General features: G+C 43.6%; 1 protein-coding gene across 1 annotated transcript; it reads right to left on the bottom strand.

Moving 5' to 3' along the window:
* Nucleotides 1-23,416: 23,416 nt before the first annotated feature.
* ACTR2 (actin related protein 2) lies at nt 23,417-70,520 on the bottom strand. Its single transcript, XM_050952194.1, has 10 exons — nt 70,433-70,520; nt 57,092-57,202; nt 52,775-52,789; nt 50,767-50,982; nt 34,447-34,519; nt 29,462-29,598; nt 26,931-27,080; nt 26,440-26,585; nt 25,783-25,915; nt 23,417-24,348 (listed from the first exon to the last, which is right to left on the bottom strand). Exons 1-10 carry the CDS (start codon nt 70,478-70,480, stop codon nt 24,178-24,180), a joined length of 1,200 nt encoding a protein of 399 aa, XP_050808151.1. The 5' UTR covers nt 70,481-70,520; the 3' UTR covers nt 23,417-24,177.
* Between the last annotated feature and the right edge of the window lie 1,569 nt (nt 70,521-72,089).

Genomic DNA, 72,089 nt, shown 5'->3' with positions numbered 1-72,089 from the left:
CATATTTTATGCCTTCCCTCCTATTCCGCTCATACACAAGGTTCTGCTGAAGATCATCCCAATAGCTCTGGCTTGGCCCTGCCAGCACTGGTTTGCCACTCTGCTGGAGCTCTCAGTGGCATCACCGATCCCACTACATCTTCATCCAGACCTGATCTCTCAGGACTACAGTTGTCTGCTCCAACCAAACCTTGGGTCCCTCCACCTGACAGCCTGGAAGCTCCATGGCTAAACCCTGCAGAACTAGCCTGCTCAGAGCAAGTCCGTGAGGTTCTCCAAGGAAGCAGAAAGCCTTCCACCAGGGCCACATACCAATTGAAATGGGAGCAGTTCTCTATCTGGTCTTCACAGAGAGGTGTCTCACCTACATGATGGTTGTTGCCATTCATTATAGAGTACCTACTGCACGTAAAACTGCATGGTTTAACTGTTTCATCTGTTAGTCTACCTGGCAGAGATCTTGGCTTTTCACCCTTGGGTGAATGGCCAGTCCATTTTTTCAAACAATATTTCTAACTATTTCCTTAGAGGTCTTAACACGTTGTACCCCCTGGTGCGACAGCCAGTCCCCTCTGGTCATATCAAAGCTTACAGGCCTCCTGTTTGAGCTAATGGTGACATGGTCTCCGCTATACCTCTCCCGGAAGGTGACCTTCTTAGTGGCTATTACTTTGGCCAGATGAATTTGTGCCCTCACTTTGGAGCCACCTTACACTGTTTTCTTTAAGGATTAAGTGCAGGTGCATCCACACCCTGCTTTCCTTCCAAAAGTGGTCTCTCAGTTTCATAGCTAACAAGCAATCATCCTGCTGGTTTTCTCTCCAAAGCCACGTGCAAACAGGGAGGAGCAGAGACTCCACTCATTAAACGTTAGGTGTGCACTAGCTGTCTACAGAGAAACAACCAAATTGTTCTGGAAATCCACTCAGCTGTTGGTAGGAGTTGCAGATAGGATGAAGGATCTCCCCATCTCAGCTCAGAGAATCTCATCGTGTATCCACATGTGCTACGAGCTGGCGGGTGTTCCACCTCCACCTGTCCTAACTGCCCACTCCACAAGGGCACATGCATCTTCAGCAGTGTTTCTGGCACAGTTCCCTATTAAGAGCATTTGTGGAGAAGTGACTTGTTCGTCGGTGCACAGATTTTCTTCTCATTATGCCATCACTCAGCAGGCTAGGGACGATGACAGATTTAGTCAAGCTGTGTTGCACTCACCATGTCCATGAACTCCAAACTCACTACCAATACGACGACTTGGGAGTCACCTACCTTGGAGTGGGCATGTGCAAGCACTCAATGAGTCAAAAACAGTTACTAACTTTTCTGTAACTGTAGTTCTTTGAGTTGTGTTGCACATGTCCATTCCAAGACCTGCCCTCCTACCCCTCTTAGCAGAGTTGGCCAGAAAGAAGGAACTTGAGGTAAGCGGTCGGTGGGACCCTTTATACTTGCACTATGACCACACGGCACTAGAAGGCATGAGAGCTGACTAACAGATATCAGTGAGGGAAACATTTCCAGTGACTATGCTTGGGACATGCACACCCCTCCATTGGAATGGACGTGCTCAACACATCTCGAAGAACACAGTTGCGGAACGGTTAGTAACCTTTTTCCCAGCATGCTTTGCGACAGCTAGCCCTATAAATTTGGCAGCGCTAAACAGCTGCAGCCCTAAAGATGCCATTTTGCAACTGGTTGCAGCTCTTGCGTTATCATCATCATTCTTTTCTTTCTCAGCTAATAAGTGTTCTGACGTTCTGTTATGTATCTTCCAGTTTTCCCTGTCTTATTGCTAAGAGAGTGGCACATTCTTATTCTTGTATAGTTTCCTTGTGTGCTCTTGGCTGCCAAAAAGGACACAAAATAATCCTAGGTGGGAATACGAGGCAGACAATGAGGATGAAGGAGCATGTTTTTTTTATTGAACATTTTAAATAGGAATGATTAGACTAGATTTAAGGTACCCATTTTCTGGGCCTCACATATCCCTTAGTTTCAGAAATAATTGTACCATAGACATGTGTCACTATCAGGGCCAAACTATCAGGGCCACATTTAGGATCCTAAATAAAAGTGGCCTGATTTTGAGTGGTGCTGAGCGTTCGTACTTCCCATTGACGTCAAGAAGAACTGCTAGGTACTCAGTGCTTTTTAAAATCAGGGATTTCAGTCTGATTGAAATCAGTGGCAAAGCTCTCATTGAGTGGTGTCATGGTTTCACTCTAGGCCTGGTATTTGGAAACGTATCTAAATATTTGTTTTTCTAAAATCCTGGCCAATACATACAATATAGAACAATACAAAAATGCCTCTTTGTGTTTATTTTAGATTTGTGGAAAGCTATTCTGTACACTTTCTCCTCCCCTATAAACAAATATGAAAGGACAACTTGTTCATAACCTCTGCAGCCTGAGAGATCATCACAGTCCCTGTATATGGGCCAAAGTTGTGATCCTGCTTCCAAATGACATCAGCAGAAGATCTGCCATTGGTTTTGATGAAAGCAGGAGTAGATGATTATTCCTGCTTGACTAACTCCTGAAAGTAGGTCACTTGAGGTAATAGAACCTGATAGAGTCAATACAACTCAAGCTCTATTTGCTATTCTACCACTGACTGAATGCTTGACTTTGGAAAACGCTAAGTCTCAAAGTCCCAAATATATCCACTAAATTTGTAGCCCAGTTTGAGAGCTAGATCCTGATTTTCTCTCTGACATTAACATGAGCAACAGGTGCTCAGCACCTCTGGAAATCAGGCCTGGATGTATCAAGCTGAGCACCTAAACTTAGTGACATTTTGAAAATGTGGGTCCTGTCCTCTGTGCCTTAGTGTAGCTCATGGTAGAATAGTGCTAGTGATGCTGAGACTCATGGATGAAAGGCCATATGCAAGTTGGGTTGTTTTTTTTAATCATATACTGTGATGCAGCCTGCCTGATGGAGTGTGGAAAGTTTTCCCAGTCTGGAGAGAGGCACATATCAAGTAATGCCCTCTGCTTTTCAGTATAGCACTGGCTGCTTCAGGGTTAGCCACGTGATTTGATAATTCAGCCTCAGAGTATAGGGTGTATCACTTGAAGTGTTGTAGGTGGATGATTTGCTTTTGTTTGTTGCCAAGATGAACAGTCTACTCCTACATTTTTCCATCTCGTACCTCGTCTTTCCATTAACTGGGAGAAGTTTGAAAGTCAGTAATATCAAGAGATTTCCTTCGACTTTCATGTCAGTAATGAGAATTATACCTAGGCTACAGCAAGCTTAAGATAGTTGGGTCTTGCTGTTAGTAACCACTCAAACAAGAGTGCTCCACTGAATCTGTCTGGTCCAAACGTTAGCACAGTGACATGTTTGAGTAGGCAGAGTTAGCAGCAGTTTAGCTTAGGAAGCCTCAGAAATATGTTCTCACATAAAATATGACCTTTGGCTCTCAGGAGCGCCTAGGCAGCGGAAGGTCCAGCCCCTGAAATGGTGCCCCTGACGGAGGCAGCGGAAGGTCCCGCCCCCAAAATACCGCCAATGACCGCGGCTGCCGAACATCTGGTCCCCGACGCCCAAATGTTAGCGCCCTAGGCGACTGCTAAGTCACCCAATGGGTTGTGCCGGCCCTGTTGGCTCTACACCTGCAGGCTTTGATCACTTCTGATTTCACAAGTGAGTCCACGTAGTACCTTGGATGGGTGATCGCCAAGTAAGTCCAGCAGTGTCAGGGTTTGAGAAGAGAGCTGCCATCTGGAGCAATATCCTAATGTGGTCTAGGGGGACAGTGCTACTTGAGGTTGATGTTTCTCAGAGGAGATGTAAAATTGAGGTCCTCACTACACGAGGTCATTTATGGCTGACGGTGCCAAACATGCTTAACTTAATTCCCTATGAGTAAACCCCTTGGTGTCAATGGAACTCTTCATGGTGTATAAAGTGAAACCCAGGCCTGTGTCTTTGCAGAATTGTGGCCTACATTTTAAAAAGTTGCCTGACTTGCAAGATGAGTTTGCACATACGTTTGTATTGTTTGTGCTTATGTAAGTTGGACTTTCGCATGTGCACTTTTTCAGATGTGGGCCTCCAAATTTCAGTGCTCTCTTTCTGTTTTGGCCAAAGTCTAATTTGTATGCTTATGTTTTCAAAGGGAGAATAGTATTTTTCTTGTTTCCTATGCTACACAGATATAGACTCTTGCTATGCACCCCAGAGGTAGCTGCATTTCCACGGTGTGTAAAGTAGTTATACATAATTTGAAAAGTGCTTTGGGTTGAAAGGTGAATATATCTGTATAAAATTTTATTTAAAATAACATGGTTTTCTCCCACGCTTATACATTTTAAATGTAGTTCCTTTAAATGTAAATACTTCTCAGATGTGTTTGAGAAGGAGGCCGATACCCACACAACCTTTATGAAGCTGTGGAAGCCACTATACCACAAGTGATGCTCTACAAGATCATATTTGCACAAGCATTGCATCAGTGTCAGGACCATGGCAAGGCTTTACTATGCTTCTTACAAAGCTGGTTTAGCTCCTGTCTGTACTATCAAATGAAAACAGGAATTAGCCAAACTGTGGTACAACATGCAGTACAACATGTACCTGTTGCAAGTGACTCCCTCCCATCCCCATCACACTACGTTTGCATTTATATTGTACGTAGGTCCCAAGGCAGGCCTCACACTAGAAGATATGGTTGCCAACCCTCCAGGTTTTGCCTGGAGTCTCCCAGAATCGGCATCGGTCTCCAGGTGACTATTGAAAGCAACCCAGGAGATTTTAATAAGATATTTTAAGAAAATGACATTGTCATGTTGGGGGGAAAAAAATCTCTCAGAGTAGCTTTCATCAGAGAGTGGCAACCCTACTAGAAGATGATGCTGGAATAGGTCTGGATTGGGTGTTTAAAACCTAGCCCCATACAGCTGTTCCTGCTAGTTTGCAGCACCCAAGAGTGCGCTGGGTTTCTCACTGTACAGATTGGATTACATGATCCCTTTCTCTTAGAGCTTGCAAACCAATCCCAGTGTGACTCACTGATGTAGGAGAGGGGTTGGGGAAGGAATAACAGGAAAACACTAATAAGATTACTTGGCTACTCGGTAAAGGCTACTATGTAGCATGATGGAGTAAGAAGTGTTTTAAAAAATATAACTAGCTGTTTTAAAGAGCAAATGTCTCATGAGGAAGGATAATCTGTGGCTAAGGCGCTGGACTGGGACGCAGGAAAGCTGGGTTCAATTTCCAGCTCTGCTATAGACTTCTCATGTAACCCTGGGCATGTCACTTAGTCTCTCTGTGTCTCAGGTGTCCATTATTTAGATTGTAAACTATTCAGGGCAGAGATTGTCTCTTAGTTGGTGTATGTACAGCCCCTGGCACAATGGGGCCTTGATCTCGATTGGTGACTTTAGGCAGTATTCTAATAATAATAATAATAGTAATGATAGACGTCTTCATTTCAGTGCATTACAACAATTTATGCCCTCATAGGGCAGGAGAAGTAAGTTTAAAGTCCTCTGTTGAAAACACTGCATCTTCACCAGCTTTTAATTCCTCAACGCAGTCTAATCCTGAGGTTAATGTAAAGAATCCAAAGATAATGGTGGTTTTGTGTTGATCTAGCTAGTGGGGTACAGACAGGTCTATTGTGGGGGCAGCGAAGTAGCCACATAGGGATGGTGTAGTTATGCCATTCTCCCAGGACTGGTGGTAACAGAGTCCAGAAAGGGTTAATGTCAGTTCTGTGTGAATTAAAGCAAAATATAGATTTAAATATTCATAGCGTTCTTGACATGCCAAATCTATATTGGAAACCAGGAGCCTGAGACTTTACAAAGCTGCTTTTGCACACAAGTCTATTAAGAATGCATCATGACAAGGGAAAAGTGAAAATACTGCCAGTAGTAGAGAACTTAATGTGCCTTGGCTAGTGCTGTGCAGGGCTAAATTGGAGCTAACCTCCATTAATCCACTTAGATGGAATGGTGAACGTGATCCAGCAAAAGCAGTAATCCTTGCTCAGATTGACTAGACTCATGCTGACTTGCAGAGAACTGGGGTTAGTGCCAGATAGTTGAACTGCAAAGGGAACGTGTGGGGACGACCGGCCATGTAAATTCTGGGGCCTGAATTTCCCAAGATAGGTGCACTGGTGTGCCCAGATGACTTAGCTCAGAGGTGTGTGCAGACCAGCTGGGGATATTACATATTTCTAGGCACTTGGGACCAAATATGGAACTGGCAATTTACAGGCCAAATCAGACATGCACAGACATGAGAGGCTTTCCTAGATCTCTGAAAAACTGAGCCTGAAGTTAGAAGGAGGGAAGCAGACCCACTGCTCTTTGTTATCTTTGTTCCAGTACATACTTGGATGGTTTTGCTCACTCTTTAATATATATTTTTTTTAACTGCAAACAGCCCTGGTTGCTGAAAGATGCACCCCACAGTGGAGGTGCTCCATTCAGCTGAACAGAGCTAGCATACACTGCAACCTTAGTTAGCCAATCTGGAAAGCATTTCTTCTTGCCGACCGAACAGTTGAATGCATCTGAAGACATCTGGTCAGCCTTTTAAAGTAGTACGTGAGCCATATTCTCCTTTTAGTTGGCCTTGTAATTTATGCCTTGTCTGCCATTCTCTATTCATGCCTGTTCCTTATGTTGACAGTTAAGTAGCTGTGTGTGAAAATAAGTAATGCTATCATCTGCTCTTCTGTATGCAGCTCTACAGGTCTGCTTTGTATGCATGTGTTCCCCAACCCTCTTTCTCCTTCACTGCTGCACTTCTTAGCTGCCTTTCTACCCCATTACCGGCTGGCCTGTGTTTGGGTTTCTCTGTGTTTGGAGGGGGAGGGGCAGTGATGTGTCTGTGGTTTAGATATTTGAAACTCAACAAGCTTATATGTAAGGAAAAAGGAGGAGTTTTACTCCCGTCTCCTTGGGAAATTTTATCAAGCTTAACTAGACACTCCAGGTTGGACTAAAGTCTGACCTTCACGTATTTCAAATGTGCTATTTTACATAAGAATGACCATATTGGGTCAGATCAATGGTCCATCTAGCCCAGTATCCTGTCTTCCGACAGGGATTGGTGCTATATGCTTCAGAGGGAATGGACAGAACAGGGCAGTTATTGAATGATCCATCCCCTCTTGTCTAGTCCCAACTACAGACAGTCCAAGGCTTACAGACACACAGAGCATGGGGTTGCATTCCTTACCTCTTGGCTAATAGCCATTGAAGGATCTATTCTCCATGATCTTATCTAATTATTTTTTAACCCAGTTTTACTCTTGGCCTTCACAACCTCTCCTGGCAATGGGTTCCACAGGCTGGCTGACTGTTGTGTGAAGATGTACTTTCTTGTGTTTGTTTTAAACCTTCTGCCTATTAATTTCATTATTTTGCCACTGCTGACTCTGTTCTGCCTCCTCTCTGCTCTCTGACAAAGCCTCACAATATTTCTGAACAATGACAGCTAGGTTACAGCTAGATAAACTGAGGCAAAAATAAATGAAGCAACATGCCCAGTCAAAGGCCCTGCCTTCCATTTTCCTGCTCTAATGACCAGTCACTCCTACTCTGTTTTCCCTACTCTTGCAGCTGTCATCATTCCCAGCACACACTTGATGGGATGACCATTTGTGAAGTAATTTGCACCTTTTGCTAGTTCTCTGCAGAAAAATTCCCCAGACTGGTTGCACTCTGGGCCTCTTCTACATGCTGTGGTGCCATCTGGAGTATTTCTTGTAATTTGATTAATTATATACTGCTCAGGGAAAATAAACCCCTGCTGAGTGCAAAAGAAGTGTCTTACATTATTAACAGAAAACTCAGCATTTTCCCCTAAGGTCTTGTTCCTGTTCTACTTATCACATTTGCTTTTGTTGCACCCCTTACAAAGACCTGGGGGAGGTGGGGGAATCCTGGCCCCAGAGAAGTCAATGGCAAAACTCCCATTAGCTCCAGTAAGGCCAGGTTTTCACCCCTGCCTCTCGCCTTGTGCACTACAAGCTGTGACTTATAGGAAGAAGACTATGCTGTGTAGAGCTCTATTGACTACAAGGACAGGGCCCACACACACCCAGAAGTACCAAGGCCTTATTGTTTATGTAACTGGCCTTGTCTACGCTATAGAGTTTTGTTGACAAAAGTTATGTCAACACTCAAAAAGTGCTATAATAAAAATAGGTATCGCATGTTCACACTCACTTCCACTATCAGCTTAGCGCATCCACACTGGGGGCACTAGCATTGACAGTACAAGCAGTGCACTGTGGGTAGTTATTCCACAGTCCAGCTTGACACCTTCTGCTGCTAAGTCTTGTGGGAAGGCAGAGCAGATTGTGGTGCATCTTGGGACTGGGCTCAATGTCTTGTGATGCATTGCTTTCTGTCCCAGTATTCCATGGGCTTCCATGGGCTACCATTCTTTCACGGCATTTTTCAACAGCCCTTCTTTGCTGTGCACCACAGTATCTTTCTGAGAAGGGATGGATCCCATACTACTCTCCTATGCTCTGGTAACTGTCATGAAGACATCACAGATGGCAGTGCAGTTAATCACGAAATTCCTAACTGAAGAAGACTCCCAGTTGCCTGACGTGCAGTGGGATATGGATAGGAGCAACTTTATATTGCTTTGGCATTCACAGAATAGCTGCAGAGGGTGGCCTATTGCTTTTGGGCTCGGGAAATAAGCATTGAATGGTGGGATCATATCATCATGCAGTTCTGGGATGACAAACAGTTGCTATAGAACTTTTGGATGTGGAAAGCCACCTTCCTGGAACTGTGTGCGGAGCTCGCCCCGGCACTGCGGTGCAAGGACACCAGAATGAGAGTTGTCCTATCGATAGAGAAGCGTATGGCAATCGCTGTGTGGAAGCTGGCAACTCCAGACTGCTACCAGTCGGTCACAAATCAGTTTATAGTCGGGAAGTCAACCATTGGTGCTGCGTTAATGCAAGTGTGCAGGGCAATTAATCACATCCTCCTACAAAGGACCATGTCTCTGGGAATTTGCCTGAAATAGTGGACAGCTTTGCAGAAATGGGTTTCCCTAAGTGTGGGGGGGTGATAGATGACACACATGCTCCAATTTTGGCACCAGACCACCTTGCAATGGAGTACATCAATAGGAAGTGGTACTTCTCCATGATGTTGTAGGCACTTGTGGATCACCATGGGTGTTTCACTGACAACAACATGGCATGGTCCGGGAAGGTACATGATACACGTATCTTCAGGAACACCAGCCTGTATAGAAAACTACAAGCGGGGATTTTCTTTCCAGACCAGAAGATTACAGAGGGGGGGTGTTGAAATGGCCATAGTTATCCTGGGAGACCCGGCGTACCCCTTACAGCCGTGGCTCATGAAACCTTACATGGGAAACCTGGACAGCAGTAAGGAGCAGTTCAAAAACAGGCTGAGTAGGAGTTGGATGGCAGTGGAATGTGCCTTTGGTAGATTAAAGATGCGCTGGCGATGCCTTTATGGCAGGTTAGACCTCAATGAGGTAATATTCCCATGGTCATAGCCACATGTTGTACATTGCGTAATCTTTGTGAAGCTAAGAGTGAAAGGTTTGCTCGTGGGTGGAGTATTGGCAGACCGCTTGGCTGCTGATTTTGAGCAGCCAGATACCAGGCCTGTCAGAGGGGAGCAAGTCGAATCAGGGAGGCTTTGAAGCAACACTTGGAAAATGAAAATCCATAATGTATATCACTGTGATTGGTGCTGCCATGTTACATTACATTTAGTTTTCCTAGGAAGCAATGGTGACATTTGGGGCCTTACAGTCCAACAAACACATGATTAAACTGCCTGTGTATGTATTGGTAGTGCCTGCTATCTCAATTTGAAGGAAACAAATAAAGATGTTACCCTTCAAAAACTTTTTGCTTTGCCGCACTACACAAACCACGGTCACTTACCAGGCATCTCCTCTCCTGCTTCTTGCTTGCCGGAGAGCAACTGCTGAGACTGGCTAGACACCTCCGGAGTGGTGAACAGTTCCTGGCTGCCTGCCCCACTGGGCAACGTCACCAGGAGCTCCACTTCTTCATCAATGACTATGTCCTCTGGGTTAGGTCCACTTTCTACCGCCTCCAAAGTATCTACGGGACCCTTGGTGGTGGAGGTGTGGTCACCACCGAAGATAGGGTTCAGCTCCTGATAGAACTGGCAAGTCTTAGGTGAAGCACCTGAGTGATGGTTTGCCTCCCTCGCCTTATGGTGCACCTGCCTCAGCTCCTTTAGCTTCGCTCTGCACTGCAGCGTGTCTCGATCACAGCCCTTTTCACACAAGCCTCACGAAATCTGCCTGTAGGTATCAAAATTCCTAAGCACAGCTGGGACTGCACGGCCTCCTCTCCCCAAATACTGATCAGATCCAACAGCTCCACAGTGGTCCAAGTGGGAGAGCGTTTGCTGTGACTTTTATAGTGGAATCACGTCCCAGATGTGTATATTTTATAGAACATATATGGAAAAGAAAGCAAGGTCTCTGGTCACATAAGAGCCTTTCTGCCGTTTCGAGTTGAACTCTGTCATTATGCCCTTTGGGGCCTGATCCTGCATCATGCCAGTCAATGAGTGTTTTAACACTTATTTGAGTGGGAGCATGATCAATCCCCCTCTGTGTATGGTCATGCAGTGTCTGTCAATTTGCAAATAAGATGTGACTGGACAAATCTCTCTCCCACCCCCACAAACACTGCTGCGGTCATTTCTTCTAAAGCCAGGTTTGTAACACTGTGCTCATGTTTGCAAAAGGACCAAATTGTCATCTGGTACACAGTAAATCCATAGTAACTCTGTTAACTTCAGTGCGGTTATTTCTGCTGTACTCTGGTGACACTGAGAACAGAATTTGCCCCCAAAGAGGGATTTTCCTTGTTTATTTATTTTTATGTAAACGCTCCTATCTTTGTGGCAATCGGGTGGTTTTTACGGGCAATTAAATCTTTCAGTTATCGGAACTGCACAGTAATAGAAAACTGTAACATCATGGCCTGGGAATCAACTACAATAAAATAATGTGATCCATTTTTAGAATTGTAATTCAGCATGTGCAATAATGTTGCTTTCAAATCTGTGCTTAATTGCCAATAACTGAAAATCATTGAACACACTTGTAACTTGGATAGCCTCTTTCTTTTAATTTGTTTTTTTTTTTTAACATTGAGTTACATTTGACAGATCTCCCTGGAGCTAATTTAATGAGGCCCCAGATTGTCTGCCCAACCTCTTTTGTTTACATGTATGAAACCTGCAACAAATTTAGACACAACACTAGCCAGTCCCCTATCCCCCTGACAAGAACAGCTGCATAAAGACGACTTAAAACTGCAATGTGCCATTTTGATTATTAGCTCTTGGCAAACTTGATGGTGGGATAACTTGTAATATTTGTCCTATAAATGCCTTCTCCATTGAAAATTACATGTTGGGGTTTTTGGAGGGCGAATTTACATTTGAACTAGCACCTTTTCCTTGGCGATAGAGGGAGCATATGGTGAGTTGTTTCAGTACGTGGGTGAGTAGCTCCTGATTTGTGTCCCCCCTGTAAAATAAAAGCAGAGGAATAGCTATAGAATGAGTCTGATTTCCAATCCCACTCTTCCATTAGTAGGTCCTTTTAATCCAATTATAATTGTAGTTAGACACAGTGCAGTCTAGTAGCTAGGCCACGGCACTGGCAGCCGCTAGATCTGAGTTATACGGTTGGATCTGCCACTGTGTGACCTTGGGCAAGTCATGTCACCGCTCTTTCTCATATCTGTGTAGACCAGGAGTGGGCACACGTTTTGGCACAAGGGCCATGTTGGGGTTGTGAAACTGTATGGAGGGCTGGGTGGAGAAGGCTGTGCCTCCCCAAACAGCCTGGCCCTTGTCCCCTATCCATCCCCTCACCCCTGACTGCCCCCTTCAAACCCCCTGACCCATCCAATCCCACCTGCTCCTTGTCTCCTGACTGTCCCCTCCCAGGACCCCCTGTCCCTAACCTCCCCCCCAGGACCCCACCCCCACCCAACCCCCCTGCTCCCTGTCCCTGACTCCTATCCACACCCTGGCCCCCTCACAGGTCCCCCGGGACTCCCACACCTATCCAATTGCCCCTGTTCCCCGTCCCCTGACTGCCACCCCAGAACCTCTGCCCTATCCAATGCCCCGTCCCCTGACTGCTCCCCAAAACCCCCTGCCCCTTATTCAACCCTCCCCACCTCCTGCCTCCTTACAATGCCGCTCAGAGCAGCAGGAGCTCGCAGCCCTGCCATCCAGCCAGAGCCAGCCACGCCACCACGTTGCCCAGCAGGGGTGGTGGGCCAGAGCACTGGCGGCATGGTGAACTGAGGCTGTAGGGGAAGGGAGACAGCAGGGGAGGGGCTGGGGGAAAGCCTAATGGACCAGGAGCTCAGGGGCCGGGCAGGACGGTCCCACAGACAGATGTGGCCTGCGGGCCATACTTTGCCCACCTCTGGTGTAGACTGTTGGTATGTCTACACTGGAGCTGTAAATCCCAGCTCGAGCAGACATATTTGCGTCAGCTCCAATCGAGCGAGAACATTGAAAATAACAATGAGAGTGGCCGAGTACGCCCATAGGGTCTCTGATGGGCGTGTACGCGGGGTGGCTAGTGCCTCGCTGCTGTGGAGACACTGGTTTTAGTGTGCTGACTCTATGCGAGCGAGCCCGGCTATGTCTCCTTGGGCTGAAATTTACACCTCCAGCCTGAAGTGTAGACGTTCCTTTCAGAGGACGGGACAGGCTCCTATGTGTGTCCGTGCAGTACCTACCACAGCAGGGCCCAGAGCTTAGTGGGAGCCTCCAATTGCCATCATCCACCAAATAATTAATATTAATCATTCAACTTGAATTGCAAATGATTTGTATTGTCACTGTTTGTTTAATTCAAATTCAGCCCTGGGAAATTAAAGTCATATGGATACACGTGCTCTCAAACTTGCTATTTATATTTAAAACTATTAATATGTTGGTTTAGAATGTAACTAAATATACAGAAACATGAACCTGCTATGTTATTAATTCAGTTTTAGCTCAAGCCTCATCTGCTTAAGCTTTTTATTCCTTTTTTAAAAGGTTTAAATATTAGCTAGGACTCAAATACGTCCCTTGAGCATTTGACTTTTTACCAGGTCTTGCCCATCTCAAATGCTTTCCTGAGGCGCTTTTTTGTTTATCCAACACAATTTCCTTCCTTCCTTCACATCCAGTCTTCTTTGCTCCCCTGGGGCTTCCTATGATAGGCTAGCCACTAATCATGTACTGCTGCCCCAGAAGCATAGATAAAGTCTTCCAATCCAAGGAGGATGTAAGCTGTAATGGTAATCTTAAACAACACTGCTATTCATTGTTTTGGAGATCTGGGAAATATCTTTCAATTCAGCTTGCTGAATTAGCTGCTCTTCGAGTAACCCACAGCTGCTGCCTCGCCTCTGTCCCATTACGTTTTACAAAAAATGCAGCAATTCTCATTACATACAATATTTTTTCAACATATGGGCCTTCCATTAGGTTATGTCTCTGTATGGCTCTGTTGCCATGAATGCATACACAGAAACATTTTCGTTTGTACTTCATTTACCACCACCCACCTCCCCCACCGCCCCAAATAAATAACCCAACAAGTCTGGAAAAAGCATTAGAAGACAGGGATTTTCAGTTATTCAGATGGAGCAAAGATGCCGGAGTGCTCCAGAAGGCAGGCTTCATCAGGAGCCAACACTTTTTAGATTAAAACCGAACTTCTAGCCCCTTAAAAGTAGAACTGTGAGCAGCTTTAGGGCCTGAGCCTGCAACCAGTTAAAACATGTGAGCTTCTCCATTGGCTTTGGTGGGACTCCTCACATGAGTAACTTTACTCGCATGTATAACTGCTGGCAGGATACCCCCCTCCCCCCCACTTTTCGGTGTCCCATCCTCACAGTTTTAAGTGCATACTTTGAAAGTATGTAATAAATGCCAAGGACAAAGCCCTGTTCCCCTCCCACTTTGAGCCATGGCAGAAAGTACTGGATGTACTGGGATAGGGAAGGTAAGTCAAGTGCCTGCAAATACTTAGCACCCTGTGATGAAGACTTGTCAACAGGATCTCTAAGAAGGAGGTTGCTTTTTGGGTAGCTCTACATTACCTCTTTGGGGCAGGGCTGTAGATCCGCTGACCAACCTCACCTGCAAGCATGGAGGGTCTTGAGGTTGCATTAGTGTCTGTGCAGTACCCTGTGTATGTGGAAGAAGAGATTCTCTCTCTGCAGCCTCCCAAACACAGACCGTTTATCCAGGCTTTGCACAGGGGAGGACTTACCCCTTGGTACGGAGACATTGCCTTAAAGGATGCCCAGAATCTATGCATTAGCCCTGAAGATTGGATAGTGTGGCCACACTCGTTGCATTGAGCTGGCCTTATGGGGTAATTTTTAACTATAAAGTATGTTTAACACCCCCCTCCACCAAAACAACACCCCCCAAAATCTGACAGTTTTATACTGCTAGCTCCATACACCCAACCATCTCTGAGGGTCCAATCTAACTCTTGTTGATTTAAGTAGGAGCTGGATCAGACCCAAGCAATTAGTTAATTCTCACAACCATTTGGTGTGGCAGAGAAGGACCACTATCCCCCTTTTAAACTGAGTGCAGATACATTAAGTGACATGTCCACGGTCACACAGTGAGTGGAACTGCCAGTGGGAGTCAAGCGTCCTGAATCCTGGTTCTCTGCCCTAATTTTCAGACCACGGTGACAGCATTTTTTTTTCTCCTGTTGTGAGCTGTGCATGTCTTATCCCACGGTCTCACCTCGATACCATGTTCTCGACCATTGTAAGTCAGGGATTCTGTGTCTCCGCCCTTCCCTGAGAGGGGACTTCCCAACTCTACAGTATCCAAGTCAGAGACTAGGTACCTGACTTGGACACCTTGCAACTTGGCTGACTGGCTCATTTGATCCTTTCCTCCTTATGGGCATCATTTCAGGCGGTTTGGGTAGAGTACAGCTGATCTCTCTCTCTCTCACCCACTCGCCCATAAGGGATGCTTATTTGTTTATATCGTTGCATGCCCTTTTTTGGTTAGTTTTTTCCACACAGATCAGAAATGTGTCAGGCTTCATCACTGGAGTATCCAAGTGCCCCACAATCATTCATGGATTTTAGCTCCATTTTACAGGTGGGGAACTAAGGCACAGGGTAGATTACAGGACTAGCTCAAGATCTTTCTGGAAGTTTGTGACTGAGCTGGGAATTGAACTCGACTCTCCTGCTGCTCACAAAGGTATTCCTAGAAACAGCGAATTTTAAGTAAATGTTAAAGGATAGTCACAAGAAGCACATTTTTAAGGATGGAATGGGAATATCTCCACTGGAACCCTGACTCTAGAAGATGTGTTCATCCAGCTATGGAACAGGATTGTATCGTGTGACCTACCGGTATGTTTCCAGGCACAGCTAACTACAACTCAAACTTTTATTAAAAAAATACTGAGATGCAAGGTGGGTGAGGCAAGATCTTTTCTTGGAACAACTTCTGCTGGTGAGAGAGACGAGCTTTCCAGCTCCACAGAGCTCTTTTTCAGGTCTGAGAAAAGTAATCTGACTTGAAGAGCTCGGTGAGGCTCAAAAACTTCTCTTTTTCACCAACAAAAGCCGGTCCAATAAAAGATATTACCTCGCCCACCTTGTCTCTGTCATATTCTGGAACCAGCATGGCTGCAAATAAAAAAAACACTCTAACTGCCTATGAACAATCCACAGCCCAATAATTATTCTCAGAAATTATTTAGCAAATAATTTTGGATTAACACATTTGGAAAAAAAACCCAACAACCCTGCTCTGATTGCAGACAATTCATAAACAGAGACAAAATTAGTGAAATGACGTGATCCAAAGTGCATGCCAAGTCTCCCATTTTTGCCTTAAATTAGTCAAGAATTATTTGCCCAGCTCATTTTTAATCACAAGATCAAGTAACAAAGGTAATGTCATCAAAGTAGAATAAGTGTTTCTACCTTCAGCTATTGCACAGTTCTTAAAGCTGCTTTGCAAATGCACTTTTGTCATTTACTCCATAGTTTGTGTTGCTGCAAGAGAGTCTCTCTCTCTCTCGGGGTGGAGAGGAAGGAACATGGTTTGAAAACCTTCTTTTGGCCTAAATGGGAATAGTCTCAGAGAGTTTGTCACTAGTCCAAGCTAGCTGGGGTTTAAATGCTTTCCTCAGCTTTTCCTCGCTAAATCAATGTGAATATTCTTGGCAAGCTCTATTACTGTGCATGGGGGGCAGCTGTGATTCAAGCAGGGATTTTTTCCCCCCTTTCTACTGTCCCAGTCTTCCTGTCTGATGCAGATGTGATCCTTTCCCTCTGCCTGTCTAACAGCTAATCATTTTATCAGACAAGCCAAGAGGCTGAAGAAAACAGACCATGCATATTCTTGACAAGCAACAACTGTACTAAAATGGGGGGGGTCACTCCCTTCTGACTTCTCAACCTAACAAAAAATTCCAAGAATAGAATGAATTCTATTATATAAGGGAGCAGCCCACCTCTCAGAAAAATGCAGATTTTGCAGCTAATCTCCACCTGCACATGGGAAAGCCATTTTGCTACAACATAAAGGAGATGTCGCTGAAGCGTGTAGCAGGATCTTTCAGGAGGCCAACTTTCTGTTCCTAATGTTTCTGCTGGAGATTGGTGGAGGTGCTGCAGGGCTCTTGTCTCAGATTCAAAGGTGTCCTTTTGCTTCTTCCATTTGTACGATTGTTCTTAGGTGACACCTGCAGAACAGTGGGGGGGGGTATAGAATGAACACTGGGGGAGAGGAAAAGGCACTGTATTTACACCTTCCATTTTCATATATGGCATTGTAGTAGTAGAGGAACACTAGCCCTAAAATTATTCCTTTTGAAATTAAATTCCTTCTGTATGAGTAAATAGATGAACAGGCGAGGGATAATCCTAGTCGCTCATTTAGCAATCTAACCTGTCTAGTGAACAGATTCTAAGGTAAATGGAACCATTACAATCAGCTAGTCTGACCTCCTCAACGACACAGGCCACAGATTTCCCCAACGATTCCTGCATCTGTCACCACAGATTGTTCTAATTGTGTTTGAAATGCAGCAAACAGAAGAGGAGACTAACTCATGGTCATGTGGTGCCCTGCTCTGGGCACTTCCTCTGTGTGGTTAGTCACTGTTTTCAGTTTGCGTTGCATATTGTCACAAAGGAGACCCACAGGCTCGGTCATCCTTATTCCAGTGTAAGCAAACAGGAATCGTCTTTTACAAATCGTGCTAATGATCATGTGAATAATCAAACTAATGCATTCACAGTATTGAGACACAGAAAAATACCTGATGGGTCACCCACACCGCATCCTGCCACGGGCCAGGTATTATCCCTTCCAAACATGCCTCAATGATGCTACGCTGGATCTTGGCCAAGAATGAATAGTGCAAGTATGAATAGAATAAGCTAAAATATAAAAGAAATTTGACTAGATAATTACTAATTACTCTGTTGTTTGGGTCACTTGGTCACCCCCCGTATTTTAAGCACTTAGGTAATTATCTGTTGAATTACATGGTAGTTTGGTCTCACATGCTACGTGGATTCATATGCCATTTAGCCTCTAGGGCTGACCATGTTTTAGAACAAGGTTGGGCAAACTGCAGGCCAGATCTGGCCCCTCAGGGCCTTGGATGCAGCCTGCGGGCTTGCCCCCCATGGCGCTGTGGGCCCCGCACCACTCTCCGGGGGGCAGGAGAGGGCTCTGTTCATTGCTTCTGCCTCCGGGCACTGCCCCCTGCAGCTCCCATTGCCTGGGAACAGGGAACAAGGAACCATGGCCAATGGGAGCTTTGGGGGAGGTACCTGGAGGCACAGCAAGGGCAACACATGCAGAGCCCTTAGCCCTCCGCTCTCCCTCCCAAGGGCAGGCATGCAGGGAGCCTGCCCTGGCCCGTGTGTGCTGCTGCCACCCCAACTGCCTGCCCTAAGCCCCCTGCCTGCACCCCCAACCCCCTGCCCTGAGCCATCTTAGGCTCTGCACCCCAATCCCCTGCCCTGAGCCCCCTCGTATGCCTTGCACCCCTCCTGCACCCCAACCCCCTTCCCTGAACTCCCTCATACACCCCACACCCCTCCTCTGCCCCAATCCCTTGCCCTGAGCCCCATCCTGCACACCGCACTCCCTCCCTGCCCCAGCCTTGCATACAATTTCCCCAGCCAGATGTGGCCCTCAGCCCAAAAAGTTTGCTCACCCCTATTTTAGAGGTTCTAGTTACAGCAATGTAACATTTAAAGTTCTAACATCCTATTACAACCACTCGTTCCTAATGAGAGAAACCTACAACACTAAGAGAATTATCAAATCCATCCAGCTTTTCCTTAAGTTGCCATGCTGTTTATGGAAGATGCATGTTAAAAGGATCAATTATCCAAACCAGGAGAAAACCCTAAGCTATTGCAAAAAAGGACACTGACTAGTGCCGAGGTGGCGCAGGGCTCCCTAACAGGGGACATCTCTTTCCTTTAGCATTTTGTGGCTGGAGGTAGGTGTGACAGACACCAAGAGAAGGCTGGACAGTTTCCCCCAAATCCTGCCTTTCAAGTCTTTAGAACCTTCCCACCTCAACTTTTCTACTGAGGCCAAGAAAGGTGGCAGCAGGGGTGTGGGGGATGGGTTGGTATGGGAAAGAGAAGTGCAGCAAAGGTGCAGATTTGGACTGGACATCCCTGCACGTGCGTCACTGCCTTTAGAAAGTCAGCACGTGCCTGATGCATGTGAAGCATGTGCTGTAAGCTCTGCTTTGATGTCAGCAAGTACCAATTAAAAAATGCCTGAAGAGATTTAAAATGTTTTGTTTCTCTCTATGTTGGTCAGATTATAGGAGAAAATTTGTGCAGGAGAAAGATCCCTGAAACATCTAAGCTTCAGGGCAAATAAAGAGATCAGCTGGGGAAAAGGTGAATTGGGGACAGCTTTACAGGGGGGTGGACGCACCTCTCACAGGGGTTGGTTCCACCTCTCCTCCTGTTCTTGCTGCGGGCAATTGATAAAATTTTCAACACACACTCCTGGATTTGGGGTTATAGGTAGCCTGGGGGAAAGGCCAGGGCTCCATTTCCCTTCCCAGTTTTGTAGCTGGGATGCACCAGCTGAGTTGGCAAGATGAGTCAGAGCCAAGTTCCATTAAAAAGGTTCCTTGCTCTGTCTCCTCCTAAGGAAACTTAGTTGCTATTCTGGCTTAACCTTCTCATGTTTGTGTCTAATTTCTCTGAAGGGAGGAAAAAATAGATAGGCTGAGCCAAAAGTTTCCTCTGTCCCTAAAATTCCCTTCCTGCCCAACCTATTCAAAGGCTCAAGATAGAGACAGCTACCGTCAGGGAGCATTTCTACAACTGTCAAAGACATGTTTTAAAAATGTATCCTTTGCCTATGATTAGTAGTCTTGGCAGTCCTGCTTCAGGGAATAGATGTAAATACAGGTATCTGGAAGGTGGGTTATTCCCGTGGATGGTATTTTGCTAGAAATTTGTTGAAAATGTAACTCGTAATATGCAGAGCTATGTACTATTGTCTGCATCACAGCTTTGTCCTACCTTCTTTGCTTGTGCATGGTCTTCTGAAGACAAGCAAAATTCACTCCCCCTCTTCCATATCCTTTCCCTCATAAGGGAGAACACAAGTTGGGAGTCGCATCTGTTTTCCTCAGGCCTGTTGGGCCTAGAATGCCGAAATTTCCCCAAAACAGGGCGACTCTGCTCCAGAAACCAACACAAGGTGAGCTGCCAGTGAAAACATTCTTAGTCATCCATTTCACTCCTAATAGTTGGCCTTGGACAAAACAATTACTCAGTGTACATTTTTAACGGTGGCTGCAGGGTAACATCAAAGACAATTTGAAAAATTTTCATGCAGTTTTCTTGTTTGCCAGAACCCAGGCAAATGAGCGTAATTTAAGGTTGATTCTTTGTAGCGTTCGAGCTGCTTGGCACATGTTGCCTCAACAGAGCAGTATGGAAAGGCCTGCGAGCACAAGGAAGACGTGCTTTTGTCACAATCCAGCGTCATGGCCAGAAACACAGCCACATTAAAGAAAAGAAGCCTTGAAAATGGTTACTGAGCAGAGGTAGAGCATTCTGTATGGTGATGGGATATTAGATTTTTTTTCCCCTTCCTCCATTAAGGTCCTAGTTACAATCATCTGCACACAGCACAAAACTCATCTGACCCAACTACAAAGACAATTGTATCCACAGCAGCATTTTTTTCACAACACAACCACATATATCTGCATCCACCACGGTGCCTAATGGTGTTTTAGTTCATCCTAGGTAAACCGGGGCAATTACCTCAAGTTGCTCAGACGGGACAGAGTGCCCGGAGGACATACAGACATGGCAGTGCCCAGCAAAACTGGCCAAACTTGGTTCAATAAGGGGCAGTATTCTACAAGGCAAATGGAGTAAAAGAAAAGAATTGTGTGTGCCACCCAATGCTGATGGCCAGTGTAAAACAATTAGCTGGCACAGTTTATCTAGTATTAGCTTTAGCGTGCATGGACACAAGCCATGGTTAAAGCCAACCACATCACTAACCAGTTACCAAACCTATTGAAATCTCTGGGGTAGATGGGACCCAGTGCTAAAAAGACACGAACACTGTGCTATATGAAGCTGCTTCAAATTAAGTGCAGCTTTTAAAACATACCTACCTAGCCCCTTACAACTAGCACAATTCTTCACTTTATCAATTAAGTCAGAAAGAGTATTTAGCACCCTGCCACTTAATGCCAAGTGTTACTTTTTTTCAATATGAAAACATCACTTTTGAAGGCTTTACTCTATGTCACTGGGCCAGTACTGACCTGTGTATTCTAAAGCCAATGGGAGCTGAGAGCCCCAGTCACAGTACCGAGCACAGAAAATCATAGCACTTGCCAGCCTGAACTCTGAACTGAGATGAAGAGTCTTGACAAGGTTCTTTTTCATTGATACGTTTCTCCTCTACATAGGTACTTAATACTAGATCCAGCAAGGGGTGCTGGTGCATTTCTAAACGTACCAGTGATCAATAGGGAACTTGTCATGTTGATGTCTCAGATTCTCTAGTTAACCATCCATAACATTTCAAATTTAAGTGGCTGATTATAGGAGAAAATACAATAAACGACAGAATTGTGACTTCCCAAAGGAGACATAGCAAACAAGAGGAACTTCGAAAAATCCAATTTTATTTTTTAAATGAAAAAGACCTGTCAATTTGTTTAAGTGGATGTCTCTCTTTCCAGTCGTAGTCTCAAACGTCACTGTTTTACCATTGCTCAGAACCGTATAAAAAAGCCATTCACGTTAATAGCGACATACATTGAGATCCTAAAACACGTTGTGTTTTCAAAGCAGGTACGTTTAACAATAGGTTGTTCACGAGAACTCTTACAAGTACTGAGGCATCCTGTATTTATGCTTAGACTCCCGTTAAATTGTAAATTGAACTTGGTATTTGGTTTTTAAAAAGATAAAACCAGATCGCTTTCCCAGCAATGCAGCAGTTCTGAAGTGGGAAATCACACACGAGAGGGAACCGCATTGAGCACAGGAACACCCATTCAACACACAAACGTGCCATTTGGATTATGTCTAAATGCGCGCTCTCAAACCCAGGATAGCAATAATTTTAAATGCTCGGGTTTAATATAAATACAAAGTCTCCATAGAAACTCCAGTTACTGCAAAACTGAGCGACATCTGTTGCTCATGGTGCTGTGAAGTACTCAAGCCTAAGGGTCTGATCTTGTGATCCTTACTCACACAGACACACCTACCTGAGGTCAGTATGAGAATAAACTTGAGCAAAGGGTTGTGCAGGGTCAATCCCTAAATTCGAACGTTCAAATGGCAGATTGTTATTTTAAAAATGTCATTCTTTGGTTTACTTCCATGGCTTTTGGACACACTGAGAATGAAGAGACATGCACCATGTGAGAAGCTACAACTGCTACTTGTTCTAAAAGCAAGTCTTCTACTGCTGATGGCTGTACAGCATTTCTAAAGCATATCAGGTATTAAAAACTTACAGAAAACTACAGGAGTTCAGAGTACCCCATACAACCATATCCCCAAAATCATTGTAAGTGCATGCATTGAGGCATGACCGGCATGCCTATAAATTCATATTGTTCAAGTTAAGGGTAATCACAGCTGCAGAAAAACACTCTCCAGTAATTAAATGGTCACTATCAACAGTACTTCAGTGACTGTTTTAGTATTAAAGACATGTAGACATTGTTATGCTTTCAGCCAAAAGGAAGGTCTCTCTCCAACAACTTAGAAATGAAAAAAAAAAAAAGGAAAAAAAGAAGGTTTCTGGAATCAAAGCAGGGTTTACATATTGAAGTGTTCTGTGAGGGCTAAATGTTCAAAGAGAGAGGTGTGTCATTGTCAGGTCTTAGCATATACACGAATGAATGCAACATCATGGACACCAAACTTGGAAAGTCTGTCCCTCCTCCCACAACAGATCCTGGCTCTGCTGTTGTTAAATGCAGTGGTAAGGTTTTAGAAAAACTAGGTCAGAAATGATATTATTTCATATTTTCAGTGAATAGGGAAGTGACACAATGAATAGTTAGATGGAAATGCACATGTGAGCAATTTTTACTACACACTGCAGCAAGGCAGATTTTATTCTGAGGATCGTACCTGTATTTTGTGTCAGCAAGAAAATCATGCTGGCAACTAGACTGAAAAAAATAAGCTGTCTGATAATTACCAGTAACATCTATTTTTCAATGAATCTCAGCTTTTGATGTGTTTTTTGGAAACAACATTCTCAAAGCTGGTTTTACTTCCTTCCCCCCACCTCCCCATAAGTATCAAAAATCAAGACTAGACAGAGTGAATTGTGGATATTTACCAACTAGCAACAACTCTCACATGTCAATGTTATTTTTAACTGCAACAAATATAGGTCATTCTTCATAACCTACTGCCAATGGTTGTTATAAATATCTACCTGCTTTACTTAAACAAACATTGGACAGTTAAGATGAAAGATTCATTTGCAATAACTACTTGGCACTGGATTCACGTACTTACAAATTTTAATAGACGCGCTTCTGATGTACACAAAAGCGCTAACAACAAGCTTTTACAACTTGGTTTGTTGGGGTATTTTATTGTATCTAATTAGAATTATTACAAGCATTTTTGAAAATGTTATTTTTCAATAGGTTAGGATTTAGACTCCAGACCCAACTGCTCTAAAATTTCTTAGCCAAAATCTCAAACCCAATGAAATGGAATCGATAACATAACAGCTGTTGCTCTCCATTACATAGACACAACATGGAACCAAAATTTAACTATAAAAAGAAGAGTATTTCTAAATAAAGTTGACCCCTAACAGTGAAGCTGTACAACACCAAGAAACTATACGGCTATGAATTTAAATTTGTCAGAATACTGGAGGTTTCTGATATTTGTTGGTTTGTGGCAATAACTGCTTAGACAGCCATTCTGAAGAAACGCACCACGAAAAGCGTCACTGACTGTCATTTTGGTTAGGAATTCTGTCAAACAGCTGCAGGTAAACTGCCTTTTAACACAGTTTAAGTGGACAGTGCATTTGGAGTCAAACTATGTTGGAACCGTGTGGAAAGCCATTTGGGTCGGTTAAACCAGTTTCTGACTGTGGTTTTAATCAGAATTCCTAATTGTGATAAAAAATGCCAATGGGGATGAATGCCAAAGATGCAAAGGTAAACACCACAATAACGTGAGGGTAAAAGCTGCTGCTGACAGATTTTCTTATGCTAAGAAAGGCACACCACCCCCAGTGAGCTAGAGACAAAAAAGTCAGCAGCACAACAGCAATAAACCCAGAAGAAAAAAGCCCACCCAGAATTGTATTTCTGAAAAGGAACAATGTAGTAGACAGGCTGCTCTTGCTCTGTTTTGTTTGCAGGGAAGTGGTCAAATTTAGCCATATTAACAAACATTTAACAAAAGCTACCCCAAGAAGCCAGAACAAAACCTGACCTTTGGGTCAAAGAGCACAGACAGGCCTTTCCATGTCATGTAGCTGAATGAGTTCAAAGACTGGCAATGAAGGAATAAAAGCGTTAGACATGTGACAGGAACAAGGTTGGGAGTTTATCGAACAGTCACACCAAGCTTCTCCAGCACACGCACTCCCTTTTCTTGGTATTCTTGTCGGGTCATCCAGAAGTTGTCTTTGTCTTTCATGATGTCTGCTAGAACTGCACCACCCAGAAACACCATGTGCTTTCGACGAGGTGGATCTTCAATACGGATCTTAAATTTCTAAGAAGGAAAAGAGACACAGTATTGTATGGATTCCTGGGACCAAAAATATCACCCATTTCTACCGTAACAGTGAAATTGAAATTGTGTTTAGTGGGAAGAAAGTGAATGAAATGCTAGGAGAGGACACGCTGCACATGAGCTTTCTGCTTGTGCAATCCCAAAATATAATCAATTAATAAATAAAATAGCTACTTTGCATTGGAAATCAGAAACAATTAACTTGTTCTCCAAAACTGCATCTTGAGTGTACCTATAGAGAAGTCCAGGGGTTCGAATCACATTCTAAATTATTTCTTCAGCTTTGATAGCTAAGATTATCAGGGAAGTTACCAGTTCATCAATTCACAAAATATTGTACAGTTTAGATGACCAGAGTTATACTAAGTCTCAGGTGGGTGGGGGAATGGAAAGGATTCCACACCTGGGTTTCTACTTTAACTATTCCATGTTCCCTTACAGAGTAGATGATTCAATCCCACAGACTGCACTATTTTGCATTTTAAATGTGTGATTATTAAATACATAAGCCACCAAACTAGGAATATTTAAAAACAATAAAAGAATGGTAAGTGTTTTTGTGACTAATTAGTACAGTTTAAATATTCTGGCTACCTATATGATGAGCTCAGTCCAATTATGATCCAGAAAACGTTCTTTAAATAAGTCCTTTTTGGGGATTTAGAGAGCAAATGTTTTATTAAAATGCATTTTGTTAAAAGGTATTTAAAAAAAAATCTGGATGCAATTCAAGACTGAAAGGGGAAAAAAAATAAAACAAGATTAAAAAACCCCTTCATTCCAAAAAGCATTTCCTCTCTAAAGAGCGACCTTCCTTCTACAAGGCAGACAAGTAATACAATGCAATCTTAGTTCTGCAATTCTCGTGAGTGGTACGTCTGCCCACTACAATTACTAACGAATTAAAGGGAAGGAAAAGACTGAGCCACACAGAGTAATTGTGGAATGTGGTATTAAAAATAATAAATTCAAGAATAAAAAGGCAGGTAAGCCATCCAAACTCTAAGAGTTGACATTCAAAACTGACACGGAGCAGGCACTGCCACTGTTTAGAAAAGGCAACTCATTTTCTTGCCAATAGTAGCTGATTTCCTGAGGTGCCAAGTTAAGTCTGATTGCAGGACTGCTCACCAAAGTTTAACACACATATTTACACTGAAGCTCTGCTTAACCTTCTGAAGTAACCTAGTACGGTGGCCTTGTTTCAAGTGTATTTAAACATTTCACCAAGATGGCTATACAAAGTCTGTATTGGCCATTCAGAAACACTGATGTTTCAGTTAGAGAAGATGGGATGTTAATACTTCACATACTGCTTTTTCCATCCTACTGCTGACCATCTTGCTCCCTCTAGTGGTAGTTCAAGATATCTGATCTATCTACAAATGATGCAATTAATCAATCACTACTTACAGAGAGTTTTTCCACATCTCCTTTCAGAACCCGTTCCAGGTACAGCTGTTTAAGTTCACGTTCCAGTCGTGAAGGCAGCCCAGGGTACATAGTGGAACCTCCAGACAATACAATGTGCTTATAGAATTCAGACCTAATAGAGGAGGGGAAAAAAACAAAAAACCATTTTTTCTAGTGGCAATAGTTTCTCCTCCATACAACGAATAGAGAAACCCCAATATACACGTAAGCAGGTAAGTGAAAGTCCGAGAAATGCAGACAGCTGTGACTGAACAGACACAATGCCTTTACAATGAACTCTGAAATAGCTACATATTCTCTTGCTCAATATTAACTCTCCAGGCAATATGTCTTGGAGAGCAGAGATTTTAGGAGTGGAATAACGCTGCATGTCCTAAATGTATGTTTTTTATTGTTTAGTTCTAAGCACTACAAGCTCCATTTCAAAGAGAGATTATGTTAACTCGTGAATACTAACCTCACAAGGAAACACCTCACTCGCACTTATCATGACATCTGTATTTAGAAAATGTCTTTCGCCTATTGCCATGAAAGGTTCATTTTTGTGGATGAATTGATTTTTCCCTGTCCACACTTGTGCCCCAATAGAAGTTTTAGAGAAGAAGATCCATAGCATTCTAGATGTCCTGCTCTTACCTGGTGTCAATGTCAGCAGCCTGGATTGTATTAAACAGCAGTTCAGCAACACCAACCCCCTCCACATTGATTAAATGAGGCTGAAACAGAGCTTCTGGTGCCTCAAACCGCTCTCCACCAACTTTGATAATCCTGCCGTCAGGGAGCTACAGAACAGAAAGCACAAATTAAAGCTTATTCAGATATTACTTAGATACTAATACTTAGTAGACCAAAAAAGCAGGATCTTGCACTATGAAATAGTATATATAATAGGAAAAAAAATCCTTTTCCAAAAACTTTACTATAGTTTCAAGCCATTACAACAACATTGTTTAGTATTGTTGAAAGAAAGTTCCAAGTCTTGCAGTCATTTTATAACTGAATTTGCAGCTATTTACAAAGACAGGGAATCTGTTATGTGAAATGGTGTTAACTTATACTGGAGGAGAATCATCATCATATGGGTTTTCAACTTCAGAATTGATGTACAATCTCTCACATACACTCACCGTATAGGACTCAACTAGTACTGTGGTCTCTAAGGCCAGTTTCTGCTCCTGTTCAATGTTGTATCCCACATAACATAACTTTTCCTTGATCATACGAACAGTTTCAAAGTCAGCAGAATGGTTGAAGGCATATCCTCGCAGCAAGAGCAGCTGATGGGAAAAGAATGCTGGGTTAGCAATAAATTTGAAGAGTGGCTCAGTTCTCACTATCCGTGATTAAGTGTATACGCATGCACATTTAACTGATTTCTCCCCTTCTTTTGTACTTCTCAGAAGAAACTGAGACTTCTCTAAAGACAAATTAAATGAAAAAAGTTTAAGAAAATAAGGGGAGGGGTCAAATTGCATTTATTTCTATCAGCGTGAATATGACAGTATAACTCTGAAAAGTGGAAGATACGTTCTGCACTACAGTTTTCACTATGATCTTTACAAAAGGAAAAAGTGAAAGGAAGATCTCACAAATTGTTCTTTTTCTTGGGATTTCATTTCAAAATTTGGAGATTCACTGTGATTTTTCAATCTGTCTGATTTCTTTTAGGTCTTTATAGGTTGTAGCAACAATACAATTGATTTTAATTTGACCACTTTATTGACTGAACGGAGTCACTTCTACTGTAGAAAACACATACATTCCTCATTGCCATATGACTATTGGGAAAGGTTTTTCCACATACTTGAAAATCTTTAAAAGAATTACTATAGCTCCGAAAAAAAACGAGGAGTCCTTGGGGCAACACTAACACATTTATTTGGGCATATTTTTTTTTTTTTGTTGATACAGACTAACATGGCTATCACTTTGAAATCTAGCTCTGAAGATTCACATGCACAGAATGTATTCTTCATCAATTTGAGTGGCTAAATCCCAGGCTACGTTAGTTTTTGATATGCCAGTCAAAGATGTTGTGAAATTGATTAACAGTTTTACCAAACATAGTATATGAAATCCTTTCAGGTATGCAGTCAATGTAACCATTAACTGAAACTCACTATAGGAACCTCTCCAAATGGATTTCCCCCACATCAGGTGGGACCAAATTCAGAAATAAGGTATTACGGAGTGTAAGTTACTTACCTACTTAGACTCCTGTGCAGGTATATACTTACACCTTCTGGTTCATCGGTACGCAAGTCACACATACTCACAGCTCCCTTTTGAAGTCTGACTCTTAGACTTGGTCTACACTGGGGGGGGGGTATCGATCTAAGTTACGCAATTTCAGCTACGTAAATAACATAGCTGAAGTTGACATACTTAGATCTACTTACTGTGGTGTCACTACGGTGAATCAACTGACGATGCTCCCCCTTCGACTCTGCCTGTGCCTCTCACTGACATGGAGTACAGGAGTCAACTGGAGAGCACTTGGGGATCGATTTATCGCGTCTAGACTAGAGACGATAGATCGATCGCTACCCGCTGATCCAGCCGGTAGTGAAGACATACCCTTAGAGTATAACTCAGTCTAGTATGAATGTTTTTAGAGGGAGATGAGGCAGAATTTGGTGCAGCACATCTCAAGCCCAGCATTTTGGAAATGGAAGCAATGACCAGGAGGGCCTTGTCTAAGGGGATCCTCCAAATCTTTGGTTTCTGATGGCATTGGTCAGGCAGGGAAGGACCAGAGGAGAGGAAGCATCACCCACTATCCACACTGCAAAGCAAGCCCCAAGAATGCAAAATATTAGAACTGCTGAGGCCGCCCCCTCATCTATTCTTTCCAGAACACCATTGGGCAAGGCTCTGGGCTCTGCAGCACAGAAATCCTGGGTTTTAAAAGGGAAATTCCATGCATGCTGCAAGCAGCTGAATTTAATTTTTAAAAAGGGGGATTTAACAAATGAAATATTAACATTTATGTAGGAATACAGTAGCCCTGGTGGTGTGTTTTGATATTAAATTCAACTCATCCCCACATTTGCCATTTTTAATATTCACCAGATTATCAGAGGAGCTTGTGTTTAGGGGTGGGCTGGTGGCTGTGGCTTTTGGAATATGGGAGGCAGTTTGTAACTGTGAAATAATCACTTCAGCTGAGAAGTTTAAGCCGAAATAATAGGCAGTGAAATAGACAGCCAATTTCAATATTACTGCTCTTAGGTTTCACAGGTATCACGGCACTGAGATAAATGGGCAGTTCACACACCGCAGAGCAGCAGTTTAAGGTTGTTTGGAGACACTGACGTACACTGTTTGTAGTTGGAAGGTTCTTCCTGCAACCCATAAGGACTAGAAATGTATTTCTAAAAATGGATTCTGAAGCACCATTCTGCAGTAAGGAATAGATCCCACAGCAAATTCCATACCACGTACAGGATCCTGCTTTAAGGCATCCTGGGGAAAAGCATACAAGAACAATCCACCACCCCCACCACCCCCCGACTGAGAGGAAAGAGGACAGATTTCTCCACTACTAGCAAGCTTTCCACTTTCTAGGTTTCAACTGATTTGAACTTGGATAGAGGCCACATAACAGCCTATCACTAGGACAGGGACTGTAGCTCCAAGAAGAGTTTTTTTAACCTACCTTGATGAGGTATCTGGTAATATCCCTCCCAGCAATGTCTAGTCGTCTGGTAAGATGAGGAAGAGAGAAACCTTCATAGACTGGGCAAATGTGAGTTACACCATCTCCAGAGTCCACAACAACACCAGTCAATAAGCCTAAGTAAGAACAATAATATTATATCTAAAAGCAGATCCAGACGATGATACATCACAGTACATTAGGGCCCTCCTAACGGGACCAACCGGGTGGCCAGCCTACTGCCCTGATGAAGTAACTGTCCTAATTAAGAGAGCCCTTTCCCCTTCTGAGGAAAGTCCGATCACATTTTTAAATAAAATATTGTAGTAAAATGAAGTTCTCCACTTCATTTCAACTATTTGTTTTAAGCTTTACTTGGAAAATTCTGTATGAACAGAGATGAACTCCTCCACCCTAATCTTTTAAAAAATGCTACTAACCCTTCTTAACTGACTGCAGCCCCATCGTATGGAATTTTTTTCTCATATCCTGACATCCCAATAAACCATGTTCCAATTAAATGGAGAACATTTAAACTGATTAATTGCTGGTTGGGACATAAAATTCCTGTTTTCTGTATTAATGTGCAAACAGATTAGCCTCATTTTCAAAGATGCTGAACACCTGGAGATCTCATTCATGCCACAAGTAATTTACTTTATTTGAATAACTGAGCAGAATTGTATGGTTTTTGGGTTGGTTGGCACTGGAGTGCATGACTTGAGGCTTCTGTAATTTCACATTTTGTAGGATGTAAACAAAAGCCACTTAAAATTACAGCAGAGCCAATAAATTGGCCATTCTAAGTTTGTTTTTTCCAAGGACAGTCTCAGATTAATTTGGGTTTTGAAAGGGGTTTGCCAGACCCTTAGGAAGTCTAGTTCCAGTGAGAAGTTGGGGTTTTTTTGGTTTAGTCAAGTTACGAGAAACGCATTATTGTGATAATTTATAACATCCAGAAAGTGAAACAGCCTTGAATTGGTCATGTAAGCAAAATACGGAAAGCAACTAGTTAGAGTTAATGATGAAAAGTAAGGCTCGATCTATACTTAAAACCTATATCAACATAGCTAAGTAGGTCAGGGCTGTGAAAAAAACCTACACCGACTGACTGACATATTATGCCAACAAACTCTCCAGTGTAGACACTGCTAACTCAACAGAGGAGTGCTCCTGTGAACATAGCTAATGTCATTTGGGGAGATGGTGTTCCTACCTGGCAAAAAACTCTGTCGGTGTAGACTGCAACTACACTGGGGGCTATGCTAGCATAGGCTATGTCTGCACTACAGAGCTTACGTAGAATCTTTAACTTTAGTTTCTGATGTGTTACCACAAGCAAATAAATACATTTAAATATCAGATTTTTAATCTGACAATACCACTTTAAAGAGGTTTTAAACAGGATTCTGGGTTTTGGAATTTATGACTAGAGGTTGAATTTCATAATTCACTTTAAACAGCGAATTTTCAAACTATTAATTCTTCATCAGGAATGAGGCTGAAGATATTAGACTGATTTGGTTACTTATGGACACATACATTTGTCATAACAGAGCCTCATGTATATTAGTGAATTGGAGTATCTGCCAACCAGTTTATAAATGGAACATTCTTGCAGAGTAATATAAGGTAGAACAATGTTATCACCACAGCAAGGAAAGAACTAATCAATCACAGGAGACTAACTGTAAAAAGACTGTTGTGGAATGTTTAATTTTGATGGATAAGGATCGTCCTTTTAAAAATACAATAAATTACTCCTGGAGGAATTTTGTGCCACTGTGTGCATGCAGAATTCATGTCCCCTGATTATTTCTTTGCTTCCCCTCAGAAAAAATGACTTTCTGAAGGGGAAGCAAACTCCCAGCAGTGCAGGCTCGTCATTTTCGGTGCCCAGAGCAGCTGGCAGAAAGGTATATCACTGGGGGCGGGGGGATGCCCATGCACATAGTTTGGGGAGGGCAGGAGCAGACATTACCCTCTCAGAGGCAAGGTGTGGGGGAGCATGCAGGGTCATGTGCCATTCCCACCCCCCATTTCTGTGATTGTCAAGCTACCCAGGGCTTGTTCTGCTTGGACTGCCAGAGAGAGGGAGGTCTCAGTCATTCCCATGCTGCGCCTCCCCTCCCCCAGCACGTTTCCGGCTCGCTCAGCCCCTCTCCCCACAAGCCAGGCCTGGGTGGGGAGTGAAGCAGGTGGGGCAGAGCAGCTTCTCTCCTGCCAAGTGCGGAAGGGTGGCTGTTTCGGCTTGCTGACTCTGAAGTCGGACGCTGCGGTCGTCTTCCCTTTCTACGTGTGCTGGGCGCTATGCATGGTCACTATCCTGTTTTCTGTACAAAGATAAATGCCCACAGTAGGGCAGGGGGAAGAGAAGGTGATGGGGAATGGGGTAGGGGTACGTGGGAGTGAGCTGAACGAGACAGGAGGAGGAGACAGTAGGGGATGGGGCAGCGAGAAATGGCTGCACCTGGACCCCCGGCCCACCAAGCCCCATTCCCCCAGGACTTAGACTCACCCCCAGCTGAACCCCTCCCACACCCCAACCCCCCCCCTGCTGAGACCCATTCCCCCACACCCAGATCCCCATGCTGAGTCTCAACCACCTGGATTTCCCTGCAGCCTTGCACCCCCCAATGAGTCCCTATGCATCCAGATCCCCCAGGAGCCTTCACTGAGCTGCCCACGCCCAGAATGCCCCACAGAGAACCCTCTCACCCCACATCTGGATTGCCCCACACAAAGCCCTTCCACACTTGGTGCGCCTGGCGCAGAGGGCCAGGGCCCAGGGATGTTTCTGGGGCAGGCCCAGCCCTTGCACTGTGTCAGGGTTGGGTGCAGCCTCACCGCTGAGTCCATGTCCTAGGGGAGAACGGGGAGAAGAGGTAGCAGGGTTATCACCCACCTCTGTGCAGCCAGAGGCCTGTGCTCCCCCAGCATGCTGGCGCCTCCATATTTATTTACTGACAAATAAAATTTGCAGAATTTTAAAAGATCATGTGCAGAATGTTTAATTTTTTGGCACAGAATTCCCTCAGGAGTAAACAGATATGCAAAATACCAGGTACAAGCAGTAGCTAGTTTCTGGGGACATAGTTTTAACAGTAGCTACATACATAATGTGGTCAATAACACTTATTAATTTTGAATTTGAAGGCAAACATCCTGTTTGATTGGGCATTACAAAGATCTCTAAAGCAATGACTGAAGTTGCATATCATGTGCACTGCAATTCCTAGGAACACATGACATATTAAAGGTATACAAGTATTTTCACTTCTGCTAATAGCATTCATGGGTATGTATGTGTCATCCAGAATTAACCCTTTGCAAACTGGATACATTAAATACTTAGAAGTCTCACACATCCTGTCCTAAGCATTCATTTTGCTGACAGTCTATACATCAAAGTGTTCTATAGGTTACATTTTGTAACTTACTATTTACATAGGAATTGTCTCAAAAATCACATGCTATGAAATGCAGGCACGTGTAGAATTATAAGCTAAATTTCCAAACTCTTTGATATCAGTGAGCATTGCAAGTGCTCAGCACCACTGAGAAAGAAATCAGGCCATGACATATGAGCGTGACTTTAGGCGGTGTCAACAGAGACTCTCAGGCAGCCCTTGAAGTTGAGAGTGGGAAGGAGGTCTGCAGCCCACTCTGCCCTCTGGAGTCCTGTCCAAGAGCTTGAAGTTATGACAGCGGCTTGGAATGCAGGCCCTTGATCGGGAATAGAGAGGTTTATCACCTACCCTGCAGTGGGAATGAAGACACTTCCCTCATGCCTAGAAGGAATATAAATTACCAAAAGAAAAATCCCTCCCAGTGAAAATATGTGCGCGCCAAATTTCAGCCTGGAAAGAATTTTTATTGTTCAGCTATGAACCCAATAAAAGAGGGGATTTAAGAGAAGTTTGGGCAATATCTTAACTCAAGTGTCATAAATGTGTCAGCTGAATTTTAGTGTCATCTTCTATAAGTTCTGAATTGTTGCAGATGGTTTGTTTTTCTCTTATTCTAAGAAAAAAAAACCCACAGCTGGTACTGAAAAAAATTGCTTCAACGGTTTTTCAGCTAGCACTTCAATTTGTAAATATAACCATGTTCAATTGTTAATATCCTGCGCATAACATGTAGTGTGGCAGAGCAAATTTATACTATTCTTGACATAAAAGCTGTGATAACAGATGTTATTGCAAAAAGGCTGTGCACATTCTACCATTTAAAGGTAATTTCACCATGCTACTAATAAAAGGTGTAAGGAGTCAAGTTATCATACACATATGCTTGGAATTAACTCTCTTTCAAGTCCTAGGGTGAAATCCAAGCCCCACTGCAGTCAATAGCAAACACTCATTGGTTTCAACATGGCCAGTTTTTCATCTCCAGTCTCAACGCTCAAACTCAGATTGTGACTTATTCCAACTTGTCCATAGCAGAGAAGTCTACTTCCTTCTCTTGCCCCAGAAATAAAGCAGAGTCATCTTAATGGTTTCACAAGTTTTAGGCATCGACTTGAGGCAATGTAATTTTGCTTCCATAAAATAAAATCAGAGTTTAAAGGACCTGATGGAACCTTTTCTTAAAAACTGAAAACATGCTAAAGACTTTCTGAAAATGACATTTTAAACATCTGTGATACAAGGACACTCACGTTCTATATTGCCAGGTTTTAGCATTTACAAACAAGAATCCACGGTGTTATTTTTATGGGGAAAGGCAGAATAAGCTACGGACCATGAGAAGTACTCATGCTGATGCTCACCAACCCAAAACTCTTGATGAAGATCCAGTCAGCTGGGCTAAGTTATGCTAGTGGTGAAGTGGGACCAAGATCTTCTCTTTATTAATAGCTGGGGCTGTCAATTAATTTTTTGAGTTAATTGCAATTAATCGTCAGTCTTATTAATACCATATTAAGACTTCAGCAAAGTAATGCATTTAGAGATTCAACGTGCTAAGTTATAACCTTTACCTACCTTGGGCATACAAAGTAAGAACAGCTTGAATGGCTACATATACCCCAGAAAACTGGTATGTCTCAAACATTACCTGGGGGGGGGGAATAAACAAAAATTAGTGTCAAAATAAAAAGGAAGTTCTTTAAAGAGTTATAGCAGCTTAAAAGAAAAGTTTACATCTACTGTGATTATTAGGTGATCGAAATAATACATCTTTGCTACCTTTATTGGACAAATATTTAGTAGCATTATGTTGCATGTTGGGGCAACAACTACATGCTTTGATTCTTTGTACCCACCAGTAGCTTCTTGTAATAATTGGATTTTACACAATCATTCTGTTTTTTTATAAACTTCAGGAAGTGATTTATTTCACTCCAATAAGCAACAACTAAATTCTTACAAAGCGGTTGCCCATTCATGCAAATGAGAGGACCCATCAGTACGCAGAGTTGCTGTAGCCATATCAGTCCCAGGACATTAGAGAGAAAAGGTGGGTGAGGTAATATCTTTTATTGGACCAACTTCTGTTGGGAAAACAGTTTTTCGAGCTAAAACAGAGCTCTTCTTCAGGTCTGGGAAATGTACTCAATTGTCACAGCTAAATACAAAGTGGAAGAGATTATTTCACATAAGTAGTTAACGTATTTCAAGGGACCAGTCAAGGTGAGGTGGCCGGTTAACACACCTCCAGGAAGAGGGGGAAAAGGAAGCGGAGAGAGGCTGCTGGGCAGGACATTGCTAGTGGGTTACAGACTGTAATAAGCCAGAAATCCAGTCTCTCTATTCAGTCCATGATTTTTAGTGTCTAGCAAAGTTATGAATTTAAGCTCCCAGGCTTGTCTTCTGACAGTGTTGTGCAGGTTTCCTTTGAGGAGGAGGATTGATGGGTCAGACAGAGTGATCACTTTGTGAAAAGTGCTTCATTCACAGGTGATAGGGTATTTTTGTCTTGTATCATTTTTCTGTGTGAGATCATCCAAGAGTGTAATGATTGTCTGGTTTCACCCACATAGTTGCTATTGTGGCATCTAGTGCACTGGATGAGGTATACCACACATAGTGATAAGCATGTGTAGGTCTCACAGATCTTGAAAGAACAGTTACTAATCTTTCCGTAACTATTGTTCGAGATGTGTTGCTCATGTCCATTCTACAAAAGGTGCGCGTGCACCACATGCACTGTTGCCAGAGATTTTTCCCCTCAGTGGTATCCGTTAGGCCGGCTCTAGTGCCTTCTGGTGTCATGTGCTTATGCGCTGGCATAAGGGTGCTGCCGGCCCCACGCCATCTCAGTTTTTCTTGCCAACCAATTCCAACAGTGGGGCAGGAAAGTGTGTTGTGGAATGGACATAAGCAACACATCCTGAAGAACAGTTATGGAAAGGTTAGTAAACATTTTTTTCTTCTTCGAGTGTTTGCTTGTGTCCATTCCATATTAGATGGCTCACAAGCAGTACACAAGGAGGTGGGTTCAGAATTCATGGACATGAGAACTACAACACAGCTCTCCCGAACCTGGCATTGTCTTGAGCCTGTTGAGTGATGGCATAGTGGGATGAGAAGCTATGCACTCATGACCAGGTTGCAGCAGATGTCTTGGATTGGAACCTTCACGAGGAATGCTGCTGAAGAGGCCTGAGCTCTCATGGAGTGAGCGATCACGATGGCTGGAGGTGGGACATCTGCCTGCTCACAGCATGCCCAAACAGAGGAGGTTATCCAGGATGAGAGTCTCTGGGCTGACACTGGTAGGCCTTTTGTCCTTTCTGCTACTGTCACAAAAAGAGTTCCATGGATCTGTGAAAGGGTTTAGTCCCCTCAGTGCAGAAGACGAGGGCATGCCTAATATCCAATGAGTGATGCTGCTGCTCTTCTGAATTCTTGAGAGGCTTTAGACAGAAGAATGCCAGGAAAATGGCCTGGTTGCTATGGAACTGCAAAACCACCTTTGGCAGGAAGACCAGGTGGGGTCGCAGTTGGATCTTGTCCTTGAGGAACACAGTGTATAGTAGCTCTGATGTAAGGGCTTTGATTTTAGAGGGCATGATGCCAGTGGTTCAAAGGGAGAACCTGTGAGCCTCAACGGAACCAGAATTAAATCCCATGTGGGGGGTCAGCTTGCGGTCCTGAGGATAAATGACAGCCTTTTAAGAAAGTGGACTGTCATTTCATGAGAGAACACTAATCTGCAGTTCACCTCTGGGTGGGAAGGCCAAAATTGTTGCTAAATGCACCCTGACAGACACGAGGGCTAGACTCTATTGCTTAAGATGGAACAAATAATCCAGAATAGACTGAAGGGAGGACTGAGTCAGAAATAGGTCTCACTGAGATACCCATATTGAGAAACACTTCCATTTGGCGAGGCAGGTAGCCCTAATGGATGGCTTCTTACTACCCAGCAAGACCGGTCGAACTTGTTCCAAACAGACCTGCTCCTCTGGGTTCAGCCATGTAACATTCATGCAGTTAGGTGAAGGGAGCTGAGGTTTGGGTGGAGTAACCAACTGTGGTCTTGAGAGATCAGGTCTGGGCAGAGTGAGAGCAGAAGTGAGTTTTCTACTGATAGATATAGCAGCATGCCGAATCAGTGTTGGCGTAGCCACACAGAGCCTATAAGAGTAACTCTTGCCTTGTCCAGTTTGATTTTCAGAAGGATCTTGTGAACCAGATGAACCGGGTGAATGCATAGAACAGAAGTTCTGTTCAAGGAAGCAGGATGACATCTGAGAGGAAGCCTGGGCTGTGCCCTCTCAGTGAGCAAAACTGCTGACATTTCCTGTATTGCTTTGTCACAAAGGAGGTCCACCTCCACGCCAGACATAGGTTGGGGAGACACCCACCTTTGGAAGATAAACCTGGTGACCTCTGGGGAAGGGACCACTCATGGTGACAGGAGAAGGATCCACTGAGGTGATCCGCCAGTGCATTCCAAGGTCCCAGAAGATGGGAAGCCTCAAGGTGGATGGAGTACTTCATGCAGAAGTCCCATAGACAGATGGACTCCTGACACAGGGAGGAGGAATGAGCTCCTCCCTACTTATTGATGTAGAACATGGCCACAGTGTTGTCCATCAGAACTTGCATGACCTTGCCTGTGATCCGGGAAAAGAACACTTGGCAAGCTAAGTGGATCGCTCTGAGCTCCCTGATGTTTATGTGCAGGAAGATTTCTTCCTGGGACCACAGGCCTTGAGTCCTGAGGCTGTCACGGTGGGCTCCCCAACCTAGGTCTGGCGTGTCCATGGCTAGGGACACTGATGGTTGGGGTGCAACAAAGGGGACTCCCACCATCACAAACTGTGGATCCTTCCACCAGTTGAGGGAGGTGAGGACCAGGGTTTGAACAGTAAGCACCAAGCAGCCCAAGTAGTATCTGTTTGGGGAATAAACTAAAGCTAGCCATGTCTGCAGGGGCCTGCAGTGTAGTGCTGCATGCCGGACCATGTATTTGCACACGGTCATGTGTTCCAGTAGCTTGTGGCAAACCCAAGCTGTCCTGATTGGGTGGACGATGACCTTGCATATCAGGTCCAACGTAGTCTGTAATCGGGCCTCCGGAAGAAAGGCTCTGGCTTGGGTCGAGTCGAGCACTGCCCCAACAAATTCTGTTATCTGAACTGGAAGAAGAGTTAATTTTTGCTCATTTACAAATAAGCCCAGTACTCAAAAGGTGTCTTGGACCAGGGCTGATGCTGTTTTTTACTCGAGCCTCTGTATGACCCTGGATTACTTAGTCATCAAGGTACGGGTAGACCTGAATTCCTTGCTGCTTGAGGAAGGCAGTTACCACTGCCATGCACTTCATGAAAACCCAAGGGACAGTGAACAGGCAGAAGAGAAGAGCGGTGAATTGAGAATGAGTTTGGTTTACAATAAACCTGAGAATTCTTCTGTGGCCATGGAAGACAGAAATGTGAAAGTAAGTGTCCAAGTCAAGGGCAGTGCATAGTCCCCTGGAGCCAGAGAGGGAAAGATGGAGGCATTGTTGAGATGATCTGTTGAGACGACGCAGGTCCAGGATCAGACAAAGGCCCCCTTTGGGATTAGGAAATAATGAGAGTAAAACCCCTTCCCTCTCAAATTTCAAATTTCAAGGTACCTCCTCCACGGCCCCCATCCGTAGGAGGGTCTGTACCTCCTGGACAAGGAGTTGCTAGTGAGAAGGCCTGCTTGGGTCCACCAAAGTACCTGCGAGACCCCAGCAGAAAGGCTGAGGTGAACGGAAGCAGTTGACGGTGCTTATAACCTCTCCTTTTTCTCTTATAAGGGTCCTGTCTTGGAGACGGAGCCAAGAAGCATGGCAGCTGTTGAGGCCTTAAGTGCTTTCTTGACGTAGATGAAGCACAGAGGCCTAGGATCCTAAGGGTAGACTTTGAATCCTTCAGGCTACATAGTCTTGTGTCCATCTGCTCTGAAAATAGTGAGGAGCCTTCAAAATGGGGGTCCATTGGATAGACTGGACCTCCTGAGGGAGTCTCGAAGACTGAAGCCAAGAGCATCATCTCATGGTGACAGAGGAGGCTTTTGTCCTGGCCACCTCATTTGCTGTGTCCAGTGCTGCTTGGAGAGGTGCTCTGGCAACATTCTTTCTCTCTTCTAAGAGGGCTGAGAATTCTTGCCTTCAGTCTTGGGGCCTGAAGTCCTTAAATTTGGACAGGGAGTGCCACAAATTGTAGTAAGGCTTGCTGGTTTAAGATATGCAGTTGTAGACCACCTGTTGAATAAGCTTTCCTCCCAAACAGATCAAGTTTCTGTGTGTCCTCCTGTTTCAGGGTAGCACTCAACAGCCACCTGTCCCTTTAGTTAGCCGTTGATATAACAAGCGGCCCAGAGTGGGGTCAGAGTACAGATACTCATACTCACTGGCTGGCACATAATATTTGTTCTCTGCCCTGTTCAAAGTGGAGGGGTGGGGGAGCAGAGAAGATGAAGTCCGTCACAGGGCTCTGACTGGACCAATTACTGCCTCATTAATGGGTACCGCCACTTTAGATGAAGCTGCGGCAGCCAGAATGTCAACAAGGCTATGAGGTGATTCTTTGAGCTCCTCAATCTCAAGCCCCAAGTTAGCTGCTATCCACATTAGAAGCGCCTGATGAACACTAAAGTCATCTTGGGGAAGCAAGCTGCTCAGCCTGGAGATAGCCTCATCTGGGGAGGAAAAGGAAGAGGCCTGTACTGGAGGAGAGACTTCTTCCTCTTCTTCAGCCTGAACAACCTCCATAAGAGCCACGTGCAAATCGGTATGGAGGTTGGTATGGAATTGGGTTCTGGTGCTGGATGTGGAGAAGTGGGAGTCCACCTCTCAGAAGTATCTGAGTAGAAACGGTGGGAAGGTGGACCTGGTACTGGGGGAAAACACCAAAGACTCCAGAATGGCCACTGTTGTTCTTGCCAGATACCAGCGGGGGACCTGTACTGAGGTCTGGCGGCATGTACGAAGGGGGGCCCTTAGGTTGAACACAGGGCTCTGCATCGGACTCGGATTAAGAATCCTCCCTAGCTGTCCATGGGAAACAGTATCTCTCACTGCCTCCAATCAGTACTGAGGATCCAGTGACTGGTGGTGGGCTGGGGATGACCTCATAGAGGACAGAAGAGTGGGCTTGCCTCTAGGAGCCAGAGGGCCTGGCGCAAGGAAGGAGCTTGGAGCACCATGTTCTCTCTTGCTAGAAGACGACGAAGCTGGTGGCTGACCTAATGGGGTCAGAGGGCCTGGGAGCACTTAACGTGGAATGGACATGAGCAGGCACTCAAAGAAGAAAGGTGTGTTGCAGCGGGGTATTGATCATTGTAACAGTGGAGATACATCTGCAGGTTTTGCATCTATTGTTCTAGCAACACTTTGAGTTGGTTTGTTCTGATCTGTGGAGAGCTTGCAGCTGATGAGGAACATAGAGAGGTTGGGAAGTTGTTTGAAGGCCACAAGAGGGGGTTCAGGAAAGATTTCTGACACTCCACCATAGAAGTAGGTCACATCATGGAACAGGCCACCCAAAACCCCCAAGAGAACCTGCTTCAGTATGGAAATAAAACCCTCTCTGATTGCACCCCTCTACTTGTTAACTATCACCGCACACTGGAATCTATACAGGGTATCATCAAACAACTAACAACCCATACTCAATGGGGACCCCATCCTGAAAGAAATCTGGGAGCTTAAATTCATAACTTTGCTAGACACTAAAAAAATCATGGACTGAATAGAGACACTGGATTTATAGCTTATTACAACAATCTACAGCCAACTAACAACCCACTTCAACTGCCCTCTCCCCTCTCTACTTGAAGGGTGTTAATGGGTCACTTCACCTTGAATGGTCTCTTGTGTTTACTAAACAATCTGTTCCACCTTGTACTTATTACACTTTGAGTAGTTTCCCAAACCTGAAGAAGAGCTGTGTGAAACTCAAAAGCTTCTCTTTCTTACCAACAGAAGTTGGTCCAATAAAAGGTATTACCTCACGCACCTTGTCTCTCTAGGACCTATCAGTGTAAGGGCATGGCTACACTTGCAAATATAGAGCACTTTGAATTAAGCCAGCCTTCGGAGAGCGCAGTAGGGAAAGCGCTGCAGTCTGTCCACACTGACAGCTGCAAGCGCACTGGCGTGTCCACATTTGCGGCACTTGCAGTGGCATTGGGAGCGGTGCATTGTGGGCAGCTATCCCACAGAGCACCTCTTCCCATTCTGGCGCTTTGGCTTGTGGGAAGGGAGCCAAGGCATTCTGTCCCATGATACATCGGTTCGCATCCCAGCAATCCTTCTGCTTCCGTCCACAACTGGTGCCATCTTTCAACGTTTTTTGTACTGCACGCTCTGTATTTCCTTTTGGTCTGCGGGAACGGAGCCCGAACTGCTGAGGAATATGCTGAAGTCTTGCCAGCACATCAAGTTTGGCAGTCGAGTTATTTCTTAAGATCCAAAGTGACAGTGAGGCCTCCAACGATGATAGACTCGAGTAATGCATATGACACGAGATTGCTTGTGGCATTCACGGACATGCTCACCACCATGGAACAGTGCTTTGGGGCTTGGGAAAAAAAGCACTGAGTGGTGGGATCACATCGTCATGCAAGTCTGGGATGACGAGCAGTGGATGCAGAACTTTCAGATGAGAAAAGCGACTTTCATGGGACTGTGTGATAAGCTCGCTCCCACCCTGCGGCGCAAGAACACGAGATTGAGAGCTGTCTTGACGGTGGAGAAGTGGGTGGCTATTGCAATCTGGAAGCTGGCAACCCCAGACAGCTACCGATCGGTCGCTAACCAATTTGGAGTGGGGAAGTTGACCCTTGGAATCATGTTGATGCAAGTTTGCAGGGCCATTAATCGCATCCTGCTCTGAAGAACCGTGACTCTGGGTAACGTGCATGACATTGTGGATGGCTTTGCACAAATGGATTTCCCTAACTGCAGAGGAGTGATAGATGGGATGCATATTTCAATTCTGGCACCAGCCCCCCTAGCCTCCAAGTACGTTAATTGGAAGGGCTATTTCTCTATGGTTCTCCAGGCACTTGGGGATCAGCATGGGCATTTCATTGACATTAACGCAGGTTGGCCTGGAAAGGTGCATGATGCATGCATCTTTCGGAACACTGGCCTGTTCAGGAAGCTGCAAGCCGGGACTTCTTTCCCAGATCAGACAATCACCATAGGGGAAGTCGAAATGCCCATTGCGATCCTTGGAGACGCCACTTACCCTTTAATGCCGTAGCTCATGAAACCATACACAGGGAGCCTTGACAGAAGCAAGAAGCAGTTCAACAACAGGCTGAGCCGGTGCAGAATGACTGTGGAGTGTGCTTTTGGCCATTTAAAGGGCCACTGGAGTTCTCTGTATGGGAAGCTGACCCTGGCCAATAACAGTATCCCTGTGGTTATATCCATATGCTGCACCCTCCATAACATTTGCGAAGGGAAGGGTGAAAGATTCACTCAAGCATGGAACTCGGGGGTTCAACACCCGGAGGCTGAATTTGAACAGCCAGAGAGCAGGACTATTAGAGGGGCCCAGCGCGGGGCTGCAAGGATTAGGGATGCCTTGAGGGAGCAATCTGAGGCTGAAAGCCAACAGTACTGTGTGGTGCCATGCATGGGAGTGAAATGCAGTGGTTCCAATGTTAGTAGAAATCTGTGATTGCTACGTATGATACACTGACTTGCAGTGCCTGTAGCTTTCCTGGGCTAAAGCATCTTTTACTTTATGCAGTAATAAAGAATGTTTTCAAAGCCAAAAAATCCATTTACTGAAAAGAAACACAACTGCTTGGGAAACAGAAAGGGCAAGGGAGTGGGGTCGGGGTGGGGAACGGTACAATCACAGATTTGCATATGTCCTGTTATCATACTCAGCCTTCCTGTCTGGAGTTCTGTGCAATGAGTGCTGCACTTCAGGATGGCTATACTGCATGGTGATGGGGGTTGGGTGCAGTGGGTAAGGGTCATAGTTTTCAGGGCTGGGTGGTGAAGCTACAGGTGTTGGAGGCAGCTGGTGGCGATAAAAACCCAGATGTTGGGGAAAGTGGGTTGGGGGTGACATGGGGGCACAAGGGAAAGTTTTGGGACAAGGGCTGTTGGGGGGTGGCGCGGTAGTGCTCTGCCTGCATTGCTATGAGCGCCTGGATCAAGTCTGCTTGGAGCTCCATGATGCTTATCAAACTTTCCGTGCTTTGGTGCCAGCAATCCGCATTCTGCTGGTGGACCTCCTTTCACTCTCCTGCCACTCCTGCACTTTTTGATTTTCATTAAGGGAGCGCTGCATGACTTCATGCAGCATGTCCTCTTTGCTTCTACGTGGCCTCTTCCCGATTCTTTGCAGCCTCTCGACCGGTGATAACACAGACGGTGGAGATCTCAAGGTTGAATCTGTAAAGACAAAATGCAACACTTAACAGAGGCAACATTGTTCACATCCGACAGAGCAATGATTCTCCCGCACTTAAGGAGGGCAAGCACAGTCTACACAATAGCATAATTTGCCCATCCCAAAGCGAGCGCACATAACCCATGGGAGCCTCAAAACGGTGAGTACGCACAGGGTCAAGGGGGACTGATTATTTCATGGCTGTACTGTCCTCTGGGTTTCTGTGCCTTGGAGAGAGCCAACAGCTGCAGAGGGGCCCCTATACTGAACACTGTCCTCACATTTTCCACAGGCATTCATCCTGGAAAATATCTCGCTGCTGAGGGTGACCACAGAAGCAAGGGAGGGTCTTCTATTACAATGTGGCTTCCACTTTGGCCCATATGCAGCAATGGTCCCCCTGCCTCACACGGCACAGTGGTGTGGACATGTTAGCCTGACTGGGACAAGGACCACAGTGGCTCTCCCATAAAACCTGCACAAACGCATTGCTCAAGTTCTAGCTGAGGCCGATTACCACGATGTGAGAGAGCACATCAATGCCCTATTCCGTATCTTTGCAGCCCTAACCCTCCATGCCCCAAGAGCCTGTACCGAATAACTTCCTTCCCAAAATAAAAGCCGCTTACCGGAACCTCCTCTGGTGTTTTTCCTTCCCCAAGCATTGGCCGCCGTGATTGGCTTCCTTCCTCCTGGCTTGAGAGCAGCTCCTGGCTGAATGCATCTAGGGATGCCGGGGTGTCTTCCTCCTCCTCAGCACTCTCGCTCCCTCTTTGCTCCTCCTCCTCCTCCTGCCTTGTTGGACTGGGCTCTGAGTGTCCATGGTGGTACTCGGAGTGGAGGTGGGGGTCACCTCCAAGTATCGCATTCAGCTCTTTGTAAAAACGGCAGGTTGCAGGGGCAGCACCGGAGCAGCTGTTTGCCTCACAGGCTTTGCGGTAGGCATTCCGCAGCTCCATCACTTTAACCCTGCACTGCAGAACGTCCTGGTCATGGCCCCTTTCCATCATGTCCCTTGATATCTGCCCGAAGGTATCGAAATTCCTATGGCTGGAGTGCAACTGGAACTGGACAGCTTCCTCCCCCAAAACACCGATGAGGTCCAGCACCTCGCCATTGCTCCTGGCGCGTGGAGGCATGGTCACCTGGAAAGATTTGCTGAGAGCACTCCACGCCTGGCTGAGCAAACAGGAAGGGGATTTTCAAAATTCCCAGAGTTTAAAAGCAGATCTGACAGTTGGTCACCTGATGGCAGGGCAGTAGAGTTCAAACTGATGACAGAGTGGCTAAAACTGGCATTGTGAGACACTTCTGCAGGCCGATCAGAGCGCATTAACAGAGCAAGGCATCCACACTGGCACCGCGGAGCTCCAGCGGGGACGCATCAAATGTTATTCCACTCGCCAAGGTGGAGTACCAGGAGCACTCTAGCCGCAGAGTCAGAGCGCTCTACGTGCCTTGCCAGTGTGGACGGGTCGTGAGTTAGAGCGCACTAGGCTGCTTTAATGCGCTCTAGCTCGCAAGCATAGCCATGCCCTAAGTTAATAAAGACATGCCACATTAATTTAATGGGGGGCGGGGAGGAAGAAAGAGAAGGGTTTAATGCTTGTAAATAAACCCCAAACACCACTTTTTCCATAGCTTTAGTGAACGGAACTGTTTTACAAACAAACAAACAAAAAAAAGCCACACCTAATTGAGGAGTGGGAGGCAGCCATGTACTTCATTACTGCAATTTGACTTTGGAATGAAGTTAGAGAGACAACATGGGAGAGGTAATATCTTTAATTAGACCAACTTCTGTTGGTGAAATACAAGCTTTTGAGCTTACACAGAACTCTTCTTCAGGGCATGGAACATACTGTGTTAAAGGTGGACATTCCTGTCACTTTCTGAAGCTCAACTAACTTTTTTTCTGCTGCCAAGGTCTATTTGACTCATTCCTTCAACTGTTTTTTGTGTGATACACAGAAATAAAACATAGGGCTGAAATTTAAGAAACAGGGTCAGCTCCTTACAAAAAAAAAAAATCTATAAACAGCACCAATTGTGGACATCGGAGCCAGTATCACAAGCTATTTTATACAGCTCTGCCTTCCTGTTCCCTGTTCTTGGTGAAGATAGAACGGACTACAGTGTGGCCAACTCATGATTTTATCATCAGTCTCTCAATATTTGGTATTTTTCTTAAAGCGCCAGCTGCTGGAATGAAGAGATTGCATAAGACTCTCAAAAAAGGTGCATGGTTGTGAAGAAAATTTTGAAAATGTAAGCGAATGTATCTTAAAGCCTGAGAAACCAGATAGCAAATAAAAAGAACCCAAAAATTACTATTTAAAAATAATAATGTAAACTTGAGGCCTTGCTAAGGATTCTTAAATTATTAAATTACAGAACATTTTAAGAAAAACGTATATTGCATATAATACAAAGTAAAGGTAACTTTTCTTTCAAACACATTAACGTCCTGCTGCTATAAGCAACTATAAATGACAGACTTCCTGGATTTAAAAAAGCAATTCGTTAAAGTCAGCCACAGTTGAAATCGTACGGCTAAATAACCACAATATTTAATTATACCCTGCAAATGTGTATCGTTCTAAGAAACAGCACTCATCAAAACTTACACAAGTTAAATATCAAAAAGAGTTCTTATCCTGTGCTCTAGCTCTCCTTAACCATTAAAATACAATTACATAGTTTATTGCTAATTTGCCTTTAGCTTATAATTTTAAATACAATTTGACTATTTAAAGAAACAACTCCACAGACTGTAGGACAGTGCTTCACAAAGTAGTTCTTTGACACGTTTACAGCAAAGGCAAGAAAGGCTGAGCGAACAAAACACTCAGTTTATTACAGCCATGACTCACAAGCGATTGACCACTTCCCCTTGTCTCAATATGCTTTTACCAGAGCAGAAGAAACTGATAAGAATTCAGTAGCTTTTAGCATTACAGACTGGTTAAACCAGAAATGCTCTGACAGCTGACTACTTAAAACAAACAGCTCCAGGAAAAGATGACATTTCACTTCTCTTAAAATATCTAAATGAATCAAGCACTGACTTTTTCCAACTTCTCCTTGGCATCATTTCAAAAAGTCTGCTGTTAACATGGCTCGATTTAAAAGACTGGCCAGTTTCACAAATTTGTTCCTTGGCAGGTTAAGATCTACAATCATATTTCTCAGCTTTTTTGCTGAAGAATTGGGCCTAGTTTCAGTGATCTGTAAAGTATGTCTAAATGTTTTAAAACAAGTTTGAAATTAAGAGGGAATTCTTTTGAAAATATTTTCTTTCCCCTGCCCCCACCATTCTCTGGCATACAGCAGAACCTCAGAGTTATGAATACCAGAGTTACAAATTGACCAACGAACTGCACACCTCATCTGGAACCAGAAGCACACAATCAAGCAGCAGAAGAGATGGAGGGTGGAGCAGATACAATCCAGAACTGTATTAAACACAAACTACTAAAAAAATAAAAAGCAGCATTTTTCTTCTGCATAGTAGAATGTTTCAAAGCTGTATTAAGTCAATGTTCAGTTATAAACTTTTGAAAGAACAACCGTAACGTTTTGTTCAGAGTTACGAACAACCTCCATTCCCAAGGTGTTTGTAACTCTGAGGTTCTACTGTATAAGGCTTTAGATTTTTCCTGTATAAAGTACTGTCCCATGTTTTCTCCTCCTTTTATTAAGTCTCTAACATTAACAACCCCTCTATAGACTCTACTGAACTCCCATTTGACCTCTCCTCCCAGATTTTACTTTCTCAATTTTCAAAAGGCATAAAGGCAGCTAGGTGCTTAACTGCCATTTTGTGCTTTTGAAAATCTGCCCCCAGACCATACTTCTGCTGTTCTATGGTATGAGAGTAAAACACTCCATGAGTTACAGACCCCATTTAAACTCAAAAAAACCCAGAACTCAACACATGTCCCTCACAGGGTCAACACTACAAAGAAAGGGACTAAGCAAAATTTACTTTTACTGACCTCATTTTTTAACAGTAACTAGGCTAATTCTGCAATGTAATAATGCTGTGACACTTGGATGGATTTAAAAAATAAATAATACCAACATATTTAGGAATGGCTGCAGAGATCTTCACTATCCAAAGCCTGCTAACTCAAGTACACTGCAAACAATACTGGAAAGACCTGCATATATTTTCCTAAAACATTTGCGTGAGCATGATATATAGGAAGACAGAAGTCAAGGAGTATGAAAATGTACAAAGATCAGGCTGTGGAGCACCTTGCTGTAGGGTTCTTAAAAAAACTGACTAAGTGACGTGGAAGACAGTTTGGTAGAATATCTACTTACCTTGCACATTAAGATATGTGCAAGATACCACAAATTAGGGGTAGGGTTCTGTAGGTGCCATGATCTAATGTGCACAAACACAGCAGTTTAGTAAGTTACAAGGCAGAAATAGTGTTCTACCTCAAAAGGGAGCGTGGAAAAGAACAGCAAGCAAAACAAGAAACTATCTGCGCTTCTAGACCTGAGCTGACACAGAATTACTGCTGTTCCCAATCTGTATAAACTATATTGCTCATAAAATGAACCAAAATTGTAATGCGAGAAAGGTATGTAACAACTTCTATCTTCCCATAACCAGAATATGCTTACAGGATTAGTTACTGCGTTTGCACTATATTCCTGATATTACTGGAAAGATATACTTTTTGCAGTAAACGCATAAGGTTTCTGTTTTTAGCTATGCTTATTTCAGACATTTTAAACTTATTTTGTTTGACATCTATAACTGCAGTCTCGCCACATGCATGGCACACACCACATCTGACAAATCTGATAGCCAAATAGCGACAAGAATATTCTCCTCAAAATAAATCTTTGCTTCTATTAAAATTATTGTTTTGTTGCCAGTTCAATGCCTTTCTCCAAGAATGGCAGGAGCCCAACAATAAAGCATTGGAAGCTAGAAAAAGAGAATGATCCAGAATACTAAACAATGGAATTGTAAGGGTGACCATGCCAGAGAATGCTTCTACCACCACTACAGAATACACCACAGAAAGGCAGACAATTGGGCTGTTTCTGAGAGAGGGTGTTACAAGTGTGAGAATTTAATGGATTCACAGAGGTTGAGATAAAAGTTACACCAAGACACTTACAAAGCTAATTACACTGAAGACCAAAGCAGAAATTGTCTCTCTTTAGCTATGTTCTGAAACAAACCATGGCAGCGCTTTAGCATTGCCAGTGTAGACTCGCTCTAACAAAAGCCAGGCAGACTAAAATAACTGTTAAGATTTATCAGGATATGTTAAGTGCACAAGTTAAAATGACTTTTCATAAAAACTCATTTCAATTAATCATTTCTTTAAGAAGCAATTGTGTTGCATTGCACCGAGGATTTCATGATAAATATACCAGAATTATTACAGTTTCATTACATATCATGAAACTCTTAACTCGAGTCTTTCATCTGATCTTGGATTGGCCTCTCATTCTAGCTTCAAAAATAGAAAAAAACTGGATAAAGTTTTGATTCTTTTCTATAATATTACCTTTTAAAACTAGAACGATTTGATTTATCATGCTGTGATCCAGTACAAAAGCTGAGGCATTAGAAGAACTAAAGTTTTCACTTCACTCAAAAAACTATAAAGATGTTTATATAAAAAGGTTGGAATGCTCCACACACACAACAAAATTCTTAATTTCCTTGCTCATATTTAAGGTTTACATTCTCTGAAATGGTGTAATAAAGTACTGTAATTTCTCCCCAATGAATTATATGAAACAACAAACTAGAAAACACACTTCAGAAGTTATGGTGAGTTTGAACAAGATCATTTTGTACTAGAATAATCACAATAGAGTCTTTGGATAAGTTAGAAAAACAAACCACCACATCTTGATAGATTTCTGAACGGTCGAGAAACCTGATGAGGAAATGCAATCATTCATGCCACGAAGGCAGCCATATATATTTGTTAGAACTGTTCAGTCTGTCTATTGTACCATATTAGTCAGTTTCTAGTTTCATATCCGTTAACACTAACGTTCTACAGAGTCTTGGAAAGTTTTCAGTTAAAATATCACCTTTTTAATAATCAATTTATTCCTGCAGCAAAATCTTTGAAAGAAGAGGTTATTACCAAGGTATTCTCTGCCACATTTGAAACTATACTGAATAATTACTCTTTTCTCCAGCATTATAGACCTCTGTTAATGTGACAGAAAGTCAACAAATTTTATGCTACGCTCACATTACTACCTTTTCAAAACTGTGAGCCTTTGTGACAGATAATTGTTAAAAATACGAATTGTATAAGGAGACATTTCTTTTATATGAGGTACTTGCCCATCTAAGTAAATGCTGGATTGGGGATGCAACCTAAGGGTATATCTACATTGTAATTAAAAACTCACAGCTGGCCTGTGCCAGCTGACTTGGGCTGAGGGGCTGTTTAACTGTAGTATAGACATCTGGTTTCAGGCTGGTGGCCAGGCTCTAGGACCCTGAGAGGTGGCAGGGTCCCAGACCTCAGGCTGCAGCCAAAGCTGGAACGTCTACACCATCTACACCACAATTAAATGACCGCACACACTGAGCCCGAGTCAGCTGGCACAGACCAACTAGGATGTTTAATTGCAGTGTAGACATACCCTCCAAGACCTCACCCACGCCAGACAGCACTGTGGCACCCAACAGCTAGTTGCAGGACCTCCTTCCTAGAAAGGCTGTCATTAGATAGTCCCCAGAACCTATTACAGATTTGGAGGGCAGGGGAGATTTGCTGGCAAAAATCAACTCTTTCTTAGCATGTCTCAGGTGCCTACAGCAACACTGTGCACTCTGCCTGGTAAACCACTCCTTGCTTCCAAGCCATCCACTTAATTTCCCTTGTAAACTCTGCTAATCTCTCAGTTGGAGTCAAATTCATTTAGGGCTTGATCCTGAGAAGTGCTGAGAACTCGGCACTAAATCTAATATTCAGTAGTCAATGGGACTGCTCATATGCTTAAAGATAAGTATGAACTTTAGACCAAAGAAGCAAAGCACTGCTCAGAATACTGCAGGATTAAGTCATTGAGAAAGGGAGGGGAAGGAAGATAAACTGGGTTTTGGAAGACCTTTCCTATGTATTAGGCATCAGCTCGCTTTATTGTGTCAATGGGGATGGGACATGCAGGAATAATTGAACTTCAGTGCCTGAATCAGTGGTTTCCTGGTACAGAAGCTTGCCTGGAACTGTTAGTCTGTTTAGACTTTAGGACTAAGTAGGCTTGTTTGCCTAAACTAGGAAGGTGACTATTCTAGGCTGTGATCAATTCTCTCACTTTCTGCGAGGAAGAATGTTGCCTTGAGGGGTTATCTTACGTTTTAAAAAAGCAGTGACCTCTTAGACAAAATTTAGTGCCTGCCATCATCAATTCCTGCTCTCCACAAATACGTTTTCCTTATTCAAGTCAAGAAACATACCTCTACAATCTTCTCCCTGTTTTTCGTTGGGTTCATGGGAGGTTCTGTGAGTAGTATTTTACAGTTTTTCGTGTCGATGTTAAGTTTTTCTGGTCCAAATGTGTAGTCCCAGAGGTGCTTCATATCATCCCAGTTCCGGACTATGCCATTTTCCATTGGGTAGTTAACTTCCAGCATTGAGCGTAATTCACTTGCTTCATCACCAACCATAAGATCCTACAAAGTTACAGTATTGAAGTTTGTATGTCAGATTGCAAGAATTTTCATTATTCTTTAGCAGTTTTTGATGTTAAGAATAAAAGATATTCCAACTTGCATCTGATTATATGTACTTAATGACCCATGCCCTGAAATTTGTTTTTATATATATAAAAAGTAGGCTTTACTGCACAAAATATTTAATCTGGCTGAGGCCCATACTAGATCTTTTAAGACAATCCACATTTGGAAGACTTCATAACCTTAAATCAAACTTACCTTAGTAAGAAGCTACTCTGCATTTTGTCACGGTGGAACAGTAAAGAAACCTTAGTATGTATAGACTTTTATTCATTGAGATCTCCAAAATTACTTCATCAAATACTCACTTGAATAGGTTGAGGTGTGAAAAAGCACATAAAAGATAGTCGGTGGGGTTGGCAGAAAAATTTTCCATGCATGCTGCAAGTTTCTGTGCACATTCTCAAAACAGGAATAATGAGAGCTGCATAAGCATACAGAACAAGTAGCAAAAGCAAATAAGAGACTGGAAGTACCACACTAAACATTAAAATAAAAAGTGGTTTAACTAAGCCTATGCCAGTAAAGTTTTAAGAGGACAGACAGATAATGGATATAAATCCCATTTATTCCACATCAAAAAAACAAAACAAAAAAACCTACCCCAGCATATTTTATACAAAATACACATATTACTCAGTTGTGATTCATATAGTCAATTTCTAAATTGATTATATAAGAAAACACTTTCCTTTTCCCCAGGTATTTCCTGAGGCAAGTGGGTACAACAAAACGTTACCTTGGCCTCCCACTAGAGCCCATCTTCTTCCAAAGGAGCCTTAATGCCTGATTTACTGCCATATTTAAAGAAATGAATTATAATATATCCTCTTTTTAAAGATTGCATTTCTACAATCTAGCAAAATAATAAGTGTTTCCGTTATTATAATATTTAAATACAATGAAATGGTTGCTTTTGACCAAATAGTCTACTGCAGAGTTTACAACCCAATCACTGTGCCACTGAGAAGTGAAGGTGGCTCAAATTCTCTGTTTAAGCTAAGAAACAAGAAAAAGACATAACGAGAAGCAAACTGGAACTTTTAAATTATTTTTAGTTTTAATAATCTAAGAAGTGACTGGTAAAGAAATAATTTTATAACATGATTTTTAATTTGAGTCCCCTAATCAGTTTTCTTAGTTTTATAAAACAGTTTTCATAGAATGTACTATTTATGTAAAAATTAGAAACCTAAACCCCTAGACTTTAGGAAGATCATAGTTTGTTAAATTCACCCCAACAAACATACCGCTAAGTAACCATGTGACAACATCAGTTCCATTACAACAAATTCATAACATTCTGATTGTATTTAACAATCGTTAGTTAAAGAAGAACCATCTGAAATCTGTTTTGTGCATGGTGTATACCTCAGAACAGGACAAGGTCAAGGAAAAGCCATGATCTTTTTCCTATCTTCATTATTTTGTTATGTTAGATAAAGCATTTTCTAATGTTAACATTACATTCATGTTGATCTTACAGAAAAATGAATTATTCTTGCATCTGCACATAACTACAGGTCATGTCACAATCAGAAGCAATATACAAGATTCTTATGGAATTAGTTGCTACTGAAGCAAAGCAATGAACAAAGTTTAAAATAAGTAATCAAATGTAAAATGTGGGACAAGACAAAACATTAAAAAGCATCAAAATAATGCAACAGCTACTACGTCCCATAGAGCAAAAAATGGGAAACAAACAATACAGGGGCACCTCACTTACCATCTTTTTGTTATTCTACTTCAACAGGTCAAGAAAGGTGAAGAAAGAAGGTAGAAGCAAGAGAGTCAGAGAAGGCCTAAAGGAAATCCTCATTCAAATTATTTTAAGTACACAGTAGATATAAAGCAGAAAAGAGATGCATGTTTTGCTGCAGGTGTTCTGAGTTAGTGTAGTTAGGGCCAAGCTAACACTGTCAACGACATTGCTGTTCTTCTCAGAAGTCATTTCTCTCTGTGATTAACTTGTTTCCATTAGGTTAGTGACGGACATCTCATTTTTATTCACAATACGCTATTGATATACTAGGGTCTTTGCACCTTTTCTGAGAAGCAAAATCTTTTATATGCGGATATCCTATTAAAATGGAATTGTATCCAATGTGAGTGGTAGATCTTGAGTAGACTAACTGTGTGGTGGATTTGGAAGTAACTAATGCCAGCACATTGCTACCAGGATCCCTGCTTTCCTCCACCTCTTTTTTCCCATAAAATATTCATCCTTGCAATTCTTGGAGTTGAATTTTTATTATAACCGTTATAAAAATATTAAGCTAAAATAGAAACTTGTGAGTTCCTTTGTAGCTTTGAATTATGGAATAGCTACATAACTAAATGGAATCAAATCGATAAAGTGCATAAACTGAAATGTTGTTGACTTATTTATTCATTCATTCTAACTGAATTAAGTGCTCATGAAGTGACACAGCAATAGCAGTGATCTGAAACAGGTACAGTGCAGGCAGATTTGTGCACACTTCCCTAGACAGCTCAGCATCTCAGTTCTGCCATGCAGAACCCTCTAATGCTGGAGAGGAGCTAGAAGAATTAACAGCCATTGTGTTACACTGCAAGATATGTACTTTTGTGGACAAGCAGGGACTAGAATGCCATTTTCACTTGATCAAAACCCAGGTCTCCTGTCACCAACTCTTCCAATAGCATATTATTAAGAAAAATATCAGCTCCAGTAAGGCATGTTTACTTGCTCTTTTTACACATGACAATAACATCAGGGCAAGTACTCTGCATAGGCAGCTGCCAGAAAATCCACATCCAGTAGCAGGAGGAGCACAGGGTGAATGCTGACTATATTCTCCACCCACTCAAAGCCTACAGCCCCCCCACACTATGGATTTCCGAGATAGGAACTGAGGAAGAAAATTGTGGGGCATGGACTAGGAATAAAAATGGAGTAAAGTGCATAGTTGGGCCTGTTCTACTCCAAGGAAGTATCCCTAAAGATTCTAATTCGTTTTAAAATGGATCCATCAAAATCTCTTTGGATGAAAGTGCAGCGTAGTTTAGGCTCCTTAAACCAACCATTTTTACCAAACCAGTTTCAAAAACTGCTGAAGGTAGTTTAGAAGCTGGTTCAGTAAAACTGTTTCAAGCTGCCAGGAGCCTGGTTTGCATTATAGCTTCAAGCAGTTTTAAAATCAGTTTAGCTCAACAGATTTTAAAACTGGTTGGAATTTTGGGGGAAACTGTTCCAGGTAAAACCACACCTTTGAATGCATATACCTGTGATGTAGCTGTGTCTCCTTATGTCCTCATTTGCTCTCCTGACAGGAATAATGGGCAAGGGAGGATTAGGCTGCTTTTATAAAAATCCTGTTTTAGGACTCATTTCATTCAGTTCCTGAATTTGACTAGTTTTTCTGAATATTTTTAAAGAGCTAAACTGATGATGTTCTTGTCAATTTCCTTTGCTCAAGAGTCTACTGAATGAGCCACATTGCTCTTTAATGTGTAGCTGGAATTAAATTATACTAACATTTGAATGGATTATCTGCCAAAAATATCTTTTTAGGAAAGCAGCAGAAATGTAATGACATCCAGAGGGGAAAAAATGGTCCTCAGACAGTTTCACTGTGCTGTCTTACTGAATTTATCCTACATATGCACCAGGAAAGAAGATCTGAGACAGATCTGTAGGGTGGTTGTTTGCTTCTCCCGACCTGTTTATTTATTTATTTATTTATTTTGGGGGGGGGGGGGCGCTTGTCTTAAAGCAACTACAATAAAGTAGACAGGTGCTGTAAAGTAGTTACAAAATAAATCAGGAGTCCAAGTCCCATTCTTCATTAAAATATCCTTGAGAGATTCCATCTTTAGAATGGGAGACATGATACAAGAGGTTAGATGCAAAAAGCATCTATACATCAAATATGACACTCCCCTCAACCCCATTCCAGAGTCTCACCTCATACAAAGTCAAATACTCAGATGATCAAAGGCCATCCTAAACTGGGCTAGCAGCACTGACCAAGTCAGGGCTTGAAACATGTATCAGACCCATTACCCATAACACTAAAGGTTCTAGCCTAAGGTAGAAACAAAGGAGAAAGAAGATGGGTCCATATCAGCAACCTCCAGGGGAAATTTCTTGGTGAGACATTTCTAACCACTGTGTAGGGTGAGGGGATTTCTGCCAGGATTGTACTTCGACTCTGCTTGGGGAATCTAGCTTTCACTTCAGCTTCTGGAAATTAGATGTCAGAAAAATTTGAACCTTCAATTGCCCACCTCAAGCTTCTAGAAATGAGAAGCACTCTCTCTTTCTCCCTCTATGTCCTCCCAGCTACTGTGAAGGTGAAAAGTCCTCTACTACCCAACCTCCTGGCTGCTGAGGGATGCAGGAGAGGAAATGAAAGATCTCTGCTACTTCACACCTTTCCGGTCTAGACCTTTACTTTGCATTTTTTGTCATTCTTCCCCTTGAATGATTCTAATACCACCTTCTACTAATGCTCATACTTTCCCCTAAGCACCAGCAGGAAATGGTTTCAGTGCTGTATATAGGATTCCAAATATCAAGAGTGAAACTGACCAGAGTTCTGTTGATTTCATTCTGCCGCTCATAGCTTTGTGAGGCAGCAGAAGCAAAGACATAAACTTTATCTGCACACTCAGGAACTCAGCCCTGCATCTACTTAAATCTGAAATAGTATCTTTGCAGTCAGAAGGATTAGAAAACATAAGCTCCCATGTGCCTCAAGGAAGGCTTTCAACTCAATGCTAGGTGATGAGATTTTTTTAAATCTGGAATATTACAATATTTTTAGACTGTAAGCTCCTTAGAGCAGGGATTGTTTCTCTATTCTGTGGAAAGCTCTATGTCTACCATCAGTACTTAAAATATAATGAAAAATAAATACAAGCAAAGTTAGGCATCTCATACAAGTTCACAGATGGTTTTGCTTACAACTAAATTGTATACTGAACAATAAAAAGTATAGGCTATAGCCATTAACTCATCATTGTCTCAGAATCTTGCACTAAGACTGGACAGCAAGGATTAGCCATCTGATCTACTGCTGTCTCATTTCCCCAAATCCCTTATCAAGATCTACGAGTCCCAGCCCCCTATGCACACTGGCCCCCTGACAGTCAGCTTCCAGTAACATTAATCTACCTTTCTGCTCACCACACGCCCTGAAAGGGTGCAGCTGTTAAAGCTCATTACTTGAGCAGTGAATCACAGGAAAGGCTGCTAGAGGGGGCGTGATAAAAGAAGGAGACAGTACTTTCATGTATTACAGTAGAACCTCAGAGTTATGAACACCTTGTTAATGGAGGTTGTTCATAACTCTGAAACGTTTAATTCTGAACAAAACATTACAGTTGTTCTTTCAGAAATTTACAATTGAACATTGACTTAACACAGCTTTGAAACTTTAATATGCAGAAGAAAGATGCTTTTAACCATCTTAATTTAAATGAAACAAGCACAGAAACTGTTTCCTTACCTTTTATTTTTTTAATAGTTTACATTTGCAGAGGTTCTCAAGCTTCATTGCACTGTGATCCCCCTCTGACAATAAAAATTACTACATGACCCCAGGAGAGGGGAGCAAAGCCTGAGCCCACCAGAGCCCTCCTACCCTGGGTGGGCCAAAGCCTGAACCCCACAGCCCCGGGTTGTGGGGGACCAAGCTGAAGATCAAGGGCTTCAGCCCCAGGCAGGAGCCCAGTAACCTGAGCACCTCTGCCCAGGGCTAAAGTCCTCAGACTTTGGCTTTGGCTCTGGCTCTAGGAGGTGGGGCTCGGGCTTCTGCCTTGGGCCCCAGCAAATCTAAGCCAGACCCAGTGACCCCATTGAAATGGGGTTGCAACCTACTTTGGCGTCCCAATCCACAGTTTGAGAACCACTGGTGTTTGCTTTTGCTTTTTCTTTTGGTCTTTGCAGCCTGATTGCATACTTCCAGTTCCAAATGAGGGGTGTGGTTGACTGATCAGTTTTTAACTCTGAGGTTCTACTGTATACAACTGAAAGACTATCCTGAATGCTTTAATCTGTTATAGGAAAAAACATTACCTTGATTTCAATGTTTCCCACTTTGGCAGTTGATCTTATAATTGGTCTTCCAACCAAAGCTGGAAAGATGTGCTCCGGAAAATTTGAGCCTGCATACCCACATTTCACAAACTAGAAAGAAAAAAGTTGAATAATTTGATTAGTTAATATATGGATCACATTTGTTTATTACTATTAAAAACATTTTAATCTTTAGGGGGGAAATTTCAAATGCAGGTAAGGAATTTAAGGAAGTAAGTCATGTTGTATTAATTTCGATGTAATAAAGGGGCCAAAAGAGTTCAAGGTGTTAACGTGATCCTGACTATCCAACATTAAACAGTTTGAAACAAGGTTCGAGGTTGGAAAACAGTGACCTCAGCCTGCTGCGTTCCCTGGCAAACAGATCATTAAAAATCCTTTTATTAAAAATACCCAGAAGAAGGAAAACAGTAAAAGCATTTGAAATGTAAAATATTAAATAGGGCTCTCGTTTTAACAACATCGCTTGTTCCCTTTCCCTATAGCTTGAGAGTTTTTAGAAAGGGTGGAGGGAAGCCTCTTCAATGGTAAAGAAGGTAACTACTGTCCTTTTGGGGAAAAACAAAGAAATTAATTGAGATGGGCTGGAGCTATTATTGCTGTTGTTGTTAAAGCCTGATCCCATCTCTGAAGACGACAAAACAAAAACAAACACACACAAGGGGTGATAGAAAAGAATAGCAAAGAGAGAAAATGCAGCTTCTATCTCTGGTGTTGACTCTCACATGCATCCTCACCGCTGAAAAAACAGACAGCACAGAGACTTATTACCCACTCTGAGACCTGGCAAACTTATACCAGCAGAGGCCTATTTAGGGTACTGCTTTTAGCTACCTCTTTCTGGTCACAGGCTCACAGCAATGCTGCAAAACATGCAGTCTTGGCCAGACTCTTCGACAGAAGGAAAAAGGAGTGAGAGACATGAAGAAGAAATAAGGTAAGGAAGGAAAAAGACATATTGGGGGAGGTGGGAGAAGAGAGTCTCACATCCCAAGTGGTGTGTGGGATGCGAGACTTGTGGGGGTAGTGACGTCATCTGGCCCAGTTTGGTCAGGACATTTTTCAGGTATAGGATAAAGAAGATCTGAGCTCCGAAGGAGACAGTGGGGATGGTAGCCATCATGGTGAAGCTCACTCTAGTGAGCAATTATTCTCCCCAAAGTCTCTCTCTTTAAGGACTCCACAAGGCAGTGATGGCAGGAAGAGACCATCCTCTCATTATTTTGTCCAACAATTAGGCCTAGTTTCCAATACACCAATTTTGGTTTACTGATTTCCCCTTCCACACTTTTCTTGTTTACCAAGAATGATCTTAACGTAGTCCTTGAGTAATATCCATAGACCTTTTTGCTTGAACTAATTCAGTCTGTCCCACTTTTGCACCTTTTCCCACCAATATTTGTTGTCATAGGTTATTGTGACATCTAATGAACGTACACTCACTTTTTATAGTTGAGGTCACAATTAGGGTAAATTTGTAGGCCCAAATGTACATTTACAAGTCTCTGCCTAGAACTTCAATACTCATTTTAAGTAGTTTTAGAAACTTTTTTTAAGCACATATCTGAAATTTGGAAGAGATACTTCCTGTTTCATTTGATAGAGATATGCGTGAGACCTCTGACCTTAACTATACTGTATTTGGCTCAACTCCCCCACCATTCTACAACTCTACATTGATCATCTTTCAGGGGGTCCTCTGGCAGCAAGCAGGTTACTTCTCAAGCCCTTAGGGCCTGTCTGTACTATCCCATAGTTTGGGCTAATGGGGTGTGAATAGCGGTGCACAAGTGCTGTGCTGTAACTCCCAGGTGTGGATACTGCAGGTGCAAACTGAAAAGTTCTGCTGCGAACTCGGGACTCTTCAGTTTGCGTCCACATAAGGGAGCAATAGCACAGCACTTTAGTGCGCGTTGCTATTCACACCTGTTTAGTCCAAACTGCAGGGCAGGGTAGACAGGCCCCAAGAGTAATACGGCATTATTAAAATTATACTTGAAAGAACTTAATGTAAATCTACATTTTCTAAGATGTAGGACATGCTACCCTGGGAAAGGGTGTTTTTTATTTTATTTTGGGGGGTGGGAGTGGCTAGCCGTGGGAGCAGACAGATTTCAAGTTTTCTCTAGCATTTCTGCTGTGTCTATAAAAACAAAAAGTCTCCAGTTGTTACGGTTGTGGAGAAACACTTGGATCACTTTTTGAAAGCTAACTGATGCAGTAATTTCTGCCTGAATTCTAAAGTGTGAACTATCCTATTCATGTCAACTGATATTAACTCAAATGCCACTTAGAATACTTTAAATATCAACATTGCTCAAAGGATGTAAGAAAGGAGAAATATATTGTCAAGATATACACGTGTACTTCCCTGAGGGAAGAGGAGAAGTGGTGGTGCATGAAGATCTATACATTAAAAGAAACAGTAGGCCTTTAACATTCCCTTGGGGGAGGGGGGTTAGGGCAGGAGGCACGTTTGGGGGTTTTATTTCCCCTCAAAGGGAGGCTCAACTTTCATAAGTTTGGGAAATGTGGATATAAGTTAAGAACCTTAAATACAATGGCAAGAATTACAATTCATTTAATATGGCTCCTTACCTAGTAGCTGCTACACTTTTACTTAGCAAAATCAATTTGCATTCAGCAACAGAAAAACATGATGCAGGGCAAAAAACTTTTGTCACCCTAGCTTTTCTTCTTGTACATCACCTCCATTTTTAACGTGTTCTCTGCCGGTGGAGTCAACTTGACATGTCTGAGGGTTAGGAAAAGTGTTCTTGAGCTTATCAACTCCTCTCTACAAGTCCCCAAAGATCAAAGGTCTCCTTCAGCAATATGGTATGAAATGGCAAGGCAAGGGCTCCTCAGCCCTTCTGCTTATTCTGAGGTTATCAATATTTAGGACTTATACAGATGTTGTCTACACATGCATCGAGTGCTGCTCCTATTTATGACTGCAATTAATGGCCAACCGTATTCTGATTGGGCTGAACAGGTTGGAGCACAAAATCTTTTTGCCAAGGCTCTTATTTCCATGAGTATCAGAGAGTCTGAAAAGCTATGAAGCCAGTCTAATTAATGGGGGAATAGAGCCTCACAAGCCTATTACTCCAGTCTGATCAAACATGCACTTTAATACAAAAATGCATGTGACCTCATATGCTTTTATATTAATTACATGAACAGATGAGTACAATGGTCCCATTTAAAGCACTGGGAAAGTCAATTTGCCTTACCACAGCTGAGGTCACTCAAGTTTGATCAAGTAGGGGTATGTATTACTTTGGGAATCTGCTGGAGATGGAAACTTTATGGAACAATGAAGTGCATTATCGAAAGTGCTGTCTGCAATATGCAGGTAGAAAGAAGTGCTTTCCCCATAACTTCTTTCCATGCTTCTAAGGTTTTGGATGGCTGGAGTGTGCCCTGCTGAAATGTTAAATGCTACTAAATGTAATTTTTGTTCACTAATGTCTTAGTTTTTTTATACAGGTGCACAGTCTTCAGAAGCAGCTTCAAGGCTGATATGCCTTAGTAAACTGTGTGCCTGCCACACCTTATTCACAATCCTCCAGATTTAGCAGTGGTCAGCTGTAGGGAACTTCTATGAAGGAGTCTATGTAAATATTCACTTCCCAAAACACTCCATCAGAGCCTCTCATGGACTCCAGAAACTCCCCCCAGCCACAAGCAGCTGCAGCAGCACTATACCAGTAAATCTGCCTCCACCCTCCCATGACATACCTCTCAACCTTCAAAACACACTAACAGGAGAGACCTGCAAGTGTGATGGATGCCATGCTGGCCAAGACTATGTATTGAAACAATGATCTCCAAAATCGAAAGCATGAGTCTTTATAGCTTGTGCTTGGGCCAAGTTCTTTAGCTGAGGGCTGTCACAAACACTCATTCTCTGCAGATTGGGCAGAGGATGGTATACAACACAGATACACCTACCAGGAGCGTGACAAAAGTTAAATGTGCAATAAATGAGTGAAAGGTGAAATGTTTGTTCTGGTGATTCATACATTTACAATCTACAAATCATCATAGTTTAAGTTCTACAATCCTGTTCTAAAGAGGTCTTTTCACAGAGCAAGTCACACACAACCATTCCTCCACATTGATCAGCAGCAAGGTTTGAACTGCTGCACCTTGAGAGCTCCAGCTTAGGTCCTTATTATTTGAACTATAGGAGTAACTGCCACTTGCTTTCTAGATCAGCCTAGAGAAGAACTTAACATACAGTATCCCAGAGGGTTACACAAATATTTACTAGTCAGCAGCAGAATACTGAGGATCAGGAATCTTGGGTTCTATCCCTGGCTCCGGAAGAAGAGTGGGGTTTATAGTACAGCTAAACTTATTTAGTCACTCTAAAAGGCAGTGAAGTACAGTGGATAAGAGCAAGGTTTGTCACATTAGAAACCTGGGTTCACAGTGCCTTTGCATAAGCCTTCTGCTAACCTATTTAAAAACAGGGGGAAGGGAATTTTCAGCGGCTTGTCCCTCGTCTTCTGGATTGGGGTTCATGGCCCCTTGGTCAATAATAAGTTTGGCAAGTCTCACAGAAATTTAAATAGCATTTAGATGAGACCTGAACTCCTGGTCTCCTCTTTCCCAGCTCGGGCAACCTTTCCCTAGGCTACAGGAAGATCTGGTGAATGAAGGAGGTCAGACTTTTTTTAAAAAAAGGATTCCTAGAAGTTAATTATGAGATTCATACCACAGCACAATTTTCATCATCAAATTTAAATTCAGCAGCTTCAGACTACTGAACTTATTTGACACTATGGCTACAAAGTTAGAACACTTTATGTACACTACTGACATACAGCTGATATTCTAGGAGTCAGCACAAGGAGTAACAATGTTGCCAAAGAAAAGGGACCAGAGTGTTTTTGATTTCTTGCTAAAGGATCAAAAACGAAAAGTGAGACACTCGCCAGCAAAAAAATAAAATAAAATCACAAACATCTATTTTTCAGCAGCTTATTACAAACCTTCCAGAACTTCAAACTATAAAACCAATACACTCAAAAAACTGTAAATAGTCAAGGATAATCCATTTTTCATTTTACTAAAAAACTCAAAGACCTCAGATATTTGCAATTCTTTCCACTGGAAAACAAACTCTCTAATGCAAGCAAAATTGAAGTGTATGTTCCTTATGTTCCTTGGGGCAGTTATCAAATTCCAAGTTCAGCACAACTAAGCATATTGTAAATGTTTAACAGCAGCAACATTTAAATGCAACATCGCATCTTACAAAATAGTGAAGAACTATTCATAGAAAAATATCTTTGCAAGATGTACATGTCATATATTATAATACACAGAACAAATGTCTATTGTACATATACTTACAAGTGTGTTTTAAGAATAGTTACTTAGTTTGCCTGGTGTGTGCAAGAATCCGGTGTATAAGAAATAATTTTACCATATATAGTTTCCTCTTCTTAGCATTGTGGTTCAAATTGGTGCTCTCACTTCCCACTGAGTCATCAAGTGGTAAGAACATACAGTGTATAAATATTCTTTCAAATAAAAATAAATACACACAGGCTACATCTGCTCACAAACCTGTCTTGAGACCAATTTTATACTGAACAATCTTGTACCTCATCAAGTCTCAATGTTAACGTAGTTTAAAGTACTGTAAATCTCTTGGACAAAAGAATTTTAAATATAATTAGGACAACACTCCAGACCTAAAGTAACTTACTATTTGTTCTAAACAAAAAGCATAAAATCTAGAATGTCTGAGGTGGATGATAAGACCCTGCTGCTGACCTTATTAAAGGTCCTCCTACTTTACATGTGTTATGAAAACATATTTTTAAATTACCTTTTCTTAAAGACAGATTGCAATAAGATCCACAATAATCACATAGTACAGTAAGCATTACAAGAACTGCAGGTTTCCAATCAATTTATACAAGATTTTTAAAGAAGAAAATTAAAGCATTTTGGCTACAATTGCTAAGGTAGTTCATATACAACATTTTATGTTATATTTCTGGAGTTTAACTACAGGCCAGTCAGCCTCACCTCAGTCCCTGGAAAAATCAATTCTGAAGCACTTAGAGAGGAAAGTGATCAGGAATGGTCAGCATGGATTCACCAAGGGCAAGTCATGCCTGACTAACCTAACTGCTTTCTATGATGAGAAAAATGGGCTCTGTGGATGAGGGGAAATCAGTGGACGTGTTATTCCTTGACTTTAGCAAAGCTTTTGATACGGTCTCCCACAGTATTCTTGCCAGCAAGTTAAAGTATGGGCTGGATGAATGGACTATAAGGTGGACAGAAAGCTGGCTAGATCATTGAGCTCAATGGGTAGTGATCAATGGCTCCATGTCTAGTTGGCAGCCAGTATCAAGCGGAGTGTCCCAAGGGTTGGTCCTGAAGCCGGTTTTGTTCAATAACTTCATTAATGACTTGAAGGATGGCGTGGACTGCACTCTCAGCAAGTTTGCAGATGATACTAACTGGGAGGAGTGATAGATAAGCTGGAGGGTAGGGATAGGATACAGAGGGATTTAGACAAATTAAACAATTGGGCCAAAAGAAATCTGATGAGATTCAACAAGGGAAAAGTGCAGAGTCTTGCACTTAGGACGGAGGAATCCCATGCACTGCTACAGACTAGGGACGGAGTGGCTAGGCAGCAGTTCTGCAGAAAAGGACCTAGAGGGTACAATGGACAAGAAGCTGGATATGAGTCGACAGTGTGCCCTTGTTGCCAAGAAGGCTAATGGCATTTTGGGCTGTATAAGTAGGAGCATTGCCTGCAGATGGAAGGACATGATCATTCCCTTCTATTTGACATTGGTGAGGCCTCATCTGGAGCACTGTGTCCAGTTTTGGGCCTCACACTACAATAAGGATGTGGAAAAATTGGAAAAAGAGTCCAGTGGAAGGCAGCAAAAATTATTAGGGGGCTGGAGCAATTGACTTATGAGGAAGGGCTGAGGGAACTGGGATTGTTTAGTGTGCAGAAGAGAAGAATGAGGGGGGGATTTGATAGCTGCTTTGAACTACCTGAAAGGGGGTTCCAAAGAGGATGGATCTAGACTGTTCTCAGTGGTACCTGATGTCAGAACAAGGAGTAATGGTCTCAAGTTGCAATGGGAGAGGTTTAGGTTGGATATTAGGAAAAACTCTCTCACTAGGAGGGTGGTGAAGCACTGGAATGGGTTACCTAGGGAGGTGGTGGAATCTCCTTCTTTAGAGGTTTTAAAGGTCAGGCTTGACAAAGCCCTGGCTGGGATGATTTAGCTGGGAATTGGTCCTGCTTTGAGCAGGGGGTTAGACTAGATGGCCTCCTGAGGTCCCTTCCAAACCTGATATTCTATGAATGCTAATCATAGTGTATTCATTCATATCATGAAAATATTTTATTTAAAATAAGGCAGCTTTGTCTATCATAGTATAACATTTACTATTACAATATTGACTTGATAGTGAAAATTTATGGCTTTAACTCAATTTATGGCTCAATTTATTCTTCTCAAAAACTGGGTTTTTCTTATGTCAAAAAATTATTTTTCTGACATAATTTAGGTTACAGACCTAAATGACATCAAGTAATTATTCCCCTAACCTGCTAAAATTAAGCATATTTCTAGGACTACTTACGTGTTAAAATTTAGCATTTGCCCAAGGGACTGTCTACACACAAAAATTATACCAGTATAGTCAGTACAAAGCTGTTTCACACTGGTACATCTGTTCCCATACAGAAAGCGGAATAAGCAGCACTTGTATAATGGTGTCCACACTAGGAATTCTATGGATAGTTACTTCAGTTTACCAAAATCAATCACATCCCTAACCAAAATAGTTATACTGGTACAAAAACTGTGCGTAGACCAGGTCTAAGTGACTGAAGTTTGGACCAAAAACAAAAGCAGTTCTTTTACTATAGTTCATTTCAAGTACGCAGTATAAGTAAGTCATGGTCATTGTCTCCATAATTAACATATTCCAACAAATTTACAAATAAACATGATAAAGAGCCAGATCCGGAGAGCATCTAAAACTGCCACTGAGATCAACCTCTCAGGATCAGGCCCTCAAGAGCTTTAAGGGTTTATAAAGATAACCTGCAAAGCATTCTTTTGACATTTCTGTATGATGTATAGAGATGATCTTAAGGTTTTAGGCCTTGCCATTCCAAAAAAAAAAAAAAACAAAAAAACCCCCTAACCTTTGAAGTACCGGAATTGTCAAATCTGGCCTCTTTCCCTAATTTTCCTGGAGCACTTTCTTGGAGGTTTCAGATGTTTATTGTGAGAGACCATGTTTTAATTTACATGGCAGGGATGTTGAAACTTTAACAAAGATATCCTTTGTCTCAAATGCTCATTAGTCTTTGACGCTACGTGGGTGTTAAGACTTCCTTTTTTGTAAGTCATTTCCTTCCCAATTGTTTGACTCAAAGGCTCTTGTCTCTTGCTGATGTCAGTTTCACTATAAAGTCCATTTTGGTCAATTTCACAATCATAGGATTTTAAAAAACATAAATTTCATTATTTCAGCTATTTAAATTTGAAATTTCATGGTGTTGTAATTTTAGGGGTCCTGACCCATAAAGGAGTTTTTTGTTGTTGTGGTTTTGTTCTTTTGGTTTTTTCTCTTTTTTTTTTTTTTTTGGGGGGGGGGGGAGTCACAAGGTCATTGCAGGGGAGGTTGTGGTACTGCTACCCTTACTTCTGTGCTCCAGCTGGCAACAGCACTTCCTTCACAGCTGGGCAGCTGGAGAGCAGCAGCTGCTAGCCAGGAGCTCACCTCTGAAGGCAGAGCCATCACCAGCAGCAGCACAAAAGGAAGGATCGTACGGCATGATACTGCCACCCTTACTTCTGCTCTGCTAGCAGGACACTGCCTTCAGAGCTGGGTGCCTGGCTAACAACCGCTGCTCTCCAGCCACCCAGATCTGAAGGCAGCTCAGAAGCAAGGGTGGCAATACCCCCTTAAAATAACTTTTGTGACCCTCCTGCAACTCCCTTTTCGGTCAGGACCCTCAATTTTAGAAATGTCTCCCCTGTGAAATCTGTATAGTATAGAGCAAAAGCACATAAGAGACCAGATTTCACGATCTGTGATGCGTTTTTCATGGCCATGAATTTGGTAGGGCCCTAAATATCATCAACCAACGTAACGGTAAAGGTGCTAAACAGTACTGACATTATGCATTAAAGATGGTTTCAAGTGATGTTAGCTCACTTGAGGTGTGCTTTAAAAATAGATAAGGTAACTCTTTTCCTAGGGCTTGTCTACACTTACAGGACTGCACTGCTCTAGAGCTTAGGGAAAACACTACCTACACTGATAGGACAGCTTCTCCTGTCAACATAGGTACTCCACTTCCCTGAGAGGCGGTAGCTATGTCGACAGGAAAAGCCCTCCAGTCAACATAGTGCCATCTACACTGGGAGTTGGGTCAATATAACTGCGTTGCTTAGGGGTGTGAGTTTTCCATATGTTTGTAGTGTAGACCAGAGCCTCATCTTGACAGGTTCATAAAGTCTTCCCAGGTAGACAAAAACTGAATTTCTAATGAGAGGGGAAAAACCAAAGCCCCACAACCTTTCAGGACTTCTTTACCAAAAAAGGGAAAAGAGGAGAGAAACCCAATTTTTGGCACTCTGCAGTTTACAGCTCTAAGTCTGTAACTAAAAGTTTTAAAGAGTTACTCTGTGTTTTAGTGATCTAGCAAGACAAGGTGCATGAGATAATATCTTTGATTGGACCAACTTCTGCTGCTGACAGACAAGCTTTCAAGCTCCACAGAGCTCTTCTGGTTTGGGCAAGTTACTAAGCGGTTGCCTATACTTAGAGTGCTGCACCGACTTAGCTTAGTGAAGACGCTATCTGCGCCAAGGGGAGAGGTTCTCTGTTGGCGTAGTAGGTACTCCACCTCCTGCAGAGGCGGTATCTATGTTTAGAGGAGAAGCCTTAGGATTGACCTAGCACTGTCTACACCAGGAGTTAAGTCAGTACAACTACTTTGCTCTACACCCCTGAGTTACATAGTTATATCAACATAACTTTGTAGTGTAGACCAGAGCTCAGAGTATCACAGCTAAACACAAGATGGAACAGACTTAAGCATATGTAGTTAAAACATATTTCAAGAGACCATTCGAAGTAAAATGGCCCGTTTCCTCTCTATGACTTGAGGGGTGTTAAGGAAGGGGAGGGGTTGTTAGTGGGTTATAGATTGTTGTAATAAGCCCTAAATCCAGTGGTCTGATCTACACTGTAGAATCAGATTGACGCAAGGCAGCTTACACTGACCTAACTATATACGCATCTACACAAAAATTTGTTGTTGCTCCCGCTGATGTAACTCACCAGCTACACCAACAAAGGGCTTGTCTACACATAAAGCCACTGCAGTGCTTCTGGCGAAGACACTCTATTCCAACAGGAGAGAGCCCTCCTGTCAGCATAATAAAACCACCTCCATGAGCGAACATCTCCTGCCAACATAACGCTCTCCACACTAGCACTTACGTCAGTGTAATTTATGTCGCTCAGGGTTGGGGGATTATTCACACCCCTGTGCAACATAAACTATGCTGACGTAAGTGGTAGTGTAGGCATAGCTTAGGCCTTATCTACACTATATAGCTGTTGTCAAAAGTCAGATTGCATTGATAAAGTGGTGAAAGTGTACACGCAACAATGCTCCTCCCACCGATTTAGCTCTCCTGCTTTGCTGACATAATAAAACTGCCTTGACAAGTGACATAGTGCTTTTTGCGACAAAGTTGGAGCAATGCCGTGTCAGTATAGACAGTGCACTTGCTCCTGTCGCCCTAAGTGGCCTCCAGGTTGTGTCTCACAATGCTCATCATGATGGCTCTGGTAAGTAGTTCCTCCTCTGCTGCCTGAAGCCAGGTACACAGGCATGCAACCCCCTCCTTTTGAAGCCCCAGGAATTTTTGAAATTCCATTTCCTGTTTTCTCTGCGTGGACAACCCATATCATATGTTCCCAGCTGACCATGCCAGCTTTCATACTCCCATCTGGAGTACACCAGAGTTGCTGCATTTGTTGGGTGCGTGGGGAGAGGAAGCTATGCAGTTGCAGCTCCCATCTAGCCATAGTATCTTGATACCTATGAACACATTGCTCATGGTATAGATGAGATGGGGCACAAAAGCGAAATGCAGCAGTGCCATGGCACACACATACACACCATATAATTACTGCAGCAGTTGTATGCCAATGTAAATTAGGTTAACTTAATTTTGTAGCATAGACATGACCAGTGTCTCTGCTCAGTCCATGATTTTTAGCATCTAGCAAAGTTATGAACTTAAGCTCACAGGCTCATCTTTTGAAAGCGTTGTGCAGGTTTCCTCTGAGGATAAGAACTGACAGAGTGATCACTTTGTGAAAAGTGTTTAGCCATAATGATATGCTGTTTGTGTCTTTTATCATTTTCTTGTCAGAGTTCGTTAGGAGCATAGTGATTGTCTGGTTCTATCCACACTTATAGTTTAGTGAGCTAAAGTCATTTAACATAAACCAACCTCTGTTTTCTGCCCTCATCACTGAACTGAATTTTTTGAAGACACTCCAAGAAGATAGGCTAGCCTGCATGCTAAAATAAACAATGCAGGAGCATTAATATAATTACCAATATTAGAGGCTAATTTAGTCTAAACCCAACAAATTTTTGTATTAGTTTCCAATACCTCATTCTGCCTGTAAAAGCACAACTCTAAATATTCTCATTCTCTTTATCCTCTTTTTATACACACTATATTTAATATTATACACAGACACACCAAGAAATGCCAACAATAGTCAATTTTAGCCTATGAGAGATGTGAGCTACAGGGCTTAGTGGACAAGAATCCACATTACCCCAACCAGCACAGTGAGCACTGATGTGCTCCCAGGGTGGAGAGGCCCAGAGCACTGAGTTACCCTGTTGTTCTTCAGCTGCATCTATACTGTAAAAAATAATCAGACAGGTAGTCTGCCCCCAGCAAAACCCTGCTTATGGTGGCAGCAATAGAAACTACAGACGATGGGGGCAGAAGCTTTTTTACCATCTCAGAACTGCTCAACTCCCGCTGCGCTGGCAGTAGCCTGGGAAGCTGCTCCAGCTCCACGTTACAGACCTTTTTCTGCTTTGGTATGGGATGCCAGGGTGGGTGGAGGGTTGGTACTGGGAGGTGAAAGGGATCCCGTCTAGGGGAGCCCCCAGGCAGTGGGGAGGGAGAGGTCCATGGAGCTGTGGAGCTCTGGGGCAGTGGGGGATTTATACGTGGATGGGTTGTGGTCCTTTAGGGGAGTGAGATGGGAGGAAATTCACTTGGGCAGGATGCACAACTCTAGGGCAGTAGGAGGGTTTATCTATGGGGCAGATTGTGGAGTTGGGAGGAAGACAGGTCGGTGCAGGGAGAGGGAAGGAGATCATGGGGGAGGAGGGAACAGGCCAGTTCCGAGAGGGGAAAGGAGATCTGCAGCTGGGGGAGGCCGGTGCCGGGAGAGGGAAGAGGATCCTGTCGGGGGGGGGGGCAGTGCCAGGGGGAGGGGAGAAGATCCTGTGGGGGGGGGTCAGGCCGGTGCCAGGATGAAGATTCAGTAGGACCGGGCAGGCCAGGAAGGAAGGAAATCACACGGGGGGGGGGGGTTAGAAGATGGGGGGCAGTAAGGGGAAGGAGATCCTGGCCGGGGTGGGGGGGCAGGCCGGTGCCGGGCAAGGGAAGGAGATCCTGCCCCCGGGGGGCGAGGGAGGGCAGGCCGATGTCGGGCGGGGGAAGGAGATCCTACTCCCCCGACCCCCCGGAATGAAGGCTCTGTAGGACCAGGCAGGCCGGGAGGAGAGAAAGATCCCAGCAGAGTGGGAGGGCGGGCGGCAGGCCAGGAACGAAGGAAATCTCATGGGGGGGGTGGCCGTGAGGGGAAGCGGATCCTGCCCCGAGGTCCTATTGACAATGCCTGGGGAAGTGGGCAGGCAGCAGGGGGGAGGAGAGGAAGATCCCGGCGGCGAGGCGGCGCTGGGAAGAGGGGCGTCCCACTCGGGGAGGAAGGAGATCCCGGCTGCGTGAGGCGGGCAGCGGGCCTGTGCCACAAAAGGGAGGGGATCTCGCCCGGCGGGTCGGGGCCTGGATCTCGCCCGGCGGGGTGTCTCTCAAGCGGCCCCTTCCCCGCTCCGCCCGCAGCGAGCTGTGCCGAGTAACAGGCGCTGGGGGCGGCCCCGCTGCCGGCCGGCCGGCGCCCCGGGGAGCTGGGCCCGTCGCTGCCGCTGGAGCCCCAGTCCCCTGCCCGGTGCCCAGCCCGGCCGCTCACCCCGGTGCCGTTGTCGCACACCACCACCTTCCTGCCCAGCGCGTCCATGCTCCGCTCCGCGTGCGTCACCCGCTGCCGCCCGCCGCCTGCGCTCAGCGCTGACTGACACGCCGCCTCCTCCAATCAGCGGCCGGCTCGGCGCTGCCGCCTGCAGTTCCCGCTGCGGTCCGACCCTTGGGGCGCGCCGTCTGCTGTCGGGTCCGCTCCCGTCGTGGTTGTCATGGCGGCGGCGGCTCCTCCTGCAGGGCGCGGGGCTGCTGGCTGCGGCCCGGGGGCCAGGCACGGCGGGGTTACGCTGGGCAGTCAGCGCCCCTGCCCCATGGGCACCTCCGCTACCCCATACATACTGCCTGCATCTGCCCCAGCCCTCCCATACACACAGCCCCACCACACCTCCCACCCCCGTACACCCACAGCGCCAATACTGCCCCGTGGTCACCCATAGATACCCCCACTGCCCCAGCCTGACACAACCCCCATCCCCATGGACATCCTGCCCCTTGGGCACCCTGCACTGCTGGCACCCTGCCCCCACTGTCACCCCTGCACCCCCAGAGATACCCCCTCCCGCCACCTGACAACCCCCACCTCTGTGGGCTCCCCTGTCCCCCATGGTCACCCCTCTACCTCAGCCTGAGACAATCCCCATTCCCATGGACATCCTGCCCCTTGGGCACCCTGCACTGCTGGCACCCTGCCCCCATTGTCACCCCTGCACCCCCAGAGATACCCCCTCCCGCCCCCTGACAACCCCCACCTCTGTGGGCTCCCCTGTCCCCCATGGTCACCCCTCTACCTCAGCCTGAGACAACCCCCGTTCCCATGGACATGCCCTCTTTGGCCCACAGCTCCATAATCCCCCACATACAGTGGCCCAGAGTGCCACAACCCCTCCCCCCCCCCCCCCCCGAGTGCTCCCATAGATACACCCTCCTACTGCCCTAGAGTTCTACATCACACTCTCCTAGATTTCCTTCCATCCCACTGCCCTAGAGGGCCACAACCCATCCCCATGGAAATCCCCTACTGCCCCAGAGCTCCACAATGTCTCACCCTTGTGGACCTTCCCCCCACCCCCACTGCCTGAGAGCGCCTCATCCCCATGGACACCCCCTGCCCCAGAGTTCCACAACACACCCATATCCAAACAGTCCCTGTACAACACTCCTCCCTCATGAACCAAATACCTAGGAAAAATGACGAGGTCCTCTGAGTTATTTAGGTATCTGCAAACCTAAAAGATCCACTTCTACTCATTTGAAAAATATGGAATGAAGTCATCAGGCATGTTCTAACAAGGAACTAGGTGAGGCAAGGCACCTAATGTATAATCAGAAATACTTTGTGTTATCAGTGTATTAAATCCAGTCTTTAGCTGAGCTCAATACAGGCAAAGGGAGGGATAAATGATCATTTTACTGAACATGTTTCCATGACAGTTTCATTTTCTGATGCTTTATATATAATGAACTTATTAGACTATTCATTTTTGTTGTTTATAAATATAAAATGACACAATGGCAAGTTTTAAATAATTACTTTTATATAGTTAAAAGTACTTTGGTATGCTTACCCTTTTGGTACAATTTTTACTCTCTCATATCTACAATATTCTCTTAGAGATCTATAAATAGAATGTTCTTCCCTAACAGTTTTG

Source organism: Gopherus flavomarginatus, chromosome 4 (genome assembly GCF_025201925.1).
Source record: "Gopherus flavomarginatus isolate rGopFla2 chromosome 4, rGopFla2.mat.asm, whole genome shotgun sequence".
Lineage (NCBI taxonomy): Eukaryota > Metazoa > Chordata > Testudines > Testudinidae > Gopherus > Gopherus flavomarginatus.
Note: the sequence above shows the minus strand (reverse complement) of the source record. Positions and strands in the feature narration are given on the sequence as shown.

Bases quoted from the DNA above. Each gene is read 5' to 3' on its own strand.
- ACTR2 (XM_050952194.1), bottom strand. From the start codon at position 70,480: ATGGACGCGCTGGGCAGGAAGGTGGTGGTGTGCGACAACGGCACCGGG. The intron at 57,203-70,432 runs GTGAGCGGCCGG...TTTTCTTTCTAG, and splicing joins TGTGCGACAACGGCACCGGG to TTTGTGAAATGTGGGTATGC. The intron at 27,081-29,461 runs GTAGGTTAAAAA...TTTTCCCATCAG, and splicing joins TTACCAGATACCTCATCAAG to CTGCTCTTGCTGCGAGGATA.